At 48.1% G+C, this 56,322-nt stretch overlaps 1 protein-coding gene across 1 annotated transcript; it reads left to right on the forward strand.

The window, feature by feature from the left end:
* Positions 1 to 3,779: 3,779 nt before the first annotated feature.
* Positions 3,780 to 33,674, forward strand: RTF1 (RTF1 homolog, Paf1/RNA polymerase II complex component). The gene is made up of 18 exons (XM_075613457.1): positions 3,780 to 3,949; positions 9,122 to 9,232; positions 10,730 to 10,880; positions 12,820 to 13,024; positions 14,923 to 15,043; positions 15,788 to 15,899; positions 16,102 to 16,240; positions 25,194 to 25,371; positions 27,065 to 27,147; positions 27,691 to 27,778; positions 28,017 to 28,124; positions 28,510 to 28,587; positions 29,045 to 29,166; positions 29,759 to 29,816; positions 31,081 to 31,158; positions 31,740 to 31,835; positions 32,235 to 32,346; positions 32,915 to 33,674. The coding sequence occupies exons 1-18, from the start codon at positions 3,872 to 3,874 to the stop codon at positions 33,019 to 33,021; spliced, it is 2,025 nt and encodes a 674-aa protein (XP_075469572.1). The 5' UTR covers positions 3,780 to 3,871; the 3' UTR covers positions 33,022 to 33,674.
* Positions 33,675 to 56,322: the final 22,648 nt, after the last annotated feature.

The raw sequence follows: 56,322 nt of genomic DNA on the forward strand, positions 1-56,322 counted from the left end.
CTGTTTTATTTTGTTTTTTTGAGTATACAATACAGTACATTTGGGTTTAAAACCTTATGTATTTTATACTAAGACAAAAAAATATACATATACATATATAGCCATGCATAATAATGGTATACTATTTTCCTCTCTGTTGGCAGTAAGTCCTGATAAGTACGGGTATGCCAGCAGTAGTTATGGAGGTTTTCCCTCACACCATGGTGAGGTGCCCTATGTATGGAGGGGAGTGGCTGTATGCTCTGAGTCCCTGGATAGTGACATCAGGGATGCGCCTGCCTCCTGAGGTATATAAGGCACAACACAGTTAGTTAGAAGTTGGTTCTAGCAGCTGTGGGAAGTTGTTGGGCAGTTGTATTTTCCTGCATAAGGGATGGTAGGAACACTTTGTGACCCTAGTGCAGTAACTAGCGGTCCAGGTTGACCAATCAGCCTGTCTAAGCCACTCTGTGTCCAGGGACCTGGCACAGAGAGGATCTCCCTAGGAGAAGAGGGAATCCCACTTCAATACGGGAGGGCGTACCTGGCAAAGGGACAGCACCAAGAGATGTGCGGCTAGAGCCGGCAGCTGCATGGGGCAGTCTGCTACATCCCAATCTACAATAAAGATAACCTTGTTAACGAAACCCCCACTGTGTGAGTGTGAAATTACTCAACAGTGGCAGTCACCACCAAGAAGGAGTTCCTCACCAGGACCATCTCCCTGCGGAAGCACAGATCCTGATGAGGTGGAGGCGCTGCACATGATGTAAGTTGAACTCGCACCACTACCTCAGCTACCTGTCCTGATGACATCCCCTAATACCATCAAGCGGGAGACTCAGGAGTCCTGTTGCCTACAGGTGCACCACCAAACACGAACATGTAATGGGGGTTGGTTGCTAGAGTACCCGGGCCAATGTGAGATTGGGGGGGGGAAAACCCGTTACATATATATATATATATATATATATTTTTTTTTTTATAGAACAGGAATAAACACATGTTTTAACATATTTATTTATAACATGTTTTAGCAGGAAGTAATACATTGAGAGTTACCTCTTGTTTTCAATGGATGTCTGTCATATCTTTTTAAACAATAATTAGGGCAAGAAGGATGCACATTTTATTTTTTTTCTATATTCATGTCAGATAAAATATGATCCATTGGTGAAAAGCACTATTGAAAAGCTTAACTTGTGCTGAAACAAAGGAGATATCGTTTTCAATTACCCCATTAGTTCCACCACTAGTGTTATCATGATCAGTTTCTTGAGCACTGACACAATCAGTTCTACCTTCCGGTGAAGGGCTCTCCCCTTCAGATTAGTTTGTGTTTAGCACTTTACATGCAAACGCCTCCTAGAATACAAGCAAAACCAGATAAGGGTCGCTAGGATGCCACACTTCATGACGTATACTGTACATCTACAGGGCACTGATGGGGGTTAGTCATCCTCATCCCTCCTAAGGCCTCGGGCATGGTGCCTCGGGCTGCGCTGATCCGCGCTCCTGCTCTGCCTCGCCTGCTCAAACTGGAGCTTTTTTGTGTCCTGGCAGGCGAGGCAGTGAGCGCGCCTTGGGGGCGGGGCGGAGGTGGGGCAAAGGCGTGTCGGAGGCGGAACAGAGGCGTGGCTAGTCCCTCGCTCCCAATGGATTTGAGCGGTCCCCTGAGCGGCAAATTTTAAACTTGCTTGTCTGCTCAAAATATCTGAGCCTCCTGCTGCGCTGATGACAGATGCAGGGGGTAAGTGCATCTGCGCAGCGCGGCTCAGCACGGCCTACTCTACTATATCCCAGGCCTAAGATCAATGGTATATGCTATGTGCACAACTGCTTAATATTAGAATTATCCACACATTTTGCTCCTCTCCTGATCGTTTTGGTATATTTGTTATGGCCAGTTGCTGTGTTACCAATATCTGCCTCTCCTCAGGTCCGCCGTGAGGTTTACCATGGCCCTTGACTCCAGTGTGGTGGATGATGTCAGTAGCCCGCTGGTTGAGTGGGTGGAGGGGGCGGGAGGTTTGCAAGGCTCAGATGGTTGATTAATGCAGTACGAAATTTGTGTAGAGGCTACGCAGGACCAGGAACAAGGATCGCTCGACCCCTTCCTACATCATACCGGCTGTCCCCCCGTCAGTGGCACGCCTGTCCATTCCGGCCACATACTTCCAACCAGACGGGCTACAAAACAACGACCACAGTCCCACTCCTGGCATTATGTCACTTAGTTCTCCCAATCTCATAATGCTCTACTTTTTTCATTTTAAGACGACTCTCCTCATGGCAGACAGATGCCTCATGTCCACAGCGACTGTTGCAAACCTAGCATCAGCGTAGCGGGTCTGGTTTCGAAGAACAATGTCAGTGGTATATGTGGGAATCCTTTATGCACCCCAAGACCTTCACCCAGTTCTCGAGTGACCCAGTCATGAACATTTGAATAATCCATGTGTATATCTCCCTCCTTCTTTCCTAGAGGTTTTCACAAGAATGTGTCTTCTTAGCGTAATTTGCTGTGTTCTTTACAATATCTGCCTTCTCTCCATTCCCTTTTCACTCCTTCATGGAGAGCGATTTGGTATTCAAATACCTCCCTCCCCCACAAGAAATAATAGTGGTGTTCCAAGTTCCCAACTCTTCTTCTTTGACCCCTATAGTAGGTCCCTCTCAGCCTTATAAAGGGTATTGTAGGAATCTTTGCTGCTGCAAAACAAGTCAATGCATCTCACCAACAGACTTGATAGTAGTATTACATTGACAGCTATGCTGCCCCCTCTCAGTATTGTGTCTGTATTAGATTGTCATCTCTATGCACCAGGTATTCCCTCTTCCTATTGGTTATATATAGGATGACTCGTCCTAGTATCCAGTCTGTCCCCACCACCCAGCTTCCTATCTGTCTCTCTCCACCGCCCCATAACGTTAGTAGACAGTGCGAAAAACTCCTCTCAACTCTGCATTGATCCCTCTACTCTGCATTGATCCCTCTACTCGCCACCACCGCTCACGGATTTCACCAGATGAAGTGGCCCCAAAGTACTCTTCTCCACACCCCAAGGCCTACATTGTTTAGCAACTCTCAATGATCTGTTTAACCGTTTTCAGATATGACGCTTCACAAAGCATCTTAAAAGTGGGGTACTTATATCTCAGCTAATTTCCAACACGTCAGTCAACACAATTGGCTGAATGTATGTAAGCAAGTCTTTATTTATATAGCGCCATTAATGTACATAGCGCTTCACTGTAGTAATACACGACAATCATATAAATAATAAACAATACAAATAACACATAATGAGAATAGGTGCTTCAGGCATAAAAGTAATATTTAGGAAAAGGAGTCCCTGCTCCGAAGAGCTTACAATCAAATTGAATGGATTCGTACATTTGGTGCACAGTAGGTCGTAGAACCTAGATATAATATACACGTGCCATAACATGATATACAGGTAACGTTGTATACCTGTGACATATTACACACATCCATTGGTAACGAGCTAATGAGATTTATTTCAGCACAGAGCTAGAACACAGACAATCCTCACACAAACCTCACACAAACCTCACACAAACCTCACACAATCCTCACACACCATGCAGACTGACAATGACGCGAAGGATCATTTCCCGCGTAAAGTGACCTGAGGTAATTATTGCGTGGAGCGTGATGAGGTCACGAGTGTAAAAAGCTGGGAGAGCGGCGCAGGCGTTCTCACGTCTGATCTCTATGGTACGCTAGCGCGGTGACGTCACAGCGCGGGAGGCGTGAAGTGAGGGCCGGGCTCCGCAGCGCGCATGCGCAGTGCTCTTTGTGTGTGGAGCTGGGCGCTGGGTTTCGAGTGTCCGGGCCGTGTGTTTGGGGGGAGCCGCCGCCGCCGCCATGGTGAAGAAACGGAAGGGCCGGGTCGTCATCGACTCCGACACGGAGGATAGCGGGAGCGACGAGAACTTGGACCAGGTGAGGAGAGAGTGCGGCCTGAGGCCGGAGCGCGGTGTGTTTGTCTGGTACATTATCCAGGCCTTAGTCTTAGTATGAGGCTGTTCCGACTGCGCTTCTCCCCATTACGCAGTCTGGGACCGGCGACCGCCCCCCCTACCCCGATCTCAGACCAGCTACCCCCAACCTCTTACCCGGTCTCGGACCTGCGACCACCCCCCATCCCTTTCCCCAATCTCAGATCTGTGAATTCCCCCCCCCCCCCTCCTTCCCCGGTCTCGGACCTGCGACCCCCTTCCCCGCTCTCGGACCTGCGACGACCCCCTTGCCCGCTCTCGGACCTGCGACGACCCCCTTGCCCGCTCTCGGACCTGCGACGACCCCCTTGCCCGCTCTCGGACCTGCGACGACCCCCTTGCCCGCTCTCGGACCTGCGACGACCCCCTTGCCCGCTCTCGGACCTGCGACGACCCCCTTGCCCGCTCTCGGACCTGCGACGACCCCCTTGCCCGCTCTCGGACCTGCGACGACCCCCTTGCCCGCTCTCGGACCTGCGACGACCCCCTTGCCCGCTCTCGGACCTGCGACGACCCCCTTGCCCGCTCTCGGACCTGCGACGACCCCCTTGCCCGCTCTCGGACCTGCGACGACCCCCTTGCCCGCTCTCGGACCTGCGACGACCCCCTTGCCCGCTCTCGGACCTGCGACGACCCCCTTGCCCGCTCTCGGACCTGCGACGACCCCCTTGCCCGCTCTCGGACCTGCGACGACCCCCTTGCCCGCTCTCGGACCTGCGACGACCCCCTTGCCCGCTCTCGGACCTGCGACGACCCCCTTGCCCGCTCTCGGACCTGCGACGACCCCCCCCTTGCCCGCTCTTGGACCTGTGACCGACCCCTTCCCCTGTCTCATCTATTATTGTGCCTGGTCACTTGTTGCTTTGCTCACTGCCCTTTGCCCGCAGATCGGTGCATTTCTGACACCTTTGTGCCAGTTTCTCTTTTCTGTCGGTCTTATTATGTATGCCATGTGTCTCGCTGATCAGTGCCCCTCTTCTTGTGCCTGCTCGCTCTGTTTTTTCACATTGCTTGTTCCTCGATTGCGTCTTTTCTGTGCCTGGTCATTTGCTGACCGCTCTATGCTTCTCTTAGTTGCCACCCAGAGAGAGGTTTGTGCGAGGAACCGACTTCTCTGTTAAATCAGAACACTGCTCATTTGATGTGTTAGGAAAGTGGTTTCAATTCTTTTGTCTACATCTGTGTGGTTCTCAAACTCCCTGGATCAGCAATGCCACCAAATACTTTATTTGTGATCCCTGGCACCTTTCAACATTTCTCACAGACAGCCCACCCTTACAATCTGTGCGTTTTCTATTGCCACTAAAGGCTGATTTTTTTAGGATACAGTTTTAGAAGTTTAAAAAATATATATTTTGACCTAACAAAGCATGGTATATGACGACCCTCCAAATTATTATTATTGGGAAGTAAGTGGCCTATATTCGAGAGACAATGCTGAGCCTTCATGCACCTTAAATCCATTCAAGGTGCGTTTGGTCCTACCACCTACAGAAGGTGCCCAGTGAGTGTAAATACTGTGCCTAATCCGGACATGCCTTTTTGATGGATTCATAATGGTTGATTTAATATATTTCCTGACTCGGTTGCCTTTTCAAATGTTGACAACGCTTACAAAGGATATCCACACAGTTCAGTGAGTAACAATTGTATTCTCTGTGTACGGTTACATTTTGCTCTTATTGTGGTGTATATAGAACCCTGCCCGAGTCAGTGTGTGAGAGAGTGCACAAAGATCCCTTGAGTTCTGTGCCAACAGGACCAGTAGGCCACGCGTATAGTGCCCGCGACGCGTGACGCCACCCGTCGCCGCTAGCGAAAGTTGTATTTCGCTTTGCTGCGGCGTTGCGGCCGAGCAGGCCATTGATTTGTTCAGGGGCTGTCACATGAGGCGACAGCCCCTGAAAAATCAAATATTGCTTCAAAAAATCGCGTCGCTGTCGCGCTTACTAGAAGCGCACTCAGCGGCAACAATGCATTGGTTTTCGGGCGGCGTCGCTGTCCCTATAAGCGCGGCCGTAGTTCTGAGACCTGTTTGTTTGAATTTAAGGGGTTTTACGTTTGTGAAGCAAACTTATTAAGCACTTAAACATAACTGCTACATGCTGTTTAGTGTTTATCTTTTAAATTGTGATTTCACTTGTGTAAAGAAGAGTTGAAAAAGAGTAGTGACATTTAGTTTCCAATGTAAATCATGCAGCCATTTGAGGTGCCCCATGAAGACTTGCTAAGTGGTAATGTCCATGCCTTTTGGAGTAGTATGTATGTCTTTATTTATATAGCGCCATTAGTGAACATAGCGCTTCACATTAGTACTACACGTGACAATCATATAAATAACAAATAATACAAATAACAGATCATGGGAATAAATGCTTCAGACATAAAAGTAACATTTTGGAAGAGGAGTCCCTGCTCCGAGGAGCTTACAATCTAATTGGTGGGGAGAACGTACAGATACAGTAGGAGGGCATTCAGGTAAGTGCTTCTACAGGGGGCCAAGCTTTATAGTAGTTGCATCCCAGTGTCGGCTCCTTGGGACTTTGGGCAAGTCTTCCAATCTCCCTGTGCTTCATTTACCGAGATTAGATTGTAAGCTCTGCGGGGTAGGGATTTATGCTTCAGGCATAATTCTGTGTACACACGCTATGTACAGTGTTAGCACTACGCAAGAAGAAAAAATATATATTACCCTACATACTCCTGGCTATGTGGCCGCCAGAACTAGGTAACACCTCGTAATAGAAAATGACATGTTTAGTGAAATCCCTGCTACATTATTTCTGCTTGAAATACCTCTATGGTTTAACCAGGCAATCTCTGAAAATAAGAGTGACTAAATATTTAACTTTTTATCACTGATTCATTTTTTTTTTTAACATTAATATTTCCATGGAATGATGATAAACTTGTCCGGTCACTTTAAAATAGACTCCCAGCTTTTTTTTTTGATATGCACTTTATATTTGTGTTTCTTACATTTGAAAAGTAAAAAATAAACCAATGAAACAATTACCTGTGTTATTGGGTCCCTGCCATACACTTTAAAGCATGGGTTGTCCAACTCCAATCTTGAAGGGCAACCTGCAGGTCAGGTTTTAAGGATATCCCTGCTTCAGCACAGTCATTGACTGAGCCACTGATTTAAGCCAACTGTGCTGAAGTGATAACCTGAAAACCTGACTTGTTGGTGGCCCTTGAGGACTGGAGTTAGCCACCTGTGCTTTAATGTATCATCCAACACACATCTATTTGCCCTTTTAACCTTTTCAGTGCTGAGAGCCTGGATCCCTGGCATTTTTGTGTTGCGTGATTGTTCCTGGAGTGATGATGTGATGTCTGGTCCTTGGATACAGGGAGTGGAATGGGCGCCTGTCGCATTTTGACCAAGTTGCAGCTCTGTCAGAGCAGTGAAGCCAATTGCCCTCTAGAAAACAAGCATTGGCCCACGACGTTACCTGGTACATCATAAGGGCACTGAAAATGCTGAAGAATTGGAGAGGCTTTATCTGTGAAGGTTTCCATGGCTGGAGAATGAGTAGCGGTGCCGATAAATTGAACATGTACCCCAACCCAGAGCAGCTTCATTGGCCAGACATAACTGCGAGGCAGCAGGTCAGCTTGGCCGGCCAGTGACCATGACTTGCCTGCCGCGGGCAGAAAATACAAAAGTATGCCCCACTTCAGCGATAGTATTTTTATCTCGGCCGGGGTTCTGTGGTGTTGGAAGAGATCATGGCCGTTCCAATGTACTTTAACGGGTGAGAAGCGCAGTTATGTGCAACGTAGGAGACAGGTTCTGTTCTCCTATTATTTAGTGTAACTATGGACCCTTGTTATTCCTGACGTTCTTGGTGTAGAACTGTAGTTTCCACAGGGTGGTCCACTAGTTTCAACTTTCATTCCCCTCTGTGTCCAATCTCTTGCTGTCAATTCTTGACATTGCCCATTTGCCATTTTCTTGAAGAGAAAATATATTCAGACCGTATTCTGTTTTATAAGCTTAAAATGACACCGCACACATTTGTTTTTGTGACTTAATGTGGTAATGTTTAGTTGAACAATTAAAACTGCATCTCAAGTTTAAAGCAGCAATAACACTTTCCAACTTTTTCCTCCTTTAAAAAATAAATATATATTATATATATTATTTTTTATATGTAAAGCATGTGACAATATTCTACATTCTTACCTAAGCTGGTAATCGTTTAATGCTCCGGTTATAAACCTATAATAAAAAAAACCTGATTGTGTGCCTAACATAATGGTCGCTTCAGTCAGTGTAACTCAGCAGCTACAATGTATCCTTATATTACTAAGGTGGCATTATCTGTTACAGTTTAAACTGCTGGGAATATTTGCAACAAATTATCCTGAACAGAAGTGTGTTGCAAAGATACTGCACTGCTTGGGAGATGGGTTAAAACCTGCCGTAGAAATCAAAGGATGCTTTACAACTTATTAAAAATTGCATTAAAAGTTGGATAAAAATATAAAAAAAAAACAGTCCATATTGTCTAGTAATACAGAACTGATTTGTATATAATTTAAAAAAAAAAAACCATAAAATTTATTAACGTTTTTTGCTGCTTTTAAGACCAGTATACTTTGCAGTATAAATCTGTGCATTGCCTGTCTCCAAAACACACTGTTAAGGCCCTGATTCACTAAAGGGTGCTAAGCTTTAGCACAACTTGACTCGCATTCATTTGGGTGGGACTTGGGACATGCTAACGCTTGGCACCCTTTAGTGAATATAGGCCTAAGTATGGCATAGGCTGGGCTCAGGAGGACAAAAAGCTCAAGGAAAGTATCAGTTTGTAACCACTATTATACAGGAAAGGAAGGGCTGTATAAGAACTCCTTAAGTAACGTTGGTTACATAGGATACAAAGTTGATTTGAGAACCAGGCTGTTTGGTTACATGCCTGTCGTCATTACAGGAGATATGAGAACCTCGTGCATTTACGCCGTCCGATTATTGTCGGTTCAAACTCCTGACCGAGCAGTCATCTAGCAGCAGCTGTTTGTTACATACCAATAATACATAGGGAATCCATCCAAGAGACCTTTCATAACCGGTATCCAATGTCCCCATCTTATTCCTTTCATGTAGGAGCTGCTGTCACTTGCCAAGCGAAAGAGGAGCGATTCGGAGGAGAAGGAGCCGCCTGTGAGCAAACCCGCAGCAACCTCCGACTCGGAGACGTCCGATAGTGATGATGAGGTGGGTACCTGGTGCCACTGTTGCTTGGAGTTATCTACTGCTTCAGACTTCATGACACCAAGTAATTTTTAGTTTGTTCAGAAAGTATATTTTCTGGGCCTGTCTCACTCCCAGCTTCCTTTTAGACGGGCAAGATTCACAAAAGAAACGCATAATCTTCAACTCCCACCACATGTATTTCTATCTTTCTTTCGCTCTCCTTCCATTTTTTATTTTAGCTGAGACTGGAAAATAATGTTACTATAATTAGTGGAACTTGCCTCTTTATGTGATAAAGATGAGCCCTTCTTCCAGGAAATACCCCTTGAACTCTTTAAGTGTGTGAGTGCCATTTGTGACACACCATATCACATAAGTTGTTGGTTACTCTTTAAGCCATATGGGTTTCCCGCTCTTAAAGGTTTATAAAATGTGCTGGAATGTTCTAATACCCCCAGCATTCAAATGCAAAGATGATTGATCATCTGAAAATAAATCAGAGCAAGAATGTCTTTTTGGGCATTAAGATGTCCATTTGTCAACATTCGTAATATTTAGTTTGATTGATTTACGATGACATATTCTGCCTGTATCCTGTGTACCTCCATCTTGGCAGTGTATGATATTTGACAGTGTAAAGCGTAGTGCGGAGCTCTGCAACTTGCAGCCCGTGGATCAAATCCGTTCAGCGAAGCTTCTTGTACAGTCTGCTTGTCCTCATTTCTTTGCAGCCAGGCGCAGTATTTTACACGGAAGCTCACTTCTAAGCTTGGTAAATGTAAATACATGATACAGATAATGTAGATCAGTGTTTTTCAACCACGGTTCCTAGGAACTAAACCTAAAAGGTTTCCTGTAATTTGCAGGTCATTTGAAAATGTTACAAAATACAGAGGAATTGACAATGTATCTGATCTCAAACGCGCTATTAGAGAGGGCTGGGGTTCCTTACAAAGCATCTGATCTCCGACACTATTAGAGAGGGTTGGGGTTCCTTACAATGCATCTGATCTCAGACGCGCTATTAGAGATGGTTGGGGTTCCTTACAATGCATCTGATCTCAGACGCGCTATTAGAGAGGGATGGGGTTCCTTACAATGCATCTGATCTCAGACGCGCTATTAGAGAGGGTTGGGGTTCCTTACAATGCATCTGATCTCAGACGCGCTATTAGAGAGGGTTGAGGTTCCTTACAATGCATCTGATCTCAGACGCGCTATTAGAGAGGATTGGGGTTCCTTACAATGCATTTGATCTCAGAAGCGTTATTAGAGTGGGTTGGGGTGCCGCAGAATTTCACATAGGGTTCTTTAACCAAAAAAATTTGGAAACCACCGGTATAGATGCTTGGAAAAAGAAAGTATAATATTTTTGTGTTAAATGTCATTCCAATGCTCTTATTCGAGACCTTGTTTCTGATCCGTATCCCTGTTGAACTTGTTGAAGAGCCCTGGCGTAGGGTAAGGCTTTATCAGCTTGCTCGTTCCACGCGACATAATCTTACTCTCGTTGTGCAGTGGACGGTCGGTGGAACAAAAAACAAAAAGAAGGCGAAACCTGGGAAAGGGGGAGAGAAAAAGGGCGCTATGAAGAAACCGACAAACAGAGCAGCCTCTTCTAGCAGCTCTGACAAAGACAGCTCGGCTGAGAGCTCGGCGCCTGAGGAAGGTGAGAAGCAAGCCCGCCCTTCGGCTTGGGGGAGGGGTGTATATATTGATGGCTATATAGTCACGCAAAGGTTCTGTTGGCTCTGGATGGTCTGTTCCAGTCAAGGTTTCTAATTCTTACCCACAAGCATTCTGGTATTTGTAGTTTCTTTCTTGAATACAAAAAACAGGGTTACAGGTATAAGAATGATAAGGGATTGGAGTTTAAACCAGGACTGCACCAAACAGCCATGTAGTTAATTAGCAGGCAGGTGTAAATTGATGGTGCCTGTACCAAAAATGTTCCTGTTCCGTGTCTGTCTCCTACACCGCATCTTGTTCTCGCCCCATACCTTCACTGCTCGTTTTCAAAGAGGAACATTACATTAGTCCTGAATTTCCAACTCGCCTCCCATTAGAAGATGATTGTTACGTGCATTTGCTAATAGAAAACTTTTTTTAATATAAAAGTAAGGGCTGAAAGTGGAGGCTGAAATATTGGTGACCTTTGTCCAAGCTATGGTTCTCTACAAAAAAGGAAAGCTGATTTGCCCATTTTCTGCTGCGTAGTCTTGATATCCTAATTATGGTAAAAGACAACGATTTTATAGGTGTGCTATCCCAAGAAAGCTTTGTATTACTTCTCCTATGAGACTGTTCTATGCTTCCAGTGATGGGGGGTACGGGGGTAATGGGTTTCTTGCCGCCTTTCAGCTTCAGGGCATGGCCTCTTGTTCTAACATTTCTCTTACTGTGGAAATGCTTTAGATCCATACCTTATTAATGCCAGTGAGTTTGAAAGCTCGTCATTGGTCGACTCTCCCTCATTTTTTCCAGGGGGATTGTAAAAGAGAATGAGGTTGTTGTACAGTGTGACTGAGAGGGGCACGGCACAGACGAGATGTTCCAGTAAAAGGACGCTTTCATGGTCACTACTGTCAACATGAATTGTTGTCACATTGTGTATCATAATGCCATGGGCAGTGATGTCAATTATATGTTGCAGCACTACAGAGACCAGTCCCAGATTAAGCATGCCATTCACACACGCTGGAGAGTAAGGCATTTTCCTGTTCCCTTTAACACTCCTTTTGCAATTTGTTTTATTCTGATGACCGCAGCCGTGAGATTTTTTTTGAGGGGCAGGCGCGGCGCTTAGAGGCCCTGCGCTCTTCCCCAAAGAATTTAAATTAAATTCTGGGGGGCGGCGCGAGGCCTCTGCAAGTTCCCTTCCCTTGACTCAGACGGCATCGCCATGGCAATGCGACATCAAATTACGCTTGAGACAAGGTAAGGGAGGGCGCGAGCAGTGGGGGAAAGCAGGCAGGGGGGCGCAGGGCAAAAAGTTTGAGCACCCCTGTACTAGTGGAGGTTGCAAATCGTCCACTAAAGGGTTTTTTGAGCTGCAATTTTTTGTTCACTAATTTGTATTCACTTTATATTTATTCACGGCTATTGCCTTTATCACTGCGCCACCCATTTTGCAAGCATTGCATATTTCTGTCACCCCTGTACTAACTCATAAATTGCATTAAAAAATGGAGTAAGCATTATCTAATACTACAGAGCTCATTTCTTTAAACCAGAAAAAAAACCCACATGTAGGATATTGCTTGGATTTCTCCTGTAATTACAATTTACATTCTTATCTGCATGATTCCCGGCTGTGTCTAACTCGAAGCTGCCAATGAGCCCTAGTTATGAAAAGTGACATTTCAATGTGATCGACATTAGATATGTCCTCCTCACTGTCCATGTATAAAACAATGGAGGTCACATGAAAGCAGGGACTCGGTGAGGCACAGGGTGATGACGTGGTTTTCCCACGATCAGACTGTGCGAGTGTGTCTCTGTAGCTGGAATGAATCCTGCAAGCTTGTTTATTTCAGCCCATTGCATCACGTTCTCTTTTTGGAGATGGGAATATTTCCACCACTACAAAAGCTTGCTGTGTTTTTCAGGTGAAGTTTCAGACTCCGACAGCAACAGCTCCTCCTCCAGCTCCGAGTCAGAGTCTTCATCAGAAGATGAGGAGTTTCATGATGGTTACGGGGAGGACCTGATGGGCGATGAGGAGGACAGGGCCCGGCTGGAGCAGATGACGGAGAAGGAGAGAGAACAAGAACTGTTTAATCGAATAGAGAAACGAGAAGTATTAAAAAGACGGTAAAGCATAATATTTACACTTGCAACATCCTACGTACATAGTAACTATAATCAATATTCTGCTCTGGTTTCAATAGTATGACATTAGTTTTTGTTTTTGCTATTTAAGGGGTTGCTGCAAAAGTGGTTAAGTATTAATAGGTGTCTTACTGTAATTCTGTCCAATTTAATTTGCACCTGTAATTTTAGCCAATGTGGGTCTGTTTCTGTTCCCAACATCGCCTCTGTGTGGCTTGAAGCCAAGATACTCCGGCGGTAAAACATGGCCCATGTAAGACTAGAAGGTTCATTGTATACTTTTTTTGTCCTGTACTTTGATTCATGTTTATTTACCAAGTTGTAATTTTCCTCTGTTCTATTAAACCAGGGGCGGCCAACACCAGTCGTCAAGGGCCACCAACAGGTCAGGGTTGCATGATTCCCTGCTTCAGCACAGGTGGTGCAGTCTTCGACTGAGCCACTGATTGCGCCACCTGTGCTGAAGCAGGGATATCCTAAAAACCAGGCCTGTTGGTGGCCCTTGAGGACTGGAGTTTGTCACCCTCATACTAAACGGCTCCACTAGTCTCCTTTTGCCAAGAGATACATCTGAAATGGTATAACCCTCCCTGCCCGGCTCCTGGGGAGTTTACATCATTGTGCAAAGGCTGACTACTCAGAATTAAATACCTTTACTCAGGGGCTGGATTCGGGCGGCTGGGCGATGAGGTAGCGAGGATGTATAAAAGTGGGCGCAAGGAACGTTTTGAAGTCCACCTATCATTTATTTGTGTCCCAGAGCACAGGAGCCGCTCATGCACACACTGATAATGTTGTACTGTATTTTATAGTGGACATATTAATACGATTACACTAGGCCCCCACGGGAATCCTGAAGGGCTTTCTTACGTGACCCGATACCTTTTGGCCTGTTTGGGAACTGCCACTTCCATACAGACTGAAGAGGAATATTAGCGCCGATCCGCGGTTAGCGCCGATCCGCTGGCACCTGGGAGCCCTCTTTCCTGAGGCCCTCTGTGGCGGGCCGTATTCCTTAACTATTCAGGACTCCATTCCTTTTGGGGATCCTAACGTAAAGGTACTGCCCCTATCTACAACATAATAAACAGGAGGGCCGGGCCTGTGCTATTACTTTATAAACATTACTCATCTACTCTCCCGAGGCTCCTCTCCTCCTCCTGTTACCTAAGCTTCTCGAATCTTCTCCCTCACTGAAATACTCTTCCATGATATCAGAATCCCCATGGGAACACAGGGTGGGGGGCGGTATATGCTAACCTGCTAGTAACCCTCTAGGAGGGGAGGTTACAGTAGTATGTTACAACTCTGGAAGATGGGCACTATTGTGAATGTTTAAACAATTTCTTAGATTCGGCTTTGGAATAGCGGGATCTTTATCTAGCTAAGTACCAGTCCAAAACAAAAGCACTACAGCCCCTATTTACTAAGCGGTGCTGTTCCAACTTTGACCCATTCACTACAATTTGTCTTCCTGCAATGGTAGTGTTCTTATGGAGTACCACAGCTTAGTACAGGGGTGCGCAAACTGGGGGACAACACGGCGTCAAATTACACCAAAGGATCACGTGACATGACCTCGCGGTGTCATTTGACACCGTGCACAAAGGTGGGGGGGGGGGCGCGAGCATTTTGGGGAGCACCAAAAGCTTGTGCACCCCATGCTTAGTAAATATGAGCTGATTTGCTGTGTTTTAAATCGTGTGTGTGTGTGTGTGTGTATCTCTATATCTCTATATCTATCTCTTTGAAACATGTCGAATACTGAAAAGAGAAGCTAGTAAAACCCCAGGTGTTGATGAGTGAGGTCATGTTATCACATGATCAATATAATGCAAGGTTAAGCTACACCTCTGCAATCCCCTTTAAAATCCCTGCAGATTTGAAATCAAGAAGAAGCTAAAAACCGCAAAGAGGAAAGAAAAGAAAGAGAAAAAGAAGAAGCATGACGAGGACCACGAAAAGAAAAAGCAAACACAGATGCTGGATCCCCAGGTACAGGTACATGAACCTCCTCATACTAATTTGTATACACCGATCCTACAAGGAATCTGCTAGTGTCGCTACCTGCGCGCACTCCTGTTTATCCACCTAAACCTCCGCTTTCCCGTCTGTGATAATATTCTTGTTTCATTCTTCCCTTTTGCCTTTGGAGCTCACTGAACAAACCTGATCACCAGAAATGTCACAGTATGACTCAGCCCATGGGTATTTTCATTGTAGCACCTTGATTTGTTGGCAGATTTTTGACTTTTCAAGGCTCTCTGGATTCCTGTACAGGTTGTGACATTTTTTCCTTAATCAGGCGAAGCGTTCTTTTGCACATGTAGTTTGTACACCGTCTGAGACCTTACAAGCTGTGTTTTCTGAAGACCTCTACAAAGCGCATGTACAAATTAAGCCTTCTAAGGTCTCCTGTGGTCCATTTTAAAGCAGGGGTGTCCAGCTCCAGTCCTCAAGGGCCACCAACAGGTCAGATTTTAAGACTATCCCTGCTTCAGCACAGGTGGCTCGGTGAACGACTGAGCCACTGATTAAAGTCACCTGTGCTGAAGCAGGGATATCTTGAAAACCTGTCCTGTTAACAGCCCTTGAGCACTGGAGTTGGCCACCCCTGATTGTAAAGGTACCACTATATACAAATGTCTAGCTGTCACTACCTTCAAGTCTTTGCACATAAATGCAAGGTGATGGATTCAGATCATCATTGATGTTTGGGGTACTTCTGGTCACCTCCTTATCTAGGTAACCTCACACAACAAAGAACGGAGGTCAAAGAGGGATGAGAAATTGGACAAGAAATCCCAGGCCATGGAAGAGCTGCGGGCGGAGAGAGAGAAGAGGAAGAACAAGACTGGTACGTTCGGAGACCTGGCTGGCCATATTATGATTGTCACCTTTAAAGTATTTTATTGTGGCTACTCTGGCTTCCTATGCCCAGGGGGTTACGCATATCTTAAACCATTAACTAGGTGTGATGTGGTGAGCACTTTAACTTGTGTTTGTGCCGAGATTTTTTTTTCCCCTCCACATTATTTATTTTTCCCCCATTATCACAGCCGAGCTGATTGCCAGGAAGCAGCCCCTGAAAACAAGCGAGGTGTATTCTGACGATGAGGAGGAAGAGGAGGATGACAAGTCTAGCGAGAAGAGTGATCGCTCCTCTAGATCTTCTTCCTCATCTGACGAAGAGGAGGAGTACGTGTACCTGTGCTTGTTCTGCATGAGTAGGAGTTAACCCCATACCAACAATGCGACTGGCATTTCCAATTGATAATGCCATCGTTGGTCAAACACTCAGAAGTAGGTGATGTGCTGTAATCCAGGAGCAGCCAACTCCAGTCCTCAAGGGCCACCAACAGGTCTGACTGAGCCGCCTGTGCTGAAGCACGGATATCTTTAAAACCTGACCTATCGGTGGCCCTTGAGATCTGGAGTTGGCTGCTCCTGCGTGTAGTCAGTGTTCCCAACAAAAATCTATACATTTTTCACAAGATACAAACAAGTAAAAGTTTCATTAAAGCAGCAGAACATGTAGCACTAGACAATTATTTTTCTTTATTAAAGAATTAAAGCAGGGGGTCTCTGTAGCTGAATTGCTTTTAATTTCAGCTCTGGGGACCCCCTGCTTCCAGTGATGCTTACCTCCAGCAGTGCTGGTATCGCTGTGGAGTTTAAATGTCCAGGTCACGTGGGCCAATAGGCAGCCATACCGGATGACGTCACGGCTTTCCGTGGGACATTTAACCCTCCATTTCTTTAGGCCCGCAAGCTCCCTAGCTGCAGAGATGCATACCTCCGTAAGGGGTGCTGGTATCTCTGGAAGCAGGGGGTACCCGAAGCTGAAATTAACAAAGTTCTGCTCTGAAGACCCCCTGCTTCATAAAAGAAATAAAAATAATCGTGCAGTGCTACCATTTTATGCTGCTTTTAAAGGCCGTCGTCTCCACCCTCCCCCTGAATTTTTCTTTAGCTTAAAAGATGGGGTTTCAGCCTTTGTCATTTTCTTCCAGAAAACGACACATATGGCCGTCGTGGACTCCCGATGACGTAACTTTCATTGGTGGCCTTGGCAGCCATATTTGTTGCGGCATTTGACCTGTGCAAATTTTTTTTTTTATTATTTATTTTTTGCTATGGCGGGCCATATTATCCATACCTGAGATTTAGTGGTTAATTTAGCAGCAACCGACAGGAACCCCAGATCCACTAAGGCACGCAAACTGCGCTCTTCCCCCCCCAACCCTCCCTCAACACCTCCAAGCCTAGAGCATTGTGGGTGCTTCCTCATATCTGCACTGATTACTTGAGATGTACAAGACGTTTGCGTTATGGGTCAGAGTTCACAAGCATATCGAGTCAATGTGCACTGTAATTTAATATGCAAATTTGTTAATTTCTTCAAATTGATTCGCTTGATACTAAACCCGGCGTACACGCCATGTTTCACTCGCTGCCAGGCGACGCGGCGTACACACCATGTTTCACTCGCTGCCAGGCGACGCGGCGTACACACCATGTTTCACTCGCTGCCAGGCGACCCGGCGTACACACCATGTTTCACTCGCTGCCAGGCGCCCGGCGTACACACCATGTTTCACTCGCTGCCAGGCGACCCGGCGTACACACCATGTTTCACTCGCTGCCAGGCGACCCGGCGTACACACCATGTTTCTCTCGCTGCCAGGCGCCCGGCGTACACACCATGTTTCACTCGCTGCCAGGCGACCCGGCGTACACACCATGTTTCACTCGCTGCCAGGCGTACACACCATGTTTCACTCGCTGCCAGGCGTACACACCATGTTTCACTCGCTGCCAGGCGTACACACCATGTTTCACTCGCTGCCAGGCGCCCGGCGTACACACCATGTTTCACTCGCTGCCAGGCGACCCTGCGTACACGCCATGTTTCACTCGCTGCCAGGCGACCCGGCGTACACACCATGTTTCACTCGCTGCCAGGCGCCCGGCGTACACACCATGTTTCACTCGCTGCCAGGCGACGCGGCGTACACACCATGTTTCACTCGCTGCCAGGCGACCCGGCGTACACACCATGTTTCACTCGCTGCCAGGCGCCCGGCGTACACACCATGTTTCACCCGCTGCCAGGCGACCCGGCGTACACGCCATGTTTCACTCGCTGCCAGGCGACCCGGCGTACACACCATGTTTCACTCGCTGCCAGGCGACCCGGCGTACACACCATGTTTCACTCGCTGCCAGGCGACGCGGCGTACACACCATGTTTCACTCGCTGCCAGGCGCCCGGCGTTCACACCATGTTTCACTCGCTGCTAGGCGCCCGGCGTACACACCATGTTTCACTCGCTGCCAGGCGCCCGGCGTACACACCATGTTTCACTCGCTGCCAGGCGCCCGGCGTACACACCATGTTTCACTCGCTGCCAGGCGACCCGGCGTACACACCATGTTTCACTCGCTGCCAGGCGACGCGGCGTACACGCCATGTTTCACTCGCTGCCCGGCGTACACACCATGTTTCACTCGCTGCCAGGCGCCCGGCGTACACACCATGTTTCACTCGCTGCCAGGCGCCCGGCGTACACACCATGTTTCACTCGCTGCCAGGCGCCCGGCGTACACACCATGTTTCACTCGCTGCCAGGCGCCCGGCGTACACACCATGTTTCACTCGCTGCCAGGCGACCCGACGTACACACCATGTTTCACTCGCTGCCCGACGTACACACCATGTTTCACTCGCTGCCCGGCGTACACACCATGTTTCACTCGCTGCCAGGCACACGGCGTACACACCATGTTTCACTCGCTGCCAGGCGACCCGGCGTACACGCCATGTTTCACTCGCTGCCAGGCGACCCGGCGTACACGCCATGTTTCACTCGCTGCCAGGTGACCCGGCGTACACACCATGTTTCACTCGCTGCCAGGCGACCCGGCGTACACACCATGTTTCACTCGCTGCCAGGCGCCCGCCGTACACACCATGTTTCTCTCGCTGCCAGGCGACCCGGCGTATACACCATGTTTCACTCGCTGCCAGGCGCCCGGCGTACACACCATGTTTCACTCGCTGCCAGGCGACCCGGCGTACACACCATGTTTCACCCGCTGCCAGGCGACCCGGCGTACACGCCATGTTTCACTCGCTGCCAGGCGACCCGGCGTACACGCCATGTTTCACTCGCTGCCAGGCGCCCGGCGTACACACCATGTTTCACCCGCTGCCAGGCGCCCGGCGTACACGCCATGTTTCACTCGCTGCCAGGCGTACACACCATGTTTCACTCGCTGCCAGGCGCCCGGCGTACACACCATGTTTCACTCGCTGCCAGGCGCCCGGCGTACACACCATGTTTCACTCGCTGCCAGGCGACCCGGCGTACACACCATGTTTCACTCGCTGCCAGGCGACCCGGCGTACACACCATGTTTCACTCGCTGCCAGGCGTACACACCATGTTTCACTCGCTGCCAGGCGACCCGGCGTACACACCATGTTTCACTCGCTGCCAGGCGTACACACCATGTTTCACTCGCTGCCAGGCGTACACACCATGTTTCACTCGCTGCCAGGCGACCCGGCGTACACGCCATGTTTCACTCGCTGCCAGGCGCCCGGCGTACACACCATGTTTCACTCGCTGCCAGGCGCCCGGCGTACACACCATGTTTCACTCGCTGCCAGGCGACCTGGCGTACACACCATGTTTCACTCGCTGCCAGGCGCCCGGCGTACACACCATGTTTCACTCGCTGCCAGGCGACCCGGCGTACACGCCATGTTTCACTCGCTGCCAGGCGACCCGGCGTACACACCATGTTTCACTCGCTGCCAGGCGCCCGGCGTACACACCATGTCTCACTCGCTGCCAGGCGACCCGGCGTACACGCCATGTTTCACTCGCTGCCAGGCGACCCGGCGTACACGCCATGTTTCACTCGCTGCCAGGCGCCCACGCCATGTTTCACTCGCTGCCAGGCGTACACGCCATGTTTCACTCGCTGCCAGGCGACCCGGCGTACACACCATGTTTCACTCGCTGCCAGGCGACCCGGCGTACACGCCATGTTTCACTCGCTGCCAGGCGACCCGGCGTACACGCCATGTTTCACTCGCTGCCAGGCGCCCGGCGTACACGCCATGTTTCACTCGCTGCCAGGCGCCCGGCGTACACGCCATGTTTCACTCGCTGCCAGGCGACCCGGCGTACACACCATGTTTCACTCGCTGCCAGGCGCCCGGCGTACACGCCATGTTTCACTCGCTGCCAGGCGCCCGGCGTACACACCATGTTTCACTCGCTGCCAGGCGCCCGGCGTACACGCCATGTTTCACTCGCTGCCCGGCGACCCGGCGTACACACCATGTTTCACTCGCTGCCAGGCGCCCGGCGTACACGCCATGTTTCACTCGCTGCCAGGCGTACACGCCATGTTTCACCCGCTGCCAGGCGACCCGGCGTACACGCCATGTTTCACTCGCTGCCAGGCGACCCTGCGTACACGCCATGTTTCACTCGCTGCCAGGCGCCCGGCGTACACACCATGTTTCACTCGCTGCCAGGCGACGCGGCGTACACACCATGTTTCACCCGCTGCCAGACGCCCGGCGTACACACCATGTTTCACTCGCTGCCAGGCGCCCGGCGTACACGCCATGTTTCACTCGCTGCCAGGCGCCCGGCGTACACACCATGTTTCACTCGCTGCCAGGCGCACGGCGTACACACCATGTTTCACTCGCTGCCAGGCGACCCGACGTACACACCATGTTTCACTCGCTGCCAGGCGTACACGCCATGTTTCACCCGCTGCCAGGCGACCCGGCGTACACGCCATGTTTCACTCGCTGCCAGGCGTACACGCCATGTTTCACCCGCTGCCAGGCGACCCGGCGTACACGCCATGTTTCACTCGCTGCCAGGCGACCCTGCGTACACGCCATGTTTCACTCGCTGCCAGGCGCCCGGCGTACACACCATGTTTCACTCGCTGCCAGGCGACGCGGCGTACACACCATGTTTCACCCGCTGCCAGACGCCCGGCGTACACACCATGTTTCACTCGCTGCCAGGCGCCCGGCGTACACGCCATGTTTCACTCGCTGCCAGGCGCCCGGCGTACACACCATGTCTCACTCGCTGCCAGGCGCCCGGCGTACACGCCATGTTTCACTCGCTGCCAGGCGCCCGGCGTATACACCATGTCTCACTCGCTGCCAGGCGCACGGCGTACACACCATGTTTCACTCGCTGCCCGGCGTACACACCATGTTTCACTCGCTGCCAGGCGTACACGCCATGTTTCACTCGCTGCCAGGCGACCCGGCGTACACACCATGTTTCACTCGCTGCCAGGCGCCCGGCGTACACGCCATGTTTCACTCGCTGCCAGGCGCCCGGCGTACACGCCATGTTTCACTCGCTGCCAGGCGCCCGGCGTACACACCATGTTTCACTCGCTGCCAGGCGTACACGCCATGTTTCACTCGCTGCCAGGCGCCCGGCGTACACACCATGTTTCACTCGCTGCCAGGCGCCCGGCGTACACACCATGTTTCACTCGCTGCCAGGCGCCCGGCGTACACACCATGTTTCACTCGCTGCCAGGCGCCCGGCGTACACACCATGTTTCACTCGCTGCCAGGCGTACACACCATGTTTCACTCGCTGCCAGGCGCCCGGCGTATACACCATGTCTCACTCGCTGCCAGGCGACCCGGCGTATACACCATGTCTCACTCGCTGCCAGGCGACCCGGCGTACACACCATGTTTCACTCGCTGCCCGGCGTACACACCATGTTTCACTCGCTGCCAGGCGACCCGGCGTATACACCATGTCTTACTCGCTGCCAGGCGACCCGGCGTACACACCATGTTTCAGTCGCTGCCAGGCGCCCGGCGTACACACCATGTTTCACTCGCTGCCAGGCGCCCGGCGTACACACCATGTTTCACTCGCTGCCAGGCGACCCGGCGTACACACCATGTTTCAGTCGCTGCCAGGCGCCCGGCGTACACACCATGTTTCACTCGCTGCCAGGCGCCCGGCGTACACGCCATGTTTCACTCGCTGCCAGGCGACCCGGCGTACACGCCATGTTTCACTCGCTCCCAGGCGCCCGGCGTACACACCATGTTTCACTCGCTGCCAGGCGACCCGGCGTACTCACCATGTTTCACTCGCTGCCAGGCGCCCGGCGTACACACCATGTTTCACTCGCTGCCAGGCGACGCGGCGTACACACCATGTTTCACTCGCTGCCAGGCGCCCGGCGTACACACCATGTTTCACTCGCTGCCAGGCGCCCGGCGTACACACCATGTTTCACTCGCTGCCAGGCGCCCGGCGTACACACCATGTTTCACTCGCTGCCAGGCGCCCGGCGTACACACCATGTTTCACTCGCTGCCAGGCGCCCGGCGTACACACCATGTTTCACTCGCTGCCAGGCGTACACACCATGTTTCACTCGCTGCCAGGCGCCCGGCGTATACACCATGTCTCACTCGCTGCCAGGCGACCCGGCGTATACACCATGTCTCACTCGCTGCCAGGCGACCCGGCGTACACACCATGTTTCACTCGCTGCCAGGCGACCCGGCGTACACACCATGTTTCACTCGCTGCCAGGCGACCCGGCGTACACACCATGTTTCACTCGCTGCCAGGCGACCCGGCGTACACACCATGTTTCAGTCGCTGCCAGGCGCCCGGCGTACACACCATGTTTCACTCGCTGCCAGGCGCCCGGCGTACACGCCATGTTTCACTCGCTGCCAGGCGACCCGGCGTACACGCCATGTTTCACTCGCTCCCAGGCGCCCGGCGTACACACCATGTTTCACTCGCTGCCAGGCGACCCGGCGTACACACCATGTTTCACTCGCTGCCAGGCGCCCGGCGTACACACCATGTTTCACTCGCTGCCAGGCGACGCGGCGTACACACCATGTTTCACTCGCTGCCAGGCGCCCGGCGTACACACCATGTTTCACCCGCTGCCAGGCGCCCGGCGTACACACCATGTTTCACTCGCTGCCAGGCGACCCGGCGTACACGGCATGTTTCACTCGCTGCCAGGCGACCCGGCGTACACACCATGTTTCACTCGCTGCCAGGCGACCCGGCGTACACACCATGTTTCACTCGCTGCCAGGCGACCGGGTACACACCATGTTTCACTCGCTGCCAGGCGACCCGGCGTACACACCATGTTTCACTCGCTGCCAGGCGACCCGGCGTATACACCATGTTTCACTCGCTGCCAGGCGACCCGGCGTACACACCATGTTTCACTCGCTGCCAGGTGACCCGGCGTACACACCATGTTTCACTCGCTGCCAGGCGCCCGGCGTACACACCATGTTTCACCCGCTGCCAGGCGACCCGGCGTACACACCATGTTTCACTCGCTGCCAGGCGACCCGGCGTATACACCATGTTTCACTCGCTGCCAGGCGACCCGACGTACACACCATGTCTCACTCGCTGCCAGGCGACCCGGCGTATACACCATGTTTCACTCGCTGCCAGGCGCCCGCCGTACACACCATGTTTCACTCGCTGCCAGGCGACCCGGCGTACACACCATGTTTCACTCGCTGCCCGGCGTACACACCATGTTTCACCCGCTGCCAGGCGCCCGGCGTACACACCATGTTTCACTCGCTGCCAGGCGACCCGGCGTACACACCATGTTTCACTCGCTGCCAGGCGACCCGGCGTACACACCATGTTTCACTCGCTGCCCGGCGTACACACCATGTTTCACTCGCTGCCAGGCGCCCGGCGTACACACCATGTTTCACTCGCTGCCCGGCGTACACACCATGTTTCACCCGCTGCCAGGCGCCCGGCGTACACACCATGTTTCACTCGCTGCCAGGCGTACACGCCATGTTTCACTCGCTGCCAGGCGACCCGACGTACACGCCATGTTTCACTCGCTGCCAGGCGACCCGGCGTACACACCATGTTTCACTCGCTGCCAGGCGCCCGGCGTACACACCATGTTTCACTCGCTGCCAGGCGCCCGGCGTACACACCATGTTTCACTCGCTGCCAGGCGCCCGGCGTACACACCATGTCTCACTCGCTGCCAGGCGCCCGGCGTACACACCATGTTTCACTCGCTGCCAGGCGCCCGGCGTACACACCATGTTTCACTCGCTGCCAGGCGCCCGGCGTACACACCATGTTTCACTCGCTGCCAGGCGCCCGGCGTACACACCATGTTTCACTCGCTGCCAGGCGCCCGGCGTACACACCATGTTTCACTCGCTGCCAGGCGCCCGGCGTACACACCATGTTTCACTCGCTGCCAGGCGTACACACCATGTTTCACTCGCTGCCAGGTGACCCGGCGTATACACCATGTCTCACTCGCTGCCAGGCGACCCGGCGTATACACCATGTCTCACTCGCTGCCAGGCGACCCGGCGTACACACCATGTTTCACTCGCTGCCAGGCGATAGCTGAAAGCTGTAAAAAATGGCAAAGAAATGACTCATTTTGTGGCTATTAGCCCATTGAGGCTCAGCAAAACGTTTAGCGAGGAATCTAATTTGGGGGGGGGGGGGGCGGGGGATACATTTACAGTTTGCGAGTGAATTTTGGAAAGTTTCAGCCAACTCTACTGCAATGTTGTGTTATATATGATATTGTTTTCTTAGCTCAGTGGTGCTCAACTCCAGTCTTCAAGCCCACCCCCTCTCAACAGGTCAGATTTTCAGGGTAGCCCAACTTCAGCACAGGTGGCTCAGAGCCGCTTGTACTGAAGCAGGGACTGATTGAGCCACTGTGCTGAAGTTGGGTTATCCTGAGATACCTGACCTGTTGGGGGGCTTAAGGACTGGAGTGGAGCCCCCCCCCCCCCTGCCTTAGCTTATGGCAAAATTAGGATGAACATGTACTGTATTTATATCAGGAACGGTACATTTTCATTTCATGGCTTGCGGTTAATTCTGAAGGTAAATATTCTCAGAGGGGTAAAGAAAACTGCTGAATGCTTTTATTAAAAATCTATATCTTTCCTGGGCTGATTCGCTGTTGCAGACGTCTGTTTGCCGAATCCAGGAAACTGTTCAGATACATGAGGACGTTTTCCGCATGCAATAACCGCCCCCTGTAAAACTCTTGCAACCTATTTTTCCAGCAAAGAGGAGATCCCCCCGAAGTCACAGCCAGTCACATTACCAGAAGAACTCAACCGGGTTCGGTTATCGCGGCACAAGCTGGAGCGTTGGTGTCACATGCCCTTCTTTGCCAAGACTGTCTCTGGCTGCTTTGTACGGATAGGCATTGGTAACCATAACAGCAAACCTGTGTACCGGGTAAGTGCTGCCCCAGAGGTGTTCTGGCATTCACTGGGTCAGAACTGGGACACCTTATTAGTGTGCTCCCATGTGCTGGTTGAAAAAAAGGTAATAGTATTAAAAACAGTATAGTAACAAAGGAGGTAGAGGGAGTAAATCAGGGGTCTCAAACTGGGGCCACAACGGCCACCGACAGGCCATCTTCTATATCCCTGCTTCAGCAGAGGTGGCTCAGTCTTCCATTGAGCCACCTGAGCTGAAGCAGGGCTATCCATAAAAGCTGGCCTCTTGGTGGCCCTTGAGGACAGAGTTTGAGACCCCTGGAGTAAGTGGTGTGATACCTTGAATTAGACCAACAAGCAGTTGACATGTTAGAAGCTTTCCAACCTCTCAGGGTACGGTCTGGTGAAGGAACCTGAGGCTGGAAAGTTTGTAACAACATATCAACTACTTCTTGGTCCAATAAAAGGAGGTATACCCCCTACTCCCTCTCCCTCCTATGTTACTACATGGAAGAAAGGACCAGCACGATTACCCACCCTGCTTTGCTCTCTTAATACTGTCATAGTTGGTTTTCCTTTATTTTCACTACTTGAAACACCATTTTTATCATGGGAGTAGTGGGTTCAGATGATGGATTGAGGCACTTGATATTTTGTACATAACATAGCCAGCTTCTGTCAGTATCTATGTGATTCATAGCTAACACTAGCGGCAATATGTTAAGACATTTGATCTTTGGGCATATTCTATGATCCAATCATTTATTGTGGGTAAGAGGGCAAACTAGGTGGGGGATAATAATATTGCGGAGGAAAAAGCGACAGGTTTTAGGTATGTTTTGAATGTGAAAGGAGAATGTGAGCGAGGAGACGAGTGTGACCAATAGACATCATGCTTGCGCTACTGGGTGTATGACTGAACTTCCAACAGTAATGTGGAAGGAGGTAGTGTGGCCAGGTTTGGGAGGAAACATGAGGAGCTCTGTTTTTGCCATGTTAAGTTTCAGTCGGCGTAGGAACATCCAGGATGATATCGCAGAGAGTTCAGGAAAATTCAGAAATGTTGGTCGGTACAGCAGGTGTAAGGGCAGGGGTCAAAGTAAATTTGTGTGTCCTCAGCATAGAGGTGATATTGGAACCCAAGAGATGTGATTAGGTCACCTAGAGAGTTTGTGTTAAGAGGAGAGGTCCCAGAACAGAGCCCTGGGGTACCCCCACAAGGAGGTCGATAGAGGAGGTGGTGTTGGCAGGAAGAGACGCTGAAAGTATGATGGGAGAGTTAAGAGGAGATCCAGGATAGAGCTTTGTTACGGATGCCAATAGTATGCAAAATGTGAAGAAGAGGGTGGCCTACAGTATAAAATGCTGCAGAGAGGTTGAGTAATATGAGCTGAGTGTAATGACCTCTGTCTTTGGCAGCATGGAAGTCATTAGTTATTTTAGTGAGGGCTGTTTCAGTGGAGTGAGCAGTGCGGACGCCAGATTGAAGAGTGTCTAGGAGAGAATAGGTGTTGACTAAATGGAGCAAGCGAGAGAATACAAGACATTCAAGGATTTTAGAGGCAGAAGGGAGACAGGTCGATGGTTAGAAAGACTGCGTTAATGTGTGCGCAGTAGACGTTTGGAGCTCTTCATGCTTTTCCAGGCTACGTACGGTCTGGTGTGGCACTGGAGACATTCTGCGTTAATGCCCCACCTTCCTCTCTCAGGTTGCAGAAATCACTGGTGTGGTGGAAACTGGCAAAATTTACCAGCTGGGAAGCAGCAGAACAAACAAAGGCCTGCAGTTACGGTAACGTTCAGAGAGGAGCCTTACACGTGCGTGGGGCTGGTGGTGTTTACAAGCATGGTCATGGTTACTGCCATAGTGTTTGCTCCTGTTGTAGCACTGGCAGTGTGCACAGAGCTGTACATAGAATTTTGCAGGCACAAGGAGTCCCTGCCCCGTAGAGCGTACAATCTAATTTTGGTGCCTGAGTTCTAGTGCGATATTGACCTTCTTAAGGTCACAAGCAGCTGACACGGAATAGAACAGGGCTCACCCACTTCAAAGGCTGTGATATTACCACTGAGCAACTTCGATTTATTTTACCAAGAAAAATATATATAGTTCAAAGCTGGGCTTTATAGATGATCTGGCATATTAACGTCAACGTGTCCTCTGCAGAGTATAATTCATAATTGCAATTAAACTTGTAGTGGGGAAATGCGTCTGAATTTGGAGGGTGTCGGATTGAGGTAGCAGGGTAAAACTTCCCAGACCCCTGGGACCCAGTAAGGAAAAAACAGTCCGTTTCTTTACCTATCCTAAGGACTGTTTGTTTTCCTTTCCCAGGCACGGCAGTGACCAGCGAGTGTTCCGCTTGGAGTTTGTCTCCAACCAGGAGTTCACCGAGAGCGAGTTCATGAAATGGAAAGAAGCGGTAAGTTTCTCCTGCCAGGCTGTACCTACATAGGTGATGTAACCATTTACCCAGTGACAAGCTGCTGTGCCCTCCTCTTACCTTCCTTATGTCTTGGCTGACTCCATCACCGCCAGTCAAGTGTAAACCTAACATCACGTTAGTAGGGACAACGACGTATCGTAAATTGTGGCCCATGTCTGCTTCCGATACCAACCTATCTCGTGACCAAAAGGCCTCTGCTTTGTTTGTCTTGTAGATGTTCTCCGCTAACATGCAGCTACCCACGCTAGATGAGGTCAATAAGAAGGAAGTGACCATTAAAGAGGCCATGAACTATAAATTCAATGACCAGGACATTGAGGAGGTGAGGGGATGCTCTGTTTGCACAATTCTCTAACTTAGAGCTGCAAGTACCTGTTTGTGGGCTTATTTTGTAAGTGTACAGAGTCCTTCTGTCTTCAGCAACTTGGTTCCTTTAGTGCGGCTTCTGGACTCTGGAGATGTCTGAGTTTACCTCTCTGGTAATCTAAGTTAGCTACATTAAGCCCTATACTGCAAGTGGGAGCTGCAACTTGCTGCTTCCCAGGCCCCTCGTGGAGCAAAGCGGCAAACAAGGTGGGAGTGAAGCAAAAAGTGACGCACTGCAAGTCATTACCCAGAATCCCTGGCTGCAGTGGAAGCCGCCTATGCTGTGTGATTGTGCTGAGGCAGGTTTGATGGCTTACGTTCCCTTGTCTGTGCCGTTGCAGATTGTGAAGGAGAAAGAGCGCTTCAGAAAAGCGCCACCCAATTACGCCATGAAGAAAACGCAGCTCCTGAAGGAGAAGGTAAGATTAGGGGAAATCTTAACTCATAGGCAGTACTCCTAAACGGAGGTGTTACCCTGCAAACCCTCTGTGCTTACTACTTCATCCAGATAACATGCTCAGGTGCTACTTCTGACTTGCATGGCGTATGGTACATTCTTTCTGTTGAAGGTGCTTGAGATAATAAACCTGCTTTGAAGTTTAGAGTAAGCTGTAAAAAGGCACCTTGTATGTATCTAGAGGGGACAGCACCTTCCAGTCCTCAAGACCTCCCCCCCAACAGGTCAGATTTTCAGGATATCCCAGCTTCAGCAAAGGTGGCTCAATCTGTACCTGCTTCAGCGCAGGTGGCTCAATTGAGCCACCTGTGCTGAATCTGGGATATCCTTAAAACTTGACCTGTTGTTGGTGGCCCTTGGATAGGGAGATGTGAGGTGGGGAAGGTGGTCACACTTGGTTTCTATTGCTGCCCTCGCAGGCCATGGCGGAGGAAGCCGGAGACCAGGACAAAGTGAAACAGATCCAGGACCAGATGAATGAGCTGGAGGAGCGGGCAGAAGCTCTGGACCGTCAGCGGACGAAGAACATTTCTGCCATCAGGTTGGGCCACAGCATCAGGGCCCCGAGTTCTTCCTGTCTGTGTGACGCTGGGGTAACGGGGGCAATGGGTAGTACACCTGGGATGGAGAGAGATTACATTCTGTACTGGTCCCTTATTGTACATGGAAAGAAGGCAGGTGGTTATTGGGTGATGAAATGGTAAACATGTCCATCAGAACTTGTTCTGTGCTAAAGATTGTAAGCGGGTTGTTGACCCCAAAAATTACGTATTTGGCTCATTTACAAAGCAATGCATAACGAGCCATTCTAGAGAAGGGATTAACCAGGCTAATTTTGACTTAACGTCTTATGATAAGCAGCCGTGGTAGATTTTTCTTTTGCCCCCTATTCATTTATATTGCATTATAAATGAAATAACTTAAATGTTTATTGTGGGAAGCGAATGCGTAGAAAACGTGAGTTAATACGGTGGCAAGGGCGTTTGCCGTTCGTATCCCAAAACCCTCCTAGTGTGAAAGTCCCCCCTTGACGTATCTATGCATAACTCGTATGCAGGTCACACCCTGGAAGTAATCGCCAACTTGGCTAAACACCGCTTACCGACCTTCGTTTGTCATTCTCTGTTTTTCAGTTACATAAATCAGCGGAACAGAGAGTGGAACATTGTGGAGTCTGAGAAAGCATTAGTGGTGAGTGCAAGTTTCTGCAGGGATTTATTGGCGCGTTGTGTTGCAGTTGCACATCCTGGCGGATATATTGGGAACCGTGGTAGCCTAGGGGATCGACACCTACTTTGCAGGTAAGAATCTCCAGAAGTTCAGCTCCGGAGTCCCCCTAATTGAATGCTAAATAAAAAAAAAAACAATTTGCAAAAAAAAAACCCTCTGGCTTGGATTGCGACTTTAAGGGTTCGAGCAGTAAGACTTCGTATCATTTTGCACTGAATATTTTTCTTAACACCATTTTATTGATCTTGGAATGTGGATGTCATGTTATTGATTTTGTCACTAGGATATTTATATCACGGTTATAAGTTCCTGTGACAGGCAAGTATGTATTATAAGTCAAGAGGCGCGCCGATGTGCAACATTTTGCTGGTTCTTAAGCATACCCCGCCCATGTTTGCTAAGCAGCCTTTTGCTGTAAGACTGCTACCAGCACTGCAAGGCATCATGGCAGGAGACTGGTTTTACGTTAATGTACTAATCCCCAGTCCATCCTGTGTCTCATGTCCATATCGTGCATAAACCATGGCGACCGGACCACCTGTTTTCATTCAAGTTTGTGGTGTAATTAGTCATATCGACCATCAAACACACCAGGGCATTCTGTCCTGAAGATCCACACACGCACGCTGAATTTTTGTTTAAAATAAAAGCGTTGGTGTGGAACACATCACGCTGATTTGTCACGCTTGTCCCACCCTCTCAAGCATTGTCTTTAAACAGCAGCTGTTAAGATTGGGAGTGTTAATATAAATCACCATGAATGTAATTCTCTAGCTTTGTTCCTCCTTGGGCCTTGCCCTGAAGCTGCCCACGACGCGCTGCAGTATAATCTGTGGGGGGCACCTCTCCGAAGGTGTTAAAAGCAAACCCAAGTGTTGCATAAATAGCCTCCGAGATCACGTCATTCTATAAACAATTTAATTTGAGCTTGGGTCACTTTAGGTCGGCCAGCTGCTTTATTACAAATAGTTTACACTAAGGTCTGTGCTATGCTTCATTGTGACCGCTTGGTCCTACAAGTGTAATAACATGGGATATACAACTACCTTTGATTAAGGAATTGCCAACGCAAAATGGGACAGAGCTCTGGGACACGGCTGTAACCCTGCTATACTTTGTCACCTCTGAGGGAGAGCTATAAGATGACTTCTACTGAAGTTTACTTTGCAATGAATAGCATGATCAGAAGACTAAGAATAAATGTATTTCCCTTTGCTGTTCGCAGGCCGAGAGTCAGAGCATGAAGCAGCAACAGATGGACCCGTTCACCCGAAGGCAGTGTAAACCTACCATGGTGTCCAACGTACGTATACTATAGAACTGACAGACCTCCTGGGGCACTACCTGGATCCTGGGCTGGTTTTAGAGAGGGGGGGGGGGGGGGCTGCTGCTCCCTGGGACAGCCACCAGATTTCCTATTAGTCGGACGATTCCGGGACACCATGTCCTCCCCATCCAAGTCCCATTGGCGGCCCCTGGAAGGTGCTTTCTCTGTAGTTCCAAAGGCGTAGAGAATGAACCAGTGAGCTGTTATAAACGGTATATTTGTTTTGTAATGCCAGACACCTATAAATATTATTTTAATAGCTGCTGTTAACGGTGGTGTAGACATGGTAGGATGAAACATGGGAAGGGCTTGATTTCCTATCCCAACCTCTCCCTCCCACCCCCCCCCCCCCCAAACCCAGCTTTATGCTTTTATTACATCGAATTCTAAAATGTGGAAAAATGACTGATTACATTTGTATAAAGACGCTAAAACAAAACAATAGTGAGCGATGTACATTACGTGGCTGTTGGCTAATACAAGAAAGATGACTTGGTTTAAAAGGGCAAATCTATTAAAGTGTGAGGCTCGCAGCGTAAAACCCATTTCTTTTACAGTCTAGGGATCCTGCAGTCCAGGCTGCCATCATAGCTCAGCTGAACGCAAAGTATGGAGATGGAGGGAACATGGATACTTCCCACGATACAAGCCTGGTAAGAACACACTGCCCCAGATGACTTTGTGCTACATGATCTGATCCCCTCTGTGCAATGCCTTGCTGACCTCTCCGGCAGGACTGGGCCTACAATTCACTTGACCTGCTGTGATATCTGATTACCAATTCTTCCTAGAACGCAGATCAAGTCAAAGCACGGTGTATATACTGGTTCTTATTAGTCTCTGAATGCTGAATTACAGTAGGTGCAACCTTGGCAACAATACAAAATGATCCTTTTTTTTATATTTGTTTTTGTGCCAAACTAATTGTTGCAATCACCCATACATTTCCAGCAAGCTCTATTACACTAAAAGTTGGCAGTATTGGCAAATGTTTGATTCCTGGTTTGATAGGACTTGATTGAAATAAATCCCCTTTTTTGTTGTTGTTTTAGAATCAAAGCAAGGACAAAGATGGTAATCCCAAGTCAACCAGCGACCTCTCTGAGGACCTGTTTAAAGTGCACGACTTTGATGTAAAGATTGACCTGCAAGTCCCCAGCTCAGGTAAGAAGCCCCCGATACTACATTTACTTTAACCTAACCAGTAAATCGTCCTAACACCGCACTGCAACATGTCTACACTGAGCCACTATACCAGGAGTGGCCAACTCCAGCCCTCACGGTCCACCAGCAGGTCAGGTTGTAAGGCTATCTCTGCATCAGCACAGTTGGTTCAATCAGAATGACACACTGAACTACCTGCGCTGAAGCAGGGATAGCCTTACAACCTGACCTGTTGGGGGCCCTTGAGGGCTGGAGTTGGCCACTCCTGCACTAGCCCATATTCTGGCCATGTTATGGTAATCGGGGCAAGCTGCAGGAACGCAACTGTGGCTAACCTGGCGCTGGAGGATTTGGGGTCCGATCTGGATGCATGGACCCCCGGCAGCAATGTTTTGACTGGCACTGTCTTCAGAGCTGAAACTTTGAGCTTTTTTAGCCACGGCTTATGACCGTGATGCCCGAGCTTGGGAACATGCTTAAAAGGTACTCCATATACCATGGCGTTCTGTAAGAGCATGCAACATACCGAAAGTATTTCCAGTTGCAAACGGCCTTGTTCTTCCTGCAGAATCGAAGTCGTTGGCCATCTCCTCGAAAGCTCCCGCCTCGAAGGACGGCGCCCCCCGCAGGTCCCTGAACCTGGAGGATTACAAAAAGAGGAGAGGACTGATCTGAGCCTGGCCCGCCCGCTGCTTCTGACCTTGCATGCACCATTACGTCCCGCCTCCTTTGTTTCCTCCATGTCTTTGTTTGCCCTCACCGGGCTGGAGCAGCACTGGAGCCAGGAAGAGACTATGAACCGCCAATCACTTGTAACATAAAACCCTACTGACTGTATATAACCCCCTCTCCCTTCCTCTCCCACCCCCACTCCCGGCAACTTTTCAATGTGGATCTGTGACTTTTTTTTTTTTTTTTTTCCTTTTGGGTTGTCTCTCTGTCCCCGGCCTCATGGTTTGTTTGTTTTTTGCCCCCCTTTTTTGTTTTGTTTTCACAACCCTGCTATGTAAATGCTCAGTATTACACAGGGGTTTGACGCGACCATGTAAGTGTAAAGCACTCTGTGGTCACCCATCTTCTCTATCCACGCGGTTTCCTCTTGCACAGGAGGAGAGTCTTTAGAAAACGGTATTGTTTTCGAGCAGTACCCCACGTTTCGTGGCTGGGAGGGCAAGGGGGGATCCTTTTTTTTATTATTTTTAAGCTGCAGTACAGTTTTGTATCTGTTTGTCGCGGTCACTTACGGATGTTTTGAATTCTTACGAGCTGTACTTGAGCATATGAAACTGTATGGGAGGAACTCATTAAATGTGATTCTTCTTATGAAACGGGGTAAGCTGATTTTGTTGTGGAAATAGAACAAGAATTATCACAGGGCAGAGCTTGGAAATGCAGTCGGTTCTCCGTGAAAAAATGGGATGTGTTGTTGGCACCACCTACCTACCTGCAGCTGCAGTTCAATGTTATTGGCACCACCTACCTAGCTGCAGTTCAAGCGGTCGTTTGTTTTATTTTTGCCCCCATTCAATATGTGCATCAATACAATCTGCACGCTGACAAGTGATTAGCTAAGCTGCAGATTGATCTGTTCTCCTGTAATCAATCGCTTGCTCTGTTCTCCTGTAATCAATCGCTTGCTCGGGGCTATTTAATTCAGTTATTGCACAGCATTTTGGGCAATGTAGTCCTGGAATATGATTGACTGGGCAGTTACTAGATACAATTGGTGCACTGCTAGAGAGAGAGGCTCTGGCTCTTGAGCCCCACCCTATCAGAAGGAGAAGGGGCTGTCACTTTGGAAATGCTTCCTACATAGAAAACATTAAAAATGTCTTTAATATTTTTTAAATGCTGCAAGTATTTTCTCATAGTACAGAACTGATTTATTAAAAAAATGCACACATTTAGGATATTGCTTGAACTGGCTTTCTATGCATTTACATGAAGACGAACACGTTGAAGCTGAGGCTGAGGGAAAGCGGGTGCTTTCCCTGGCCTTAGTTCGCAGGCCAGTGACGTCATGGAGCTGGTTCGCCCTCATCGGGCGAACCGCTCACGTGACCAGCCCTGCGCTCCCGCGAGCGCCGAAACTTTAAACTGACATGTCGGCTACGCTTCCGCACGCCTGCGGAAGCGTGCGCAAGCCTGTGCTATAGCCGGTCTCATTGCGGCTGCAGGGGATCACTGCCGAGCGTGAGCACGCTGACCATGCCCGCGGCCTTATGAGACAGATGTTCCGGTATTTCATCTGCATTTTGTGTGATGATCACTAGGGGGCAGTGTTGTACATTGAACACCAAGTTGCACCGTACAGGTTTATTAGAGGTGTAATTCCATTCAGAAATAACAAGAGAACACAAAGTCCTTGGCACAGTTATTGGTTTAAAATACCAGTCCTGGGCACAAGCTGTAATCAGTCCAGGTGTACAGCCTCCGATAAAACGCCATCTCCTCCATGCAGTACTTCTATGAACCGGAAAAAAGACCATTGTGCAGTAACTTCTAACATGCGCTCCAGGACATTCCCCAAAGAAATGTCTACTTACAGGAAGTTAGCAGATTAAGGATTTTGATTGGTATCTTTATCTGGTATGCACACTGGCTCTCTGTATCCCACGCAGTCTCCAGATCAGTAAATACCCATATACAAAGAATAAAAGTACATAGAGTAGTACCAGGGATAACAATTTATTAAAAAACGCAAAGCCCAATAAAACACACATTGTGACCTGTCTTAGCGTGTAGCTTAAAAATGTGTGTTTTATCGGGCTTTGTGTTTCTTAATTGTTATCCCTGGTACTACTCTATGTACTTTTATTCTTTGTATATGGGTATTTACTGATCTGGAGACTGCGTGGGATACAGAGAGCCAGTGTGCATACCAGATAAAGATACCAATCAAAATCCTTAATCTGCTAACTTCCTGTAAGTAGGCATTTCTTTGGGGAATGTCCTGGAGCGCATGTTAGAAGTTACTGCACAATGGTCTTTTTTCCTGTTCATAGAAGTACTGCATGGAGGAGGTGGCGTTTTATCGGAGACTGTACACCTGGACTGATTACAGCTTGTGCCCAGGACTGGTATTTTAAACCAATAACTGTGCCAAGGACTTTGTGTTCTCTTGTGAATTCTAATATTATTACAAGTCATTGGATAGGCTTGTTGCATTGTCCTAAGGCTGCCATCCTAGTATTCACTCATCCTGTTTTTTAGGATGTATCGCTTTAACTTTTTATTGACTGTTGGCGATTTTATTTAAGTAGTCCCATTGTGCACAATAATGTGTTAATCACATTATATTATCCCCTTATGTAGAGGTAATTAGTACCCTACAGGTTTAAATAGGTGGAGCCCTTATTGTATGTATATCTAGAATAATTTTCATCAGTTCCATTCAGCACTGAAGAGGTCTCATTTCTTTGCTCTCGCTGATCGCATGTAAAAGTAAAATCCTTTAGCAAGATATTAACTGCCAAATAATTTGAATACAATTGCACAATATTGATGGAACATAGAAAAAGCAGCATATACTGTGATGGTTACTTTTTTTCCCTCTGTCTTCTTGGTCTACATATGTAAAGCTATTAAATGGCGCTTGCATTATGGAACGCCTGTATGCACAGACACAGGTAGAACTAGAATATATAAGCGTTGCCAATAAAGCAGCCTTGGCTTCAGAAAAATGCTGCCATGATCCTTGTGAAACTAACGCAGATCTTGGATAAAGCACAATGGCGGGATCTTGAAAGGTCAGCCAAGCGCCAAAGTGAATTAATGGCGGTGATATGTTAAATAAGTGATGAACACCATTAAAAAAAATAAGTTTTTTTTTTTTTTTTGTACATTTAATGGCTCTAGTAACCAAATGCTTTGTATTTGTCTTATGATTATCTAATTTTTGTGATGTATTTAATATAAAGACAAATTTCCTTAGCCAACTGAATCTGGGTTTTGCACAAAACACTCCATGGTATCCGCCCTCATAAAAGTTTGCAATGACATCCCGTGTGGAATGGAACCAGGACATCTTGCAGGTGCATTATTCGTAGATTTGGCAAAGACTTGTTACTGTTGATCATGTTATCTTGTTAAACAAGCTCCAGTGCTCTGAAATAGGTAGTAGTGAAACCAGTTTAAAGCATATTTTCCTATCGGGTAGATACAAACATGTAAAACTCCAACCCCTTGGATGTCACCTGCAGTGTCCTGTAAGGCTCTGTTCCGGGGCCCCTATTCCTTTCAGTTTTCATTAATGATCTACCTACAGCTTGTAAGGGAGCGTCAATGCAGATGAGACAATCTTAAGTGCACACAGCCCTAACCTCTCTGACCTTGGACACGTACTTCAATCTTTTTTTTTTCTCCCCCCTCTCGATACAAACGGGATTTCCAAAAAGAAATGTTTTTTTAAACACTGATAAGATTGTAATGATGGTATTTGTGAATAATGCTTGGTCCCCCCGCTGGCTACTGCAGCGCCTGCTGTGGCGGATGCTGCAGGGACGAGAGCCCTCCCCTCAATGGGGCCGGGCCCGCTGCGAGGGGGGGCCGCAGCGCTGTGGCGAGAGTTGCTCCTGCTCTCAATAGAATTGAGAGCAGGACTTGCGACGGAGCGCTAAGCCACGCCCCCCCGGCGGTTCACCCAATGAGGGTGAACCTGCCGGGTGACGTCATGGCCGTGCCCCCGTCACTCCCCACCGGTTTCTCTTCCTGCAGCTCACTGCAGACCGGGGAATCGGCTGCACGCGCCGCTAGTCTCGCGGGCGCACGTGCAGCGGAGGTACTGGGGCCTCAGCCTAAGGCTACATTTCTAACGCCAACAACGACAGAGCTACAGATCACAACCATACTAGCCCCTGTCACTAGTTTTAAATGTGGGCACATGGCTTTACTCCCATTTTTACATTTGGGATGCATATTGATACTTTGGCATAGGTTCTGGATGTCAAACTAGGTGTACTTTATTGAAACCCTCCCTTAGCCCGCCGGGCAGAAAGTGCATCACACAGCAGGACCTAATGTCAATTATAGACTATGGGGTCATAGTATATGTCACAGCACCCCAAACTCACCTTGGCAAACGAGACACCCTCTTTATCAATATGTCACTTTATCATACAATGTAACTACAACACACAACTGAAATGCTCCAAGAACTAGATTAACGATCTCTTGAATCCAGGTGCAAAGTAAACTTTTTATGTCTTGCCTTCAAATACTTTCTGGGCAAGCTACCCACCTATCTGAACAAATGCCTCACCCCTACCACATGCAGCACTTAACCCCCTGAGATCTGACTCCAAAAGACTGATCACCGTCCCAAATTTCAAACAAGAAATCCGACTGCTGCTCTTACCGTATACCTCACACCTGGAACAACCTACCTGAGACTCAAAGCCGCCTCCAATTTAAGTTTCAAGACTTCAGCTGTCATATTTTTATCTTGTCTGTAACTGTTGCATACATCTTTAATCATATTGTCTCTAGCGGTCCATGAAATGTCTGGAAATATAATGTATAACCCTGTTCATTTAATGTAACCATGTATTGTCATAACTCTGTGCCCAAGACATACTTGAAGACGAGAGGTAACTGAATGTATTACTTCCTGGTAAAACATTTGTATAAATACATATACGTGGAATTTCTCATGTAACTGCTCAAATCTCTAGGGAATCTACAATTTACTTTTGAGTGGCTGGACTGGTTCTGAGCGTCCTTGTCACGGGTTGAACTGTATAAGCATCCACAAAATAAACAGGATCGAAAGCCAAGAGTGACGCGCTCCCTAGATCAGGACTCTTCAACTGGCTCTCGAACGGTCCGCATATGCTATATTCATTATAATTTCTCAGGCAGCCATGTACCATGTCACACTAAACTTGTAAAATAATATCAATATATTTGGTACAGGTGTTACAAACGCTTGCAAATCCTTGAAACGTGTAAGTTTTTAAGTGAATCCAAAATTCTATTCTAGAACTCATGTGGGGCTTTTACGCCTAATTTGTTTTTGGATCGGACCCCTTTGTCCTTACCCAGAATCCTTATATGTAGCGTTAGCACTGACGATAGGCTGGATGGAGCAGGGCCGGTACATAGGGTTGTCGGGTGTCCAGTATTGAACAAGTAGTTGGACACTGTGCAGTAAAACATAGGTAATATTGGACATGCATGTGTCTGGTATCACCTCTTTGGGCTTATTGGCAGCTTTCTCTATCCTGATTGGCTGCTGCTGGGTAATGCAGCCAATCAGGAGTAGGTATAAGGAACCTGGGGGTGGGGCTGTGCGAGGTAATGCGTTGCACCTTTCACTGTTCAGTTTTACACCCATCATAATCGTGTGATTGTTTGTTTGTTTTTCTTAAGCAACTTATCAGTGTAATTGGCTCCTTAGAAAGATTGTCACATTTAAAGTCACTTTTACTTATTTGTACATTGTGAATGTTTTTATTTTATGCAGATCCACTGAATTCAAACATAGCCGCTGCTTATATGCATCTGATTGACTAATCATCGCTTCATAATTACTTTGCAGACTAAAATCAAAAACCTGGAGTTTTGAGGACTGAGAAACAGTCTTATCGCCAAGAGAAACATTGTAAGAAATCAAACACAAAGCTATGTTTAAAAACACTTCAACTTGTCAATCAGCTCTCCATTTAACCTGTTAAACATGGCGCTATCCTTTCGTCCAAGGTCCATCCATACACTTGTTTATTTATTTTTACTGAACTGATTTGTGTAAAATAATGCTGCAGCTATTCTTGGCTAAGAGATAAACGGAAAGAACAATTTACAGATACAATTAAAAAGACATAGGACCTGGAGAGAGTTAAAAAAAGGAAGCTTGTAAACTTCTCACTTGTAGGGTGATTCTTTAAATCAGGAGTGCTCAACTCTAGTCCTCAAGATTGCCCAACAGGTCAGATTTTTAGGATATCTCTGCTTCAGCACCGGTGGTGCAATCAGTCCCTGCTTCAGCACAGGTGGCTCGATCAGTCCCTGCTTCAGCACAGGTGGCTCAATCAGAGGCTCAGTCTTCGAAGCTGTTGCTGGGATCTCCTGGGGCGTCTTGAGGACTGGCGTTGAGAACCCCTGCTATAAATGATCTATCAATATCCTACATCAACATTTCTTGAAACGTTTTGGAGGATTTTGCAAAGAAACAAACTGTAAAAGCGAAATGATTCGCTCAATAGAATAATGGTGCTGCAAATAACGCAGGGAGAAGATGGGGTTAACTGGATTTCATTTGCAGCCATTAATCCTGAACAAATATTTGCTCTGTCCAGCAGTGAGCGGAGCCTTTCTCCTCCTCACCTGTGCATCTGTGTCTAAGATGTTCTTTACAGCTCAAAGCATTTGGCCTGCAGATAACAAGGGGAGGGGTGTGTGAGGGCATTGTTTCTCTGTTTCCTCAATTCATTCAGCTTTTGGTCTTGCCTATCTTCAAAGGATAGATAAAAGATTCAGCAGCACTCCAAATATAGTAAACTAGCTGAAAGTACCCGTGCGTTGCTCCGGAATTCTAAGAAACCCCCAAAATACTGAGATTTGTAAACGGATAAAAAAAAGTTTTCATTTCTTAATGGGGAAAAAAAAGTATTTTTATTCTAATGCTGTTGGGTAAACTACGGTATATTTGGGGTGTTTTCCACCAGGCAGAAAAACATGCACGTTTTCCCTGCTCCCTCTCTGGATTACCCAACACAAGGGCGGCCAACTCCAGTCCTCAAGGGCCATCAACAGGTCAGGTTTTCAGGATATCCCTGCTGCAGTGCAGGTGACTATCAGTCCCAGCTTCAGCATAGGTGACTCAATCAGTTGCTCACTCTTTGACTGAGCCACTGATTGAGCCACCTGTGCTGAAGCAGATGTATTCTGAAAACCTGACCTGTTTGTAGCTCTGGGGGACTGGAGTTGGCCATCCCTGATAAACCATAAAGTTGACTAATGTGCAAAACATGGGATTTCTAACTCCAGTCCAGCTACTTTTCAGTGAGTGCCCTTGAGATTTATTCACTGACATTGCATGGGCAGCTTAACTGGAAACTGACGTTGTTTGACATGGAAAGGAATGTCTGCAGGGATGAGTGGGGTTCTTGCTATGAATATGTTTTCTCCCAAGCTACTTACTCTCTTTGCAGCTGGTGATTTTTCGGACAATTGTTTGTCTTTTTTTTTTTTTGGGGGGGGGTGGGGGTGGCATTTCAATTTAAAGCTGTAATTTAAAAAAAATAAATAAGCATTTATAAATCTACGATTATATATATTTTTGATCTTGAACTAATAATGACCCGTTGGTTGTTAATAAACACACAAAATCCCAGCAAGCACAAGAAACCTGCAAACCTGCCACATTTTATATCTATCTATATATTTGTCAAACCATTGTATGTATATCTCTCTGTCTGTACTGTGTTCCCTGTCCCTAGCGGCAATCTCATTGAACCTTTCACCCGTCACTCCACCTCAGGCCAATGAGATGGCTCCCTTGAACGCACACCTCTCATTGGCCTGAGGCCAACACACTGACACCACTGCTTCAGGCCCCCTTGGCCCGCCCCCGCACACCTCTCATTGGCCTGCGGCCAACACACCTACACCACTGCCTCACTCTCCCAGCCCTCACTGAGCTTTGGGAATGCTTCACAGCACCTAACCCTCACTGCTCTGGGAGACGACGCTTCACAGCTCTCACCTCTCAACGCACAAAACCCTCACCGGCTGCCACCACCAAAAGAACTGCGGAATCAGGTACAGACTCTTCTCTATATATATATTGTTTTCACCAAAAGCGCACGATCACCTGCACACACCGCACGCTCACGGAGCGCACACCAACCCCCCCCTCACCCCTCCACCAATGCAGACCACGAACGCACGCCACACCTCTCCCGGTAACGCAGCCCCTCTACCACCCGCACACACTCCTGTCTACCCTGCCAACACCCCTCCTCTTCACCTCAACACAACCACGCCAAACCGTAGGTTCACCGCTAAAACACGACACCCCCACATCACTCTGCTACTCACTTTCAGCGCCATATAACCTCCTCGCCACTGGACAACGCCCGCATCTCCTCCACTATCACTCAACACACTCCCCCCTCCGGAGCCCGCAACACACCCTGACCTACCCCGCAACCCCCCCCCCCACCACCACAGTCTCACGTAGCCCGCAACACACCACAACCACTACCGTGGAGCGAAAACCCTCCGTACGCCGCAAGCCCTCCTGTAGTCCGCCCGCCAACCAAAAAACACTCCCGTAGCCCGCAAACACCCTCCCCTGGCCCAGGCCGCAACCACAAAACACTCCCGTAGCCCGCAAACACCCTCCCCTGGCCCAGGCCGCAACCACAAAACACTCCCGTAGCCCGCAAACACCCTCCCCTGGCCCAGGCCGCAACCACAAAACACTCCCGTAGCCCGCAAACACCCTCCCCTGGCCCAGGCCGCAACCACAAAACACAAAAAAAGGACGCAAAAAAACCCCTCCGGGGCCAACACACCTCACATGCAGCCTCATCACACATCAGTGCTTCACCGGACGACCAAAGCCCTCCTGTAGCCCGGCTGCCACCCACAAAACACTCCTGTGGCCCGCACCCCCCACCAAAACCCTCCCGTGGCCCCCTTTCCCCCCCCCCTCCACCCAAAACACTCCCGTGCCACACAACCCGACCCGCACCTCCCCAAAACACACCACGTAGCCCGCAAAATCACCAACACCTCCCGTAGGACGCAAAAAAAAACCTCCGGGGCCAACACACCTCACCTTCAGGCTCATGACACATCAGTGCTTCACCGGACGACCAAAGCCCTCCTGTAGCCCGGCCGCCACCCACAAAACACTCCTGTGGCCCGCACCCCCCACCAAAACCCTCCCGTGGCCCACAATCCCCCCCCACCAAACACCCCCGTGGCCCACAACCCCCACCCCAAAAAACAAATACCGTGCCACACAACCCACCCCCCCCAAACACTCCTGTGGCCCACAAACCCCCCCCCCCACGTAGCCCACCCCCCACCCCCCACCCCCACCCCCTCCACCCATGTACACCACAAACTCACCAACACCTCCCCTAGGACGCAACAACCCCCCTCCGGGGGCCACACACCTCACCTTCACCCTCCTGCCACATCACTGCTTCACAATATAAGATAGCACTGATTTCCATTCAACAACACGTCCTGCTTGGCAAAACAATATAGACTCACAGTGTGACTTACACACAAACACACACAACACTCAGCCACACACCCAACACCCACCCACACGCCATCAGCCACACACCACGCACACACACACACACACACACACACACACACACACACACCCTCAGCAACGCCACACGCCCTCAGGCACGCCACACGCCCTCAGGCATGCCACACGCCCTCAGGCACGCCACACGCCCTCAGGCACGCACCACGCACACACACACACGCCCTCAGCCACGCCACACGCCCACAGGCACGCCACACGCCCTCAGGCACGCCACACGCCCTCAGGCACGCCACACGCCCTCAGGCACGCCACACGCCCTCAGCCACGCCACACGCCCTCAGCCACGCCACACGCCCTCAGCCACCCACCGCGCGCACACACATACCCCAGCCACGACCCACGCACACACAGCCTCAGGCACGCAACACGGACTGACACACACCCAACCCTCCTGTGCTAATACGCCACACAAAACAACACTTCTACACACCCCTACCTACCCCCCACGACACAAACACCGCAACACACAACGGACGCTGCGGCATATTCAACACACCTCCCCTACACAACGCCTCAATACACACCCTCACGGACGCCAAAACACCCCAACACACCCTCGCCGCAGGAAACACACCTCCCCTTCACCATCCTGCCACCAACACTACACTCAACACAATGCAGATTGACAGGTCTGGGCCCCCCCTCCCCTTGCACCTCAACCACCCACCCCCCAAACGTGCACAACAACACACCCCCTCCGCTGCCAACACACCTCCCACAACAACTCAGCTCTTCGGTGCAATAAAAACTATTCGAAACACAATGCAATTTGAGACGTGTGTCATTTCTTGCACAAACACTCAACACAACAACAGAGAACACTCACACACACCCACAGAACACTCACACAACAGTCACTCACCCACACAACACTCAACCCACACACACAACACGCCCTCACCCACACAACACTCACTCACACACACACCCAACCCTCCTGTGCTGATACGCCACACACAACAACAAGTGAACACTACCCTACCCCCACAACACCCTCTCCGCTGGAAACACACCTTCAACGTCGTGCCACACACACTACACTCAAGACAATGCAGATTGCCACGTGTATGCCCCCCTCCCCTTGCACCTGAAACACCACCCCACCCCCCGTACAATGCAAAGCCACACCCCAAACATGCGCACCAAAATACCCCTCCACTCTCAACACACCTCACACAGACAATCGCCTCTTCGCTTAAAAAAAAATAGCTGAGAGACCCGGCGTTGCCCGGGATGTGAACACACAATAATTAAGTGTGAATGTTGTATAATAATGTGTAGTTTAAAAATGAAATAAAATACATTACAAACAAAATGCTCATTCGCACCTATCTGTCGTTTGCTGCACAAACATTCATCACATACACACACCCACACATACAACCAACACTACAGCAACCACACACACACACTACTCCACCAAACACATAAACAACACTACAACGTACACACACACACACACCAATCTACCACACACACACACTCCACTGAGACACCCAAACACACAACACTCACACATACACCCACAAAGCCAACAACCAACCACCACTCACACACCACTCAATCACACAAACACACCACTCACTCACCCACACACCCAACACTCACTCACCCACACTCACTCACCCAACACTCACACACCCACACACCCAACACTCACACACCCAACACTCACACACCCAACACTCACTCACCCACACACCCAACACTCACTCACCCACACACCCAACACTCACTCACCCACACACCCAACACTCACCCACACTCACCCACACTCACCCTCACTCACCCACACTCACTCACCCACACTCACTCACCCACACTCACTCACCCACACTCACCCACACCCACCCACACTCACTCACCCACAACACACTTTGGAAAAAGATTACATAACATTTACATGAAATTACAATTTTTCACTACACATTATTATACAACATTAACACATAATTATTCAGGGTTCACATCCCGGGCAACGCCGGGTCTCTCAGCTAGTCTTCTATATTAAAGACTTCTTGGGTTTTCTTAGAAGAGAAAGTCTTATGATTAGAGTGCATATATTTGCACACAGAGCATTTGGCACAATTAAAATTCCCCAAAATCGGGTCATTGCTTAAAATAGCCCAGTGTTTAGAAACCACCTTCTCAATCTTCCTATAAGCTGAGTTAAAATTGGTCACAAAAGCCACATCAACTTTATTCGATGTATCATTAGTAACTGATATTTTGCCCTTATGTGTTAACAAATCATTGCGGTCCATACATTCAACTTTTTGCAGTTCCCTTTTTAGATGATCACAGTTGTAGCCTCTTTCAATAAAGCGACTAAACAATAAATTTGCTTGTTTGGTAAAGGTATCGTTGTCACTACAATTTGTTTTTAGCCTCCTGAACTGGCCCCCTGGAATGTTCTTTATCCAAGTGTCTTTGTGATTACTTGTTGCCATTAATAAATTATTCGTGTCAACCTCTTTGAAAAAAGTCTCTGTTAACACCTTTCCCTCACATGTGGATGTCAATTTGAGGTCCAGATAGTTGATGGTAATTACATCTGTTTGGGTGTTAGGGTTACGGACATGACCATATTGGTAGTGGGAATAATCGCTCTTCGTGCCTCTCCCACCACTATTAACATGCACTTCAGCCTCCTCTTCTCTGAAGAGGTTGTGAATGTCTCATCTGAGTCAATTGTATCGTCATCTGTTAAAGATCTTTTAAAAAATTTAGGAAAATTGCTATTGGAAGAGAATAAGTTATGGCTAGAAAAAAGGACCACTCAAAGTTATATGGACTGCAAAAGAATACCGAGAGGTTTGCGAGTCCTAAAAAAAACAACTTTTGGAAAAGATAATGCACACTTCATGCAAGAATGGAACCGCATTTTAGATGCCTGTTCAATGGATTTAATGAGACTGGTTATTTTTTAAAGGAGTCGTGCCATAAAGGATTTGGAAAAGGATATTCTTGAGATCATAGTTACACTAGAACCATTGGTCATTGATAATGACTGTTCTGAGTTGGAACATGATCTCAAGGGTAAACTTGAAAATGAGAAAGAGGAACTCCTAAAGGTTAAACATGACAAATTCCTTCGTGACAAAGGAGATTATATTAACAACAGGCAAAGAGACTGGGCCAAGAAAGAGGAGAGAGGGAGAGTTTTAGGCCAAACCTATGTTCCCAACACTAGGGATAAGTCCAACTCCTCTCGCTGTAGACAGAGAGACCCACATGATCAAGTGCACAGACCTAATGACCAGTCACGTGGGAATTTTCATGTTAATAGTGGTGGGAGTGGCACGAAGAGCGATTATTCCCACTACCAATATGATAGTCATGTCCGTAACCCTAATTATAAAGGTAAAAACTATATCCGAGATTTTAAACCCAACTTCAAGTCCAATAACTATCAACAACAACATAAAAACGATAAAGAATATATTCCAATAAGGACAGAATCCTATACACATTCACCTAAGGTTATACCAAAACGTAATATTTATTCACGTTCACCTAGTCATTCATCTCCTTCTTTTTTAGAGATGGTGAAAACGAGATTGGCACCCATATCAGGGAGGGAAATAAAAATAAAGGAAATAGTCTTAGATCTTCCCCCAGCCAGACAAAGAAAAAGATCCCTGTCAGACGGGGGACCCGAGGGGGGGCCATCACCAAAAAGAAAAGAGAGTCAGCAAGAAGGGTCCCCCCAGTAGAGCATGGCATTTTTAATCTCTCTACTAGCATTTTGATGCAAGATCAAGTCAGGGTGCTAAGTACGGGTTTCACTTTTTCAAGAACTTGTGGCCCCAATTAATTTCAATTGTTCAAAGACCTCCACAAGTTCACAAGAAATGTAACATTAAAAAGACACTTTCTAAAGAGTGACATGGAGTCTGCTCCACTCGCTATACAGTCAACTCCGGCTACACCAGTTATTCCATTAAGTCAAAACCACTTACCAGCCATTAGGCAAACGTGTTTTAAAAATCAGTCCAAATTTTATCCAGCCCAATCAAAAGGACACCATATAGATGCATTTTTTACAATGGTGAGCAATGAAATTAGTACTTTAGTACAAGAATTCGATATAGGTAAGATTAGACAGAATCGCAATTCGAGAGAGAACCTTGCTTTAAAAATGCTAAGAGACAATAAAGAATTAATCATCAGACAAGCTGATAAGGGAGGGGGGGTGGTACTGCAAAATCGCAGGGACTATGAGCAAGAAGCACATATGCTATTGCATGATACCACCTTTTACAAGAAACTGAGTAAAGACCCCACTTTGGAGTACCAGAGTTTGTTAAAGACACTCCTAGAAGAAGCTAACATCCAGTCCGTTATTTCGGATGTGGAATTTTCTTTTCTTTTTCCTGTCTCTCCAAGGTTACCTATATATTACCATTTTCCCAAGATTCACAAAAGTATTGTTAATCCCCCAGGAAGACCTATTGTCTCAGGGATTCAGTCCCTGACGGCAAATGTGTCGCAGTATGTCGATTTCTTTTTGCAGTCATACGTAGTCCAATTACCATCTTACATTAAGGACTCAACTACAGTCCTACAGCTATTCCAATCCTTTGAATGGAAGAACAGCTTCAGATGGCTGGCTTGTGATATCAAAGCCTTGTATACCAATATCCCCCACACTAAAGGCCTAGACACTATAGGATTATGCATGGAACAGGACCCTTTATTACATCCCCTAAATAGGGAGTTTATTCTGAAGTTCATAAACTTCATATTAAAACATAATTATTTCTTGTTCCTCAGTGATTTCTACGTGCAGGTTTGCGGAACTGCTATGGGCACACGTTTTGCCCCCAGTTTCGCAAACCTGTATGTGGGACTCTGGGAGAGCAAATTTATTTGGGCCAACAATCCATTCTCCAATAATATCATCATGTGGCGATGCTACATACATGATATCCTGGTTGTTTGGGATGGAGACATCGAATCAGTGAATCAATTTGTGTCATTTCTCAATAACAACGATTATAATCTGGAATTTACACACCAAACAGATGTAATTACCATCAACTATCTGGACCTCAAATTGACATCCACATGTGAGGGAAAGGTGTTAACAGAGACTTTTTTCAAAGAGGTTGACACGAATAATTTATTAATGGCAACAAGTAATCACAAAGACACTTGGATAAAGAACATTCCAGGGGGCCAGTTCATGAGGCTAAAAAGAAATTGTAGTGACAACGATACCTTTACCAAACAAGCAAATTTATTGTTTAGTCGCTTTATTGAAAGAGGCTACAACTGTGATCATCTAAAAAGGGAACTGCAAAAAGTTGAATGTATGGACCGCAATGATTTGTTAACACATAAGGGCAAAATATCAGTTACTAATGATACATCGAATAAAGTTGATGTGGCTTTTGTGACCAATTTTAACTCAGCTTATAGGAAGATTGAGAAGGTGGTTTCTAAACACTGAGCTATTTTAAGCAATGACCCGATTTTGGGGAATCATTTGGTAGAGAGACCAAGATTTATCTATAGAAAACTGCCTAACCTGAAAAATATTTTAGCTCCCAGCGATATAGGGCATTCGGCATGCTCTAATCCGGTTAATAGCTGGTTAAACAAAAAGCCTTTGGGGAATTTTAATTGTGCCAAATGTTCTGTGTGCAAATATATGCACTCTAATCATAAGACTTTCTCTTCTAAGAAAACCCAAGAAGTCTTTCATATAGAAGATTTTATAACATGTGACTCGGATTTTATTGTATATATACTTGAATGTGCCTGTGGATTATTTTATGTAGGTAGAACTAAGCGTAAATTAAAAGTAAGAATACAGGAACATATACGCAATATAAAAAATGGCTTTGAGAAGCATAGCGTTTCAAGACATTTCTTGACGCATCACTAGAAAGACCCCTCCTCTCTGACTTTTCTGGGCATTAAACATGTACCACGGGATAGGAGAGGGGGGGATAGATTAAAAGCTTTATCATCACAGGAATCTTTCTGGATCCATAAATTGGACTGTATGGCCCCTAAAGGGTTAAATGAAGATTTGGGTGTTTGGGCTTTCTATTAGGGGTTTTGTGCTATAGTGCCCTACCATTTATATTGTCTCTACAAGTCCAAGTGTTCAATTGAACAGGCATCTCTCCTCTCTATGCAATTTTTGGAGACTTTTCTCTTTTATGTGAATTTACATTGTCTATAACTGCGATTAGCAGTATTTTTTATAAGTGATATCTAAATGTTTATTTTATACTCATGTGCATATTGTGTTCTAATTTTGTTATTAATACTTTTTTCTCATTGCAGGTTATTATATATTTAATTATTAATTGAAAGATGTGTATAATTTACTAAAAGATGTGTGTTATATATTATGCATTTTATCTCGATCCAGTGTCACGCCCCCAACACGGAGCAGATACACCTGATTGGTTCTTAGTTTTGATTGGATGACCAATCATGGATGTTGTATGTGTATTTAGTGTTGGGTTCGAGACATTTAATTTATCCTGAAGAAGAAGTTCTTTAAGCTTTGAAACGCGTTGGATTAATGAATTTAAAGTCTATGGTACCATTTTAATATGATTATTACTTTTATGCCATTATTGTTTGCCCATTAGCACTTGGATGTGCTCGAGTGCGTTCCGTGTGTATACACACGCTCCACGGGTGACGTCACTATAGTGCGCGATCACCAAAGCGGAACTCTGTTGCTGTGTGGCAGTCAGCTAGACTGCGGTGTGAATACACCTTTCCATACCAGCGTTACCCGCCCTTGGAACACTGAGACTGATAATAAGCACCAGGTGCATATCAAGCACACGGTGCTCTACACAGGAAAGACTTTCTGTGAGCGTTTTCCTGCTCCTGACTCCTTGGACACAGCGGATGCAGTAGATGCAGTGGAGGCTGACCACAGACCACCGCAGTCACAACGGGCCTAGGTGACATCCGATTGACAGCAGGAGACGATCCATTGGTGCCACACCTCCAAGATTACCAACTGTGATGATTGCTGTGTGGTAAATTCGTGTAATATTACACGTAAATGCGATGATTATTCATATCTGATGTACGCACAATACTCACCCTTATTTTACTAATATATTTATCTTGATATACTTCACCATTTGCGTTTTGCGCTTTTTTCTTGTTTTTTATCTTCTAGTTCGTGGGAGTGCCGAGCCACTCTTTTATTAAAGCAGCACACGCCAACACCAACGGTTTTGTATGGTTTCAATATATTTTTCACCTGCACAGCAGAACTGTGCCTTATATAGTTTCACATTTTGTTTAATAGAGCAAGAGTTTATAAGGATTCAAATTTTATGGTACACTACTAGACATAGTCTTTTACACATTTAAGTTGTTTTTTGGGTTGCACACTTTTTGTTATTTTTCACTATTAATGATGCGGTGGTCAGCAGCAAGGTGAAATTGAAATATGACGACTTTGAAAGAACAGTGTCTGTTGTGGGCACACAACGCTTTACAGCCTCAGAACGTATGATGAACATTCTAGGCCTGGATTCTAATAACATCGATAAAATTGAAAAAAGGGATAAAATATGTGCAGATATAAAAAATGGCTTTTATACAATATTTGTTTATACCGACATCATTATGCATCAACGCGTAGGTCACAGTTTTGTCCCACTACTGCGTACCGTTGAAATCACCGGCAATAATAATGATATCATTACGCAGCGCTCCATAAAACCTGATTACATACCCGTCAGTAAATATCACATCGATTGCATTACAAGCGAGATAAAGAACGACCAAAATAAGAACGTCTCATTCAAGTACGGGAAGTCCATTGTAAAACTACACTTTCGTCCGCGCAAAGGTTCTTTGTATTGAAGGGGCCGGCAACATGGTGGCTGTTAAAAATTATGGAGAGCCACAGGTTTACAGAGCACAAGCGGGAAATGGATTACAGGGTTTTCATGGGAGCCCTCTCACATCCACCACCAGTTTAAATTCTTTCAAATCTAAGGCTGTCTCACATTTTAATCTGGTCTGTAACTGTTTCATACGCCCATAATATATATTTTCTTTAACTGTGCACGCAATGTCTTGTATATAATGTATACCTTGTTCATTTATGTAACTGTATTTGTAACCATGTATTATTTGTCTTAACTCTGTGCCCAGGACATACTTGAAAACGAGAGGGAACTCTCAATGTATTACTTCCTGGTAAAATATTTTATAAATAAATAATATGTACGGCCGTGGATTAGCAGGCGTTTTCCACAGTCTAGGCGTGTGGTACCGTTATTCAGACGCGCCTTTGATATTGTAAAACCTCATGTAAAAACTGCAGCACTAAATATCGCTAGAGACGTTGTGGGTCGTGTTTCAACCGCAGTGACGAATAAAATGGGCGGTGCAGCACAAGATGGGTCCGGTCTCGTGTACGTCAGTGAAAGCAATGCTAAAGGCAAACGCAAGCGCAGCATTGCATTCCCACCCAGCACCGCACGTTATCAAAACAACAAGAACAGCCGCAACGTCAGAAAGAAGAAAAAAACCTCGCGACGGAACTTAAACGACATCTTTTGATGCATTTGCCAAGAAACAAAAGGGCTTTTATTTATATATATATACTAGCTGAGAGCCCCGGCGTTGCCCGGGATGTTTGTGGTGTGGGTGTGGCATTTGGGTGGGGAGTGGTCCACACGGCCCATGTGCGGTGGTAGTGCTGCTGTGGCTGTACTTATGGTGATTGTATCGGTGTGCTGATTTGGGAGGGTTTGGTGCTGATGTGGGGGTGCGGATGTGGGTGTGCCGATGGGGGAGGTGCAAAGGTGGCGATGTGTGGGTGCTGATGGTGTTGATGGGGGCTGGGAATGGTGGGGAGCCGAGAATGCCAGTGTGCTGGGGGGGCATGGGATACCGGTGTGCTGATGTGGTGGTGCTGGGGTGTGTGTGTGTATACATGTTTGTGTGTATACATTGTATGTGTGTGTGTGTATACATGTGTGTGTGTGTATGTGTACGTGTGTGTGTATGTGTATACACGTATGTGTGTGTATACACGTATGTGTGTATACACGTGTGTGTGTATACACGTGTGTGTATACACGTGTGTGTGTATACACGTGTGTGTGTGTACACGTGTGTGTGTATACACATGTGTGTGTGTATACACGTGTGTGTATACACGTGTGTGTGTGTATACATACGTGTGTGTGTATACACATTTGTGTATACACGTGTATACATGTTTGAGTGTGTGTATACATGTTTGTGTGTATACATTATATGTGTGTGTGTGTGTATAATGTCTACGTGTACATGTGTGTGTGTGTGTGTGTGTACGTGTACGTGTGTGTGTGTGTGTACGTGTCTATGTGTGAGTGTGTCTACGTGTACGTGTGTGTGTGTCTACGTGCGTGTGTGTACGTGTGTACGTGTGTACGTGTGTGTCTACGTGTGTGTCTACGTGTGTGTGTGTCTACGTGTGTGTGTTTGTGTATACGTGTGTGTGTTTGTGTCTACGTGTGTGTGTTTGTGTATACGTGTGTGTGTGTCTACGTCTGTGTGTGTCTACGTCTGTGTGTGTGTGTGTGTCTACGTGTGTGTGTGTGTGTGTGTCCCTGTGTGTGTTTGTGTCCCTGTGTGTCCTTTGGCCCGTGACTCCGCCTCAGGGAAGGGGGGGGGGGGGGTGGGGGGGAGGTGGTGGGAAGGAGGGGGGGGGAAGGGGAGGTGGGGGGGAGGTGGTGGGAAGGGGGGGGGTGGGGGGGAGGTGGTGGGAAGCGGGGGGAGGTGGTGGGGAGTTGGGAAGGGGGGTGGGGGAGGTGGGAAGGGGGGTGGAGGTGGTGAGGAGGTGGTGGGAGGTTGTAAGGGGGGAGTGAAGGGAAGGTGAAGGGGGGTGAAGGTGGGGGTGGAGGGGAGGTGAAGGTGGGGGTGGAGGGGAGGTGAAGGGGGGGGGGTGGAGGGGAGGTGAAGGGGGGGGTGGAGGGGAGGGGGTGGAGGGGAGGTGAAGGGGGGTGGAGGGGAGGTGAAGGGGGGATGGAGGGGAGGTGAAGGGGGGGGTGGAGGGAGGTGGAAGGGAAGGGAAGTGGAGTGAGGGGAGGTGAGGGGAGGTGAGGTGAAGGGGGGTGAGGGGAGGTGAAGGGGGGTGAGGGGAGGTGAAGGGCGCTCCCTCACCCGTCCGGCAGCTCCCTCACCCGTCCGGCCGCTCCCTCACCCGTCCGGAAGGTCCCACGTGGTCTGAGGCGGGAGGCAGCTTGTTGTGGCCGCTCCCCCGCTGTGTCCCGGGCGCTCGCTCCCCCGCTGACTGTAGTGGCGCCGGGGGGGGGGGGGGGAGGTGAAGGGGGGTGAAGGGGAGGTGAAGGCCGCTCACTCACCCGTCCGGAAGGTCCCACGTGGTCTGAGGCGGGAGGCAGCTTGTTGTGGCCGCTCCCCCGCTGTGTCCCGGGCGCTCGCTCCCCCGCTGACTGTAGTGGCGCCGGGGGGGGGGGGGGGAGGTGAAGGGGGGTGAAGGGGAGGTGAAGGCCGCTCACTCACCCGTCCGGAAGGTCCCACGTGGTCTGAGGCGGGAGGCAGCTTGTTGTGGCCGCTGCCCCGCTGTGTCCCGGGCGCTCGCTCGCTCCGCTGACTGTAGCGGCGCCGGGGGGGGGGGGGGTGGAGGGGAGGTGATTTGAAGGGGGGTGAGGGGTGGGTGAAAGCCGCTCACTCACCCGTCCGGCAGCTCCCTCACCCGTCCGGCCGCTCCCACGTGGAACTGAGGCGGGAGGCAGCTTGTTGTGGCCGCTCCCCCGCTGTGTCCCGGGCACTCGCTCCTCCGCTGACTGTAGCGGCGCCGGGGGGGGGGGGGGGGAGGGGGGGTTTGAAAGCGCGGGAGACACGGGGAGAGGAGGAGGCTGATTTCGGGGAGGAAGAGGCGGAGGCTCCGGCGGGTATGTGAGGCCCCCCCCCCCCCCCCGGGTTATACATGCTGCTAATGTACACACACCCCCTACTGTGTGTGTGTGTCCGTGTGTCCGTGTGTGTGTGTGTGTGTGTGTGTGTGTGTGTGTGTGTGTCCGTGTGTCCGTGTGTCCGTGTGTGTGTGTGTGTCCCTGTGTGTGTGTGTGTGTGTGTCCCTGTGTGTCCTTTGGGCCGTCACTCCGCCTCAGGCTAATGAGAGGTGTGCGGGGGCGGCCCAAGGGACCAATGAGATTTCCCCTAGGGACACCGGACATCCAGCAGGCAGGCATGCATGCAGGCAGGCAAACATACAGTGCTTTCACTAATATAGTATAAGATATATATATTTTTTATCGCTTTAATTCGTCATGTCATTTATTCAGACCAACACCGTAGAACGCGCTAAATCAGAAACGGACCACTTTCAAAGGCATCCGACACACACGTGCATAGAAAAAAGTATGCATATGGAAATACAAACAGCGGCCACTATTTCAGAAAACGCGCCCGTGGAGTTTTATAGCGCCGAAAGCGGGGGAGATTATTGCGACTTCAGTAATGCATTGAATTACATTACCTGTAAGATGGCGGCGTTGACATTGTAAACCAGCATGTGAAAACGACGGAGCGAAATAATGCTTTCAGCCGCAGTGTTGAATAAAATGGACGGTACAACGCCAGCAGACTCCGGACACAGGTACATAAGTAAAGCAATTCTAAAGACAAACGCATACACCGCGTAGCGTTCAGCCTTGCACATATCGGTGTCAAAACAAACAGAGCGGACGCAAAAGACAGAAAGAAGAGAAAACCGGTACTTAAAAGTTATTTCATCATGGCGTTTATTCACACCAACTCCATAGAATGCGCTAAATCTGAAGTGGATATCTTTGAAATACAGCCTACACAGACGAGCATAGAAAAAAGTCTGTATGTGGAAATACAGCCACTGGCCGCCCTTTCAGAAACGGCCCCGTTGGAGTTTTATATCGCTGGCAGCGGGGAGCATTATTTCTACCTCAATAATACTTTGATTTACATTACATGTAAGATCGTCAAACAGGACAATACACCGATTGCTGATGGAGCACGCGTGAGTCTAATCAATTATCCGATAGCAACACTTTTCAATCAGTTAGATGTGACTTTGGGGGACAGACTCATATCGCAATCCAATAATCTGTACGCATATCGGCCGTATATTGAAACAATTCTGAACTATAGCACCGATGCATTATCCACGCAGTTTACCACCGGTTTATTTTACAAGGATACAGCCGGGCAACACCAAACCCGCACAGTGGGGGGTGATAACCAGGGCTTTACAAAACGCGCCCAAATGACAGAGCGTGGTGAAGCCGTAGAATTACTAGGTCATCTACATAGCGATATATTTTTTTAAGAGAAGCTTATACTGAACGGTCTGGACTTAAAAATGAAACTCACTAGAAATAAAGATACATTTTGTTTAATGTCTGCTGAGGCTGAGCCGTTTAAGATTCAAATTCTAAACGTATCGCTGTTTGTCAAAAGGGTGCAAATTGCGCCGGCAGTACGCATAGGTCATGCGCAGGGGCTTTTAAACGGCAACGCAAAATACACTATCGACCGTGTGGGGATGAAAATTTATAGCATCGCGGTCGGAAGCCGCGTATGCAATCTAGAAAACCTGTTTTTGGGTCAGTTACCCAGACTGGTCATTGTAGGATTCGCTGATAATGACGCGCTTTCTGGTGCTTACGATAAAAAAAACCTTCGTTTCAAACACAACCATGTGAATTTTGCAGCCCTGTATTTAGACGGCGAACAAATACCGACAAAACCGTTTCAACCAGACTTTGAGAATGCTAATTCTATTAGAGAATATATGGCATTGGTACAAATCGCCGGTAAACAAAATGCAGACGCGGGTTTTCTCATTAATCGTGAAGAGTATGTTGAGGGGTACACGCTGTTTGCGTTTGATTTGTCACCAGATCAGGAGCGCGGTGGACACTTCTCACTAATTCGCAATGGAAACCTGAGGGCTGAAATACGCTTTTCAAGGGCACTGGATAGAACTGTTAATATTATTGTGTACGGCGTTTTTGATAACGTTATTGAGATAAACCAGAGAAGGGAGGTGTTATATGACTTTCTCTGAATAAAAAAGAATGAATACCGTTCAAATAACGCAGCTTTTAAGCGCCAATCGATACACCTGAGGAATGTTTCAAGGCGTTTACCCCTGCGATTTATTATCCCGTCGCGCGCTGACAAGTGCACCCCCTGGCTTCATCATAAATACACATCCTCATAATGGGCCTGGTGAACACTGGTTGGCGATTTTTTTTTTATACAGAAGGTTCTGGACATTTTTTCGACTCATACGGATTATCACCAAAAAGTGAGCTCTTTCCTAAAGAAATTTTACAATTTTTAAATACGAACGTGAAACGCATAACGTTTCAGAACGCACAATTGCAAGATACTTTGTCATCTGTCTGTGGTGAATTTTGTATTTTTTTCATTCGTCATATGTGTAAAGGTTTAACATTTGAAGATGTCTTAAAAAGTTTCACTAATGATTTTAAAAAAAAAATGACCGCATAGTGGCTAGTTTTGTGAGAAAGCGTATGCGCCATTTAAAACGGCGATATGTACACATTGACTGTTTACAGAATTGTGTGGCCTGTTATAAAAATATATAATGCCATTTTTAAAAAAACATGTGCCTGATGTGTACTGTGTAATAAAAGCCTAACTATATTATACAACGCCAACAATGC

The sequence above is a fragment of the Ascaphus truei genome, chromosome 9, assembly GCF_040206685.1.
Source record: "Ascaphus truei isolate aAscTru1 chromosome 9, aAscTru1.hap1, whole genome shotgun sequence".
NCBI lineage: Eukaryota > Metazoa > Chordata > Amphibia > Anura > Ascaphidae > Ascaphus > Ascaphus truei.

Coding starts and splice junctions, on each gene's coding strand:
- RTF1 (XM_075613457.1), top strand. CDS start 3,872: ATGGTGAAGAAACGGAAGGGCCGGGTCGTCATCGACTCCGACACGGAG. Junction 15,900..16,101: donor GAAGAGGAAGAACAAGACTG/GTACGTTCGGAG, acceptor CCATTATCACAG/CCGAGCTGATTGCCAGGAAG. Junction 25,372..27,064: donor ACAGCAAACCTGTGTACCGG/GTAAGTGCTGCC, acceptor TTCCTCTCTCAG/GTTGCAGAAATCACTGGTGT.